This window comes from Poeciliopsis prolifica, unplaced genomic scaffold (genome assembly GCF_027474105.1).
Source record: "Poeciliopsis prolifica strain line A6 unplaced genomic scaffold, Auburn_PproV2 SCAFFOLD005, whole genome shotgun sequence".
NCBI lineage: Eukaryota > Metazoa > Chordata > Actinopteri > Cyprinodontiformes > Poeciliidae > Poeciliopsis > Poeciliopsis prolifica.
In genome coordinates, this window is record NW_026562380.1 from 4,394,780 (window position 1) to 4,466,868 (window position 72,089).

The following is a 72,089-nucleotide window of genomic DNA, read 5'->3' on the forward strand; positions in this document are numbered from 1 at the left end:
TCACGTGAGCTGTCACTTCTAGGATAGAAGGAGTTGTAAAAGGTGAGAATGTAAATGCAGAGAGCAGGTTGCAGACAGGGAGATGGATGACAAATTATTTTTTCAAAGGAGAACACAAAGCAAGGAACTAGATATGAACAAAAAAGAAAGAAAAAACAAAAGTTAAAACGATGTGACAAGCTAAAAAAAGTAAGATCAAAAAAACAATTTTAAAAGAGTGGTCTGATGAAGACCAGAAAAAAATCAAATCAAGCCAGGAGTATAAATGCTATAAGACATCATTAAATCCATGTGTTAAGATACATTAACAAAATAAAGTAAATTAACTCTAAGAACTTTAAAGGAAATTCATCATTATTTTTGTGTGTGTGAGTTTAGGCTTGCAGATATATCAGCACAGCTGGAATACAGTACAACAGCAATGTATGCAATTGCTTGGAGACATAAACAGACATACTCAAAAATGGAAAAGGTAACTATGGGAAGTGAATCTATCCCTCGTTGGACACAGTGACATATCTTGTCGAAACAGTTGTAATTCCAAAACCTTCCTTTTGGAAAACAAAAGGAAGATTGATTGAGAATGATCAATATTTGACACTCTTTGCTCTCTTGCTCTCAATATAATTATGTTCTAATCGAGATAGACACCCCACCCCTAAAAAAAGTACACGAAGACAAAGCACATCCTAACTCAAAAGATGAAGTTGGTTTTGTGTTTTGAGTGATATTTAATAATAATGTAGCTCTGGTAATGTATGAAAAGAAAGGAGTGAGAGGGGATTTTATTATACTGCATTCTGATGATACTTTAACCTAAGCATGTATATTTAATTAAAACCTAAGGGTACTGGCATAACTTGTAAAAAAAGGCACAAAACTTCTCCTTTAATTACACAATGGGAACTCATTTTATAGCAAAGTTCACTCTGCTTCACCCAGAAACCTGTTGAGTATGCCACATTTTATTTGCAAAGCTGTTGTTTGAAAAAACCCATTGCAAAAAATGTTAATTATTACATAAAAAAAGACTATGATTTGAAAGTATTAAACCCGGACATTTGGACATATGCGTACACATATGAGTTTTATTTTTATGTAAGTGAACATACATGCACGGTCTTGCAGGTCTGAAAAACCTTAAATGGATTTGTGTGTAGAAAACGCTAAATTAATGGGCAGACATGCAGAAAACTATGCCAAATCAGTTTTATATGACAGCACAGAGAGGATGAAGAGTGAGCAATGGAATAGGATGTGTGGGAGTCAGCAAGTGAGTGTGTTGTGGACCAGGGTTAAAGGGTCATCTCTACACTGTCATTACTCTATCCACAAATTTAGCTGAAGCACACACGCATGCCGGAAAACACATGCACAGCCACAGGATAGGTGCAAATAAATTGACTTGCAGAGGCCAAAATAATGTACCTATTTAAAATGGTTGTTGTGCATGTGATTCAGAGACGCTTCTGGCTCTTGCAAACCTCCTACAATCTTTAGTATTTCTTTGCGTTCCCAGCAAGTAAAATTACCCCCATAGATCTCAGTGTGACATATTGATTGTTAGCCAAAGGGGAGGCTATCATCTCATCTGCTGTGTTGCTGCCTTTCTGGCCAGTTAAAGTGAGTTGGGATATTTGTTGGACAAGACATAACTAATAGAGGATCATTGCATTTTGTGATGAAATGTTTATCCTGCCATTTGCTATAACAGCCATTTGCAATTAACAATGTGGTTATGCAATACAGTGAATAAATCTAGTATGAGTGTTGTGAAGGCCAGTGGGCCTGATTCCTCAAAAACCTACATAAATTTGGGAAAAAACAACATTAGTCCCACGTCTCATAAATCTGTTGGCTTAAAGTAATCGTTATTTTGACACTTGTATTTATTCATAGTGTCACTGTTAGAATTTCTATCATAGTTGGAGAAAGAGGCGACAGAGGAGAAAATGCAAGGCAGACAGAAAAGATGAATCACAGTCTCTAACACAAAGAAAGTGTCCAAATATTGTGTCACATCTTGTTGTTTTCAAAGTAGATTTGCCTAAACAAGTATTGAGCAGTCACACTTTAGAAGTGCTAGATGAGGTCCTGCCTCATTCTGGCGGCAACCAAACCCAAATTAGTTCTTCACACATTGTGCAAAAAATGCACAGGCTAAATGATGGCCTTCATAAACTTTCTCAGGCTTTACAGCAGATTCTCCCCTGAGGCCAGTCCACCCTCTGCAGTACCCCTAAATAAACTGCCCACAGTAAAAATTGACTGAATGAAAGCTTCATCAATCTCATTTTGAGAATTTTCATCCAAAAGCCCCCACTATGTACTGCATTAGCTTTGGAGTGTTAGGTGTCCCTCTTTTAAGTCTCATTATTGATTTGGGAATGACTTCATAATGACTTAATACTCACTGGCAGTGTTGTACATGTACACATTCAAGAGTAGTTAAATTTCTGAAGTACTTGCAACTTAAATCTGTTTTTCACATGATAAAGTTGAAATGTGCACAGCTGTCACTGGTGACTCTGAATGTTAATTGGCAGCAAACAAAAGACAAAAACTGAAAACTATAAAGGCCTTCTAAACCTTCTAAACATGACATTGCATGATAGTTTTCTGATGCTACTGTGCAGGAGGTTGGGTTGTTGACTCAATTGAGATTGTTTTGGTAGTGAACAATAAATAAACATGAAGTAATATATGCTCACATATGAATTGACACTTACAGAAATTAGATAAACACTTTTCTTCCCCTCAACATATTTTGTTGATAACTGAACCCCAACAAAAGCAAATGGTGACAAAAAAAAACAAGGAAAGTGTTTTAGCCTCACAAACACACTTTAACTAGGGCAGTGCACATGCACACAAACCCTCACACTGTTCTTGCACCCAACTGCCAGTTCTCTCCAAGACCCCACTGAAAAAATCAGCTCTTTCAGGACTTCTAAGCCCCATATCTGGGCGGACGCCATCACTTCCGCCCCTTCCACCTGTCAGGTGCCTTTGCCTGCTTTAATGGTGGCAGCAGAGTGGGGGGAGGCAGAAAGGAGGGGTACGGAGAGCAAACAGTGGACGACGAACTGCTGGATCCCATCCCTGCCTCCGTGTGCCAACCCTTCATCACAGTTCATTTCGCAGCCTCCCCTCTCCTCCGCTGCGCTCGGCCAAGCCTCTCAGCAGGTTTCCCTCTGCAGAAGAGTTCTGTCGCCACACAGGGTGGCATCTCTGTGCTCAAACCCAAAGTGGCAAGCAGCCATCTCCACAACATAACTAATGACTTAGCATTCGGAGTTTTGCAGAAATTTAAATTCCACTGAACCCAAAATAATTCACACCAATACAGATTTTTTTGTTATATATATATTTATAGATATATATATACTGCTCAAAAAATAAAGGGAACACTCAAACAATACAATATAACTCCAAGTAAATCAAACTTCTGTGAAATCAAACTGTCCACTTAGAAAGCAACACTGATTGACAATCAATATCACCTGCTGTTGTGCAAATGGAATAGACAACAGGTGGAAATGATTTTCAGATTTATTTTTATTTCATTCAGATCTAGGATGTGTTATTTGAGTATTCCCTTTATTTTTTTGAGCAGTGTATATATATATATATATATTTTTTTTATACACTGAGCATATTTCAGCAGTCTGCTTTTCTGGTTTGTTTGTACAGCACACCATCTGTAGTTAGTTCTTATAGAACGGAGGTGTCCTGCTAAAACAACTTACAAGATAAAGACGTTTCATTGAGATCTATCCTCAAGAAGCAATCAACAAAGGCACAGCTGGACTTCTGCTGCTTTTAAACTTAGTCTTTTGATGTTTCTACGCCACAGCAGGAGAAAAACTGTACAGAGGAAAAGAATTTAAGAGACCTGTAGCTCCATCAATGTATAAAATCATGTAATATTTTCTAGCTTTCATGTTTTAATTCTGAGATGTGCTATTTCATAAACTATGAAATAGCACGGTTCATGGTATAGCTATATATGCACACACATTTTCAACCTTGCATGAGAAAAAATGTGTTAAATTTGATCATTATAGCAGCTGTTAGTCTTTGTTAAACTCAGTGTTAATTGTAGTGTTACTACAGTTATGCTTATTTTTCACTTCTCTGTGAATATGTACGGCGAGGTGATGACAACATGCGAGATCAAATCAATGTTGACGTTGTAACAACACCATCATTACTTCCTCCCTTCACTCCTGCGTCTGCATGTGTGAACAACAGGATTTAATTTTCTGCTGATGAATGGAGGGAAAATGCAATTAAACCATTTCAAACTGATATTTGGTGGCATAAATCAAATACTGTAGGCAGCTCTTGGGCTATATTGTTAGATAAATTGTAAAAATGTCAAATTTATAACGCATATTAGCAGTTTCAGATAAGGAATCATCATTTTAACTTCTGCAGATAATAGACAGCTATGACAATGGATCTATCTGGAATAATAAAAAGCACAGCACGAGAAAACCTTTTCCCATCATCATTGTTATTGTCTGCATAATATGTTTTTTTTTTCCTTTCTGGTGTCACTTGTGGATTTGGTTACCAGGGTAACATCTCTAGTGGCCTGCAATTTCAGAGTATGGTGCCCCGTAATGTTGGTTGCATGTTGCCATAGCAAATTTCTCTGTTCGACAGTGTACACTGTATCAGAGGGCTTAGAGGGCTAATGCTCCTCAGTGCACCAAAACACTAAGACAGTTAATTAGGCTTTATGGAAAAATCAATATTGAGACTGGTTCAGGGAAGAGTCTCACAGGTAAATTCATTTAACTTATCCCAGTCTGTTTGTCAGTTTTATTTTCACTGTTATGAATGTGCAATACACACATTTGAATGGAAATAACACTACCACCACACCATGAAAATAAAATAGCAAACTCAACAAATACTTTTCTTTTCATGCTGGTCATCTAAAAGAATACTTGGGAGATGTGGATTTATTTTGTAAAATATCAAGTCCTGTTTTGAAAAGCTTTGTGCTGATATATGCTGATATGTGAAGAGTGTTTAACAGTGTGTTACTTTTTGCCATCACAACATAGTCTTGAATCTTCGTTTTCCATTTTGTATCGACAATATGGTCATCCTGGTCGGACTGTTAAAGTGAACTTTATTAAATATCTGGCCACCTAGGGGAGGTCAATTTATTATTTAGTGATTTTATGAAAACACGGGATCAAAAACAGTTGAAGCAACAGTTAAGCTAAACCTTAAGACAAATGGTTCTTCTAAATTACCCTAAGGATGACACTATATCAGCTGCAAAGTACTTTCAAGGTCTTTTCCCAGCTATGTTTTCACCACAAAACAAAGAGGGACGATTAAATAATGATGAACTCTCTAAACATAATGACACCACAGAAAGTTAATTATTCTGCAAAACACCCACAAAATGATTATGCCAACTTAAATAATAGCCAAATACACTTGAAGTGGCACTATAAAAATCTGTTTCCAATAGATGGCCGATCTGTCAGCTGCACAGTCAGTTCCAGCTTTCTGTGTCCAGTAAATACTATTGTCCCAATCGCTACCCTGGGGGACCTTTGTAGTATCCTGACTATAGTTTAACTCATTATTTACTTTTTAGCAGAAAGCCATTAGGCTTTCATAAAGGAACTTGAAAGTTCCTATATATTCCCTCTCCTGTTACACTGCCCCCTAGGGGTGAACGTAAGTGAGATTTCAGCTCCTTCCATTTCTCTTTAATGAATTTGTTCTTTTCCTTTAAAACCAGACCCACTGACTGTTTATCTGTCTGTCAACATCTAATTATTTGGTCAAAATTAAATATACACAACCCATTAAAAATACCAATCTTAAAATGGACTAGGTATGTTGAAAAATATAAAGTGGGAAGTAATTCAGAAGAAGCTTCCTCCACCTAAAAACAGAATAATTTAACCTTAAAATTATTTTATGTTTATTTTTAAAGAATGTTTCTATTATTCTGGAACTTAAGGAAAAGACTATATATGTAATCCTAACTGATCTAACATTTGAAGTGTAGACTGATTTAATGCCATACAAAATAGTTCTGTTTTTATACGATGTATGCAAATATCTGGTAACAACTCTGATGCTGATGGCACAGAATGTTTTGATAGTTTTGTAACAAAAATAACAAAAAAATAGCTTCGCTTACATGAAGATAAAACTGCATGTGTGACAGTATCAAATCAAATGTAAAGAAAAGCGAGCTTGCACACTTAAACAAGGTTCTGGTAAGAAGAATAAGAAAAGACACCATTGCTGAACATAAAGCTAAAAATAATTAAGAATTTGACCAAGTAGGCTAACTCCTACCTGCATTTCTACATCCTAGATTAGGCTTAATCTGGGCAGAAAGATTCAAAACGTGTTGCAGCAGTACAGGCATGCCCAATCTAAATGTCTCAATCCCCTTCCCACATTGCTGAAGAAGTAATTTATATAAGTTAAATGAATGATCAGTTGTTACTGAAACACTTGAAAGCTGAATGGGTATAATAGCACTTGTACCAATCTGAAGGTTGAATAACCAAAACAAGAGATTAAAAACAACAAAAATCTTTGTGGGCTTACATGTCCATTTATTCAACAATTTAGTTTTTGAATGAAAAATGTTGCCTATTTTGTTGACATAATTTTTAATTAAAATGCAATTAATTTCAATATGTCCCCACATATTTCATAAGAAAGGAAACAATTACCGGCCAAACTGAAATTGATATATTTCTAAAAAAGATGCCTCTCTAGTGTTTAGAGAAGCAATGTTATTTACATAAAAGTCTTGTATCTTCGTGCAGCTGAAATACAGGACAGATACTCAATAGCGTGGCAAGGGTGTAAATAAACAATTAAAGCCTCAAAGGAAAAAAGTAAAGCTACTGTGCAAGTTAAGCAAGAAGGACAAATAATCCATATGCATTTAGAGAACATTGTGCTGAGAGTACATTGTATTGTTAGCTCCATGTACTCTCTGGATAGGATGATAAAAAATGTACAAAGACATCTTTGAAGACCTTTTTTGTTCTTAAAAAGAAAAGTTGTTTGAAACATCTTGGAGGTATAAATCTATGGTGAAGTAATATAATCCCACTATAGGTGGGAATTCAATACTTTCAACTCTTTATCAACTGCATTTAATACAAATGCCATATGATGACTAATCAAATTCTACCTAAACAATTATTAAGCTTATTTATTGGAGTTAAAATGTAACCCTTAGGCTTTAAGTAAACACATGAAGGAAAAGCTGTGACTTAATCTATCTTTCTTATGAGACATGACTGCCACTTTAATTGAGACGTACCCAATTACATATTCAAGCATGTGCAGCCCTATAGGCTGAATTAGCCAATCATAAATGCTGTCTGCTGCCATTGGCTGAGCTCCTGAGAGAGCTCTAAACTGTGCTGAGAGGGGGGCGGGGATGTGGGGGCTCTCGATCTCTTCTGCGCTCTCCCATTCAACCCCTGTAGTCAGCAGAACGAGAGGCTGAGCGGAGCAGCGCAGCATTCACAGCTCCTGCATCCTGCAGATGAGTCTGCTCCGAGGAAGAGAGGGGGAAAAACGATCCTCCCTCACAGAGAAAAAGAGTCATAGATGAAGAGAGGCAGAAAGGGGATGAAAAGCACAAAGGGAGAAAGAGGGCAAAATGACAGGACCTGAGTAAAAGGTGCTGCCTGAGGACAACTGCAGCGATACTAAATCTGGAGCTGTCAGGACAACCCTCAGTGAGCCAGCGAGTGAGAACGGCACAGAGAGGAGGAGAGAAGAAGTGGATTTGAAGAGCTGATCTTATCACTCTGGACAAGCAAAGATGGGAGCCCTGAAAGACTCTCCATCACCAGATCAAACTTCACATCAGAGAAAAGCCTTCAGGTCATCGGTTTGAAGCTCCTTCTCCAGGGAAGTGACAAAACAGAGAAGAGACATATTCTAGCAGTTCCAAAAGCTGCTGGAACAGACCTCACATAGGACTCTTGCTGCCGAACTGCTCAGAGTGGCTCAAGTCTCTCCTGTCCTCATCCCCCTCAGCCCTCCATCACACCTGGCTACTCCTTCTGGATGTCTTCTCTGCATGCTCTCCCACTGCTCAGCAGTTGAACACACTCATGGTCGATGCCAAGGGAAGGAACATGAAATGTCTGACTTTCTTCTTAATGCTTCCTGACTCGGTGAAAAGCAAGTCAAGCAAAAGCTCCAAAAAAGGGAATGCCAGTGGCAGCTCTAAGCTTCCCCCAGTCTGTTATGAGATAATCACCCTGAGGAGCAAGAAGAAGAAGAAGATGTCTGCGGAAATTTTTCCCACTAAGAAACCGGCATCCACCACCACCACCACCACTACCACCACGGTGCAGGAGTACCAGCAGCAGAACCTCAACAACAACAACACGATACAGAACTGCAACTGGCAGGGACTCTACTCAACTATAAGAGAAAGGTACAGTATGCCAAACAAGAAAGCTGCACACTGCAACACAAATGATTCTCATGACTGCAACCATTTGGAGATTACATGTGTACTGATAAATGACAAACTTGTATAAAGATTCTCATTTATCTCTATCTCAGACACGACTAATGCAACCTTTATATTTGTGGTTAGCTGTAGGTAATGTGAGAGTGTCAAAAAAAACTGTATCACGGTCATTGAATAAAAATTAAAACGAAAAATCTAAAAAGCTTTAGTTGCTTTTATTGAAGTAGAGCATAAATAATTTGCAATGGTGTTAAAATTTTTTCTTATTGCAGTTGGGAAATTAACTATTCATAATCTTCATAGTAGTGTAATAATCTGATATTAGCAGGTTAGGTGGTCTGGCTATCTACTTAGGTAGCTAGCTGACTCTCTGCTGGTTAGCAGATGTACTGTTATCAAATTTAAAACAATATTACCTTAAAAAGAGCAATGGGTTGCAGGCTTTTAGATTACATATTATTCATATGAAAAAAACAACAAAATGTATTGTTTTTGGGAGCAAGGGAAATGTTTAGGAGACTTCTTTCAGCTATCTGGACCAGCAGTGCTCAGCAATCACTTGGAAAGACAATTCCAGCCAATCTATTGTATTCTTATTGAAACAGCTTTGAACTGCACATGTTAACCTTAATTGTTTAAAACCTTGCTGTACCTCGACAGCTGAAACAGGCCCCTGCCATTTTGCCAGTGTTCTGTCAGTGCTGTCCTCATTCTGTTGGGTAGACCTCTGTTTACAGCCTCTCCCACTCCTCCAGCCTTCACGGCTCTGATGCAGCGGAGAACAGACAGGCAGCAAGTGTGTTTGATATGCACAACATGCAGAAGCTGATCTGTGCTAAAAGCAAAATATTTACTTTGGCCTGTCTGTAAAAGGCCCCAGCTGTTCGGAGCAAAACGTGGGCTTTTTTTTTTGACCTGGCTTTTGTTGTCTCTCCAGAACGTCGTGGGGCTGTTTACCCACCCCAGTGACATGTACTCAATAATATATGAGCACAGCTTTATTGTTGGTCCCGTTCTTTCACAGCGGGGACTTTCCATTAAGTTTGTTGTCTTGTTTGCCTGTCTTTATGAAGAGAGAAGACATAAAAATAAGTAGTATGAAGAGAACTTATACCGATGAGACTGTTTTACTTTAGCTGAAGCAGGATGAAAGATGCTACTGAGCGATAATGTTACCATACAGCTGAAATGTGCAAACATTCTGATTTTGTTTGTCTGCTTTACTTTCTCTTCAGAAATTCAGTGATGTTCAACAATGAGCTGATGGCAGATGTTCATTTTGTCGTGGGTCAGCCTGGAAGGACCCAGCGGCTGCCGGGCCACAGAGTAAGAATCTATCAGTAAAAATAACGGCAACAAGAAAAGGAAATCAACAAACAAGGGATCAGGCAGGCTGAGTTTCATAGGTCATTTCATAGAAGCATGAAAATAATCTTCTTCCATCGAGTGCTTCTGTGGAAATGAAATCTTTTGTGCTCTGTTCTCACTTCCGCACCATGTGTCTTTTTCAAGACAGTCTTCAAATATTTATATAAATGAGGCTGAAAGAGCGGGAGCAAGACGAAGGGGTCGTCTCTGCCTCAGCAGTCATCTCACACAAAATGTCTCAGTCCAAACTCAGCTTTTCAGAACTGCTTCCTTCCTTTAAATTCAATGAAGGAAGATGAGAAAAGAATGGGAATTTACAAATATTGTTTTTTTTTTATTTTTTATATTTACCATGTTTGAGTACATTTAAAGTAGTCCTTGCTTCGGTTGCTCCATTAGTGTGATTTATTTAGGTAGATGTAAACCCAAAGACCGGGTACTAAAATCACCTCGGTTTCAAACAGACTCCAGAGTGATGTGTTTATGGTCTGAATGTGATCTCACCTCAATCCTACACCTCAACCAGACGTTGCTGCAAACTTCAGCCAAATGACTTCCCATAGTCAGATATGCCTTGCATTGTAGAGTAAATAAAATTACATTTATTTTTTTGCAAAGCATAAACCGACACCCAAGCTTCAAGCCAGGTTCTCAAAATCATTATACTTATTCAATTATTTTGGCAGAAATAGTAACTAACAATTTGATTAAATTCTTTTCACATGCTTTCAGACACCAAACCATCAAGAAAAGTTATAAATGAAACTAAAAACTGATTTGGATAAAAGTAAAGAAACTATAAATGTGAAAATGCTCTTAGGAAAGATTTTAGAAAATATTTTATATACTGTAATGCTATAACGCTATAATTCACAACTAACTCGTTTAAGCATTCCTTAAACTACTTCTGTAACTGACCCTTTATAGCTGACTCTGCATATAGCTGCTATGACTTCAGACATTTAAAAATGTTTGACTTTTTTGTTTTTTAAAAATCAGACTTTTTCTCACAAATAATAAGGAAAGGGAGCAAGCTTTCGAATTAATGTGTAACTATGCTAACTACTGTCTCTGAATTTCAGTTTGAAAAAAAACAACTAAAGTTTAATCAGGTCACAAGACATTTTAACTGTCTTCTGCAAATGTGATACCAAACTTTTACTAATAAATAATTTACTGGTAAAAAACTAGAAAAAAATATTTTATCACTTCTCAATTAATAAGAGTGGAATTTCAAGGGACTTGTATATTAGCAGGGAAATCCCACTCACCTCTCAATAGACCATACATGCAAGGGTCAGAACAACTTCAGCCGGTTTCAATTAAATTTCAACTGTTTTAATGCTTGTGCTAATTTCTACAATTTAAAACCTGTAAATAAATCTACTTTAATTAAGAAAATGTAATTTTTCTTGTTCAGTTATCACTAACTAACTTATGTAATACTATATCTAACTTGTATCACAATCTTGCTTAGCCCTTGTCTTTGTTTTCTCTGCCCACTGAAGTGACTGCTCTTTCAAGATGTTCAGATAAATAATTAAGATGAACCTTTTCTTACACCATATGCCCTCTGTGAATGCACTCTGATATTTACTTACTTTAAACACAATTACGCAAGATTAATATGGTAAGTCCCTTTAATGCCTTAAATTCACCCGTCCAACCACATTAGCTTTCAATAGCTCTATTTTCTCTCTTTTGGTCCATTATATGAGACCAAGTGAATTATATATGATTTGGAGCTTCAGTGCTCTTGGTGCATTTAGAGAGAACAGTTATGGAAGAATGATTTGATGGCCCTTTATGCTGAAACATTATACCAATAGGATTTAAAGATATTCAGCTCAGCAATCTTTATTGTGTCCAGTTGGCAGGAAATTACACAACCATTGTCTTTGTAGTTAGTTCTTGAGCAAGCCAAGGAAATAGCTAAAAGCATTAAATTTGTTTATATCTATGAAGAGCATGACCTGAGACTAATTTAATTCATTTCTATTATATTGTTCCTTAATCCATATTCAAGAGCATGTGTGTCTCCATAATGAAGGAAACAAATATGTTTTAGAAAATTGTATTATAGCATGTACCAGCATCTACAGCAATAGTGACATCTTTTCAAGCATTTCCCCCTGACTGGCTGCAATTTAGAGAAATTTATTTCAGGAAATTTATGCCACCCACATATTCACCTACACGTCCTTGCACAAACACTTCCACACAAAGATCTGAAACCTGAGTTTATAAACAGAACTTGAGGCCCAGCAGTGTCTAATCGAAGCGTGCCTATTAATGAAAACGCTGATTGTGTTACATCTAATTTCATCATGATTCAGATAAGAAATTAATTCCAGCAAACTGAACCTTTAGTGCACTCAGTTAAGTATCTAGAAATCTGCCTTCCTGTTCACGGGGAAAAGAAAAGCTGGCTAAGAACTGCAGAGAAAATCCAAGCATTAAATATTTTCATGACTCAAGCTTTTCTCAGATACTTGCGCTTTTATCCAAACAAAAAATATATTGGACCTTTTCTTTCGTATATCCATCCGACTATGCCAAACCATGGCAAACTTGTTTACTTTAAACAACAGGCTATGTTTCCAGGCATAATCTATTGACAAGTCGTTGTTGGTCACGATTCTCACAGAAATAAAACAAACATTTGCTTTTGTTAGCGGTTTTACAAAATGACCTGAACAAAATAATTACAACCCGACCTCAGTAAATATTGCAAAAGCTTTTATCTGCTATCACAGGCATTAGGCTGTTCTAATAGCAAACAACCCTCGAAGCACCTGATTTTAGTCTATCTATCTATCTATCTATCTATCTATCTATCTATCTATCTATCTATCTATCTATCTATCTATCTATCTATCTATCTATCTATCTATCTATCTATCTATCTATCTATCTATCTATCTATCTATCTATCATCTATCTATCTATCTATCTATCTATCTATCTATCTATCTATCTATCTATCTATCTATCTATCTATCTATCTATCTATCTATCTATCTATCTATCTATCTATCTATCTATCTATCTATCTATCTATCTATCTATCATCCTGATGGTATAAAAACTTTGACTCTATATTGTTAAGGTTTCACTTAATGTTGTTATTTTTGTGTTTTTTTATTTTTATATTGTGATGAGATATTAAGCTGCACCCTCATACAAACAAGAAACAAAAAATATTTCCATTGACAAAAAGTCTAGGGCATGAATTATTTTCCAGATCTCAAACCTCCATAACTGTACATGCATAGATACAGAGATGCTACATTTTATGTGCTAGTAAAGTGTATATTCTTCATTGTCACAGTGTTTTCTCTTCTTCTTTCCACAGTACGTACTGGCTGTAGGCAGTTCAGTGTTTCATGCCATGTTTTATGGTGAACTTGCAGAAAACAAAGATGAGATTCACATACCGGATGTGGAACCAGCGGCGTTTCTGGCAATGCTAAAGTAAGAAGGTTCAGACTGTTTGTCTATTTTTCCCTCACATCACTGATTATTTACTGATGTTCTTTGTCTAGATCAATATTTTTTCTATTATATTTTGTATAAAACTGCTCAACACTCATGACTTATTATACCTGTCTATGCAAGCATATTATCTGTACTCAGAGTACATAAGTATTATCCTTTATTCATTTAGCCAAAAAGAATCATGTTTTTGTTTTCTGTGGAAAGAATGATTTAATTACAGTTAAACACCCAAAATTTTCTTGTTTGCTCATTAAATGAGAGAGAAAAAAAACTACACTCTAATGAAAGAAAGTACACTCTGATGCATGGTAAAATTAATAGTGGATTCTGTGATGAGCTGTTCAGGTTGTGCTGCAGCACAAGCTTCCCTAAACCTTGACACATCCACCTATATGCTTTATAATTGGTATCAGTTTTTTTTTTCCTAAAAATACTGAACATGTCCTCTGTTCTGGCTCAATTGTGTAGTTTTAAACTCATCTTCCAAACAAACGTTATTTAAGTCGTGCTCTATGTCTATGTTTTTGCTCAGTATGACTTTCATGTTATACTGAGTACAGTCTTAGAGAGAAATGGTTCCCTTATCATATCTCTCCTGAAAGTTAAACTTTGCAGTTTATTTCTGGCTATACAGGGAGTCACTTTCACATCAGCAGCACAAAAAAGATTTTTGGAGAATATTTTTAGCATTTTGTGGTCTGCTCTAAGGTTGACCTTACCTGGATGACCAGGCTTGGCTTGCAGTTTGTCAGTGTTCTCCATTAGAAGACTATCTTCTGTATAGTGTATTTGCTGATTTCAGATTATTTAGAGACCTTTTTAAACTCCTTACTGGAGCAAAAAGCTGCCAAAATCTTCTTTCTGAAAGTCTCATTCAGCTCTATTATCACCAAGGGGGTTCACTCTCACTTTACTAGATAGGAACATAAAAAGCTAAATGTCTGAGGTGTCAACAAGATAAACCTGAGTCAATAGACCGAGTCATGATGTTGTCATGTTGGGCACTTGAGGTGTAGTTTTAGCCAATTTCAATGGCACTCAATCTGCCAAAAGTTTCAGAAAATCTGAGGGTTTTCTGGTTTATTCCTCAACAGAAACTGCATTTTGATAAAATATTAAATAAAATGTTCAAAAGCCTTTTCTTCAACATTTAGAATTTCTTTTATTCTTTAGTATTGGCCCAATCTGAACTAAATATTGACTAAATAAATGACTTTACAATGAGGTAAATCTCAATACTTTCCTTTCACTAAATTTTCTAATTTCAATTATTTTACTATTCTACCTCCCCTGATTTTATAACAACATGCTAAACATTTTGGTTTGTTGATGTGACAAATGTCCAATTTCTTCTCCAACAGATATATATACTGTGATGAAATTGACTTGACTGCTGACACCGTGCTGGCCACTCTCTATGCTGCCAAAAAGTACATTGTCCCTCACCTGGCACGTGCCTGCGTCAACTTCCTAGAGACAAGCCTGAGTGCCAAGAACGCCTGCGTGCTGCTCTCCCAGAGCTGCCTGTTTGAGGAGCCGGAGTTGACACAGCGCTGCTGGGAGGTGATTGATGCCCAGGCTGAGCTGGCATTACGTTCAGAGGGTTTCTGTGACATCGACTCCCAGACCCTGGAGAGCATCCTTCAGCGAGAGACACTCAATGCTAAAGAGATAGTGGTATTCGAGGCTGCACTTTGCTGGGCTGAGGCCGAGTGTCAAAGACAGGAGCTCACGTCTTCTACTGACAACAAGCGTAAGGTCCTGGGGAAGGCCATGTACCTGATACGTATCCCTACAATGGCTCTGGATGACTTTGCCAATGGAGCAGCCCAGTCCGGCGTGTTGACGCTTAATGAGACCAATGACATCTTCTTGTGGTACACGGCAGCCAAGAAGCCTGAGCTTAAGTTTGCAAGTCAACCGAGGAAAGGCCTGACGCCACAGCGCTGCCACAGATTCCAGTCCTGTGCCTATCGAAGCAATCAGTGGCGCTACCGCGGCCGCTGTGACAGCATACAGTTTGCTGTGGATAAAAGAGTTTTTATCGCCGGGTTTGGCTTGTACGGATCTAGCTGTGGCTCAGCAGAGTACAGTGCCAAGATAGAGCTGAAGCGTCAAGGTGTGCTGCTGGGGCAAAACCTCAATAAATACTTCTCTGATGGGTCCAGCAACACCTTTCCAGTATGGTTCGAGTATCCAGTCCAAATTGAGCCAGATACCTTCTACACTGCCAGTGTTGTTCTGGATGGAAATGAGTTGAGCTACTTTGGACAGGAAGGGATGACAGAGGTACAGTGTGGTAAAGTGACATTCCAGTTCCAGTGCTCCTCAGACAGCACCAACGGCACCGGGGTGCAGGGAGGGCAGATTCCTGAACTTATCTTCTATGCTTGACAACACGTGTAACAATTTCTCTCATTTTTAGTGCACTTACTGAAGCAGAAATGTATCACTTTGTGCATAACGGAAGGTGTTTTTTTGTTGCAGCTTGATGTTAGACCCGTGATATGTTTTCTTTACTTATTTTGACATGAGCAAATGGTCCAGCTCCTGGTCAATTTGCCCCATCACCATTTCATAATGGACAATATTTTTGAAGTACTTTCATAAATTCTGAAGATAAACTTATATCATTTTGAAAAATATTTTCTGAACTTTTGGGAGGTTATATTTTACTCCTTGATAGCCAATTTTTAAAGTATTTATTTTATATTCTACAGATAATAAACCAGCTATTTAAATACACTTTATGCATTTTTTTTTTACTTACCAACATTGAATTACACTGAACCACTTGTTTAAATCAGTCAAGCGGAACAAAGTTATTTTTAGTTAAGTCACAAAGAAACTTGAAGCAATTTGTGAAAACCCAAATGATGATGCCATTGCTTTGTACATTTCTGATACAATTCACAAAATTTGACTTAATTGGAGGTGAAAGTTGATGTTTTAAGGGAACATCCCAAACACACAGCTTCCTTTTGTGACATCACGTGAAGATCAAGGAAGGAAGGAGACAGGTTCTGTGTCCCAGAGATGAATGTGCTTTGGTGGCAAATAATTGACCTCAGATTTAAAACAAAAGACATTGTGAAGACGTTAGCTGTCATTATCCACAGTAAAACCAGAAAAAACAATTGTGTTTTTAATGTACTGTATATTTTTGCTTTAAAGAATTACTTTAAATCCTTGGTTGCCAAAGCTGGTTCAAAATATTCCCCTGGTGGGTGGAAGTTGATGCACAGGTGGTATGAAAGTCCCTGCAGTGGATCTTTCTATGTCATACAAGAAAAAAAGTTATGTACAAAAAGGTGAAGGAGCAAAATAACCTAAACTGGACCATTTAAAATAAGTTGCTGAGTTGTCCAAATAAATGAACTGCCCTGATGTCTTGCTCTAGAATAAACAAACAAAAAAAAAATTCTTGCACTACAGGTGCATGTACAGATGAACATATGTAAATTTAGAAAAATGTATACGATGGCACAGTTGTGGCCTTTGTTGGCTGTATAGATATCTTATATAATAAAAATGTTACAGTATGTTTATTATTTCTACACTTGCACAGAGTGCACATATATATGAGCAATACTTGATTGAATGGTGATTATTTTATTCCAGGAGTCTCTGGACTCTTACCATGGAGATATAAAATACTGTACAGCTTTCAAAACCAACCCATGTTTAAGATCAAAATCATGGTTGTTTAAAATGGACTGCTGCCTTTTCAATTTTGTTCTGGAAGCATTAAATAAGACCTTCTTTAAATAACATTTATCTGCATCTACACCCTCCACAAACCATCTTAGGAAGGCATCTTGCAAAACTAGGGCTGCACAATATTAGAAAACAAAAGCATATGATAAACTAATGAATGTTGATATCCAGCTCAAATTTAATTTCTTTTACTTTGGAAATGAAACAACTAAGTTAGTATTGCTTAATGATTTGACCATAATGCCATCCTCTTAATTTTTGTGCTGCATTAAACAAGAGTCTCTAAGTATTACAAGTATAAAGAGCTTGAGTGCATGCTACTTGAAAAAGTAGCCAACATTTGATGCAGTTCTGGCAGTTCTTTGTGATATTGCATTAGAGTAGCATTGCGATAAATTTGCAGTATATTGTGCAGCCCTATGCAAAACAATACCCTCATTTCCAAAGCTGCTTTGCCTCACTTTTACAGAATATGAACAGGAAAGGGGAATGGTAATGATAAAGTCCCAACTAACCTCTTTTTAATGCATGAGCAAAGTTACAGACCTCATTCAAGTAATTGCTTGCTATAAGAGGGGATGCAACAACATGCCTGGTTAAAAACATGTTTTTAAAGTTTATTTTTCTTCTGTAGAAAATCTTTGAACAGTATAAATTATGTTGCTATCCTTCATTATCATTATGTAGCCTAATGTATTCGCCTTAATCCAGGAAAGCAAGGTGTATGTATATTTGTTTATTTTTTATTTTTTGCTTGATATTAGTTTTGCTTGTAAAATAGAAAGCTGACTAATGTGGATATGTCTAGAGTCAAATCTAGAACTTAAATCCTCAACATTCACCATTTCCTGTTGAAATTTTGTTCTCTCATTTATCCATAGTGATCTCTACTGCAGCACTCACAACATGGACAGACTGGATCTGTTACCATCTTATATGTATGTACTACTAATGACTGTGGCACCTTGCTTTTGTTTACAGTGAAATAATCAGTCGAACTGCTGTTTATCTGCTTAACTTTGTTAAAAAACTTATGTGCACTGGAAATGATGGAGCACTCCCTCCTAATGTGAACAAGCAGTTTTTGTATTCATGGAGCATATTACTGCACAGTTGCACTGATGCTGGCTTCTGAATACGTTTGTTTTGCTTTTTTTTTGCTCATTTTTAATGCAGGTAATTTTGGGGGGATTTAGTATACTACTGAGTATTCTTTCTGATGAAGGATAAAAGTCTTCAGGCTTGTGTGCTGGTGGTAATGGATGGGTAAACTGGTGTACATGTCCTGTGTTGTCTGTTCTACAGTACTGCAAGACCAGCGAATGTGTGTGGTTGTGTATGATGCAAATAAACAAAAGTTGTACATACACATTGTGTATTTTGTCTCCTGAAGGTTGTATCTGACTGCAGGTTCAAAAATTAGGACATGGGGTGACATCTCTGTTTAGTGCTGCAGGGATTTTGGATGTCAGGTTGAGCAGTCAGTTGATTGTCTCTGTGTCACTCTAACACCCCACCGTTTTCTGTCAAATGCAAATTGACAAACTACTTTTTATGTTGAAATTATTCTAAAACATATGCAGTTCTGTAAAGGTGAGTGAGGATTTTTTAAATCTCAATCCCAGAGGAAGGACTTAAGAAGGACACCTTTTGTTTCATAGTTAGGACAACTAAAAGAAAAAACTACTACTACAAAATTAACCACAGATTAGAGGTGGTCAATGTTAACCTTAATCGACAATCAGTAGCACTGAAAAAAAAAGGATTTCCAGTTCACTAAATGTGTCATTATTAGGATACACAATGATTTTAGGAGTATAAAACTATCTACAAACAAGAAGTTTGTGTTCAATAATGATCAAATCATAGATTAGGAATTCATAAATTGAGATAACTACTACCTAACAAAGAATCTGCAGCACATTTTCTCTTTTTTGAGGTATGCACACACTCAGACACACTCAGAAAAAATCTGATTGCTGAATTTCTAATCTACGGGATCTGCGTTTAAATACAGATGACAACTGTTTGAGGATGCTTAGATGATACGAGTTACAATGAGATTTAATTTTTCTTCGGGAAAAATAAAAGTGTTTCTGAACTGAACAGAAATTTTGTATCTCATATTATATCTAGGCCTACTGATTTTAAAAGAATATTCAAAGGCACCAATATCTTAAGAGAGTTTCTAATTGCAAAGGAGACATAACTTTTTCTGAAAACAATGAATCAAAAATATGCTTTAGGAATTAATCAGGTTATGCATCAGGTTATAAATATGTATTAAATACATCTCTCACTCTTGAGACCAGTGTTTCTCTTTGATGTGGGTGAGTTCACTAATCACATCAACTCTTGTAAACATTTATATTAATACAAAACCAGAGGCCAGAATTTGCACAACCTTTCCAGTACTGGCCAGTAACATGAAAATGTTACGGGGTTTAATGAGTCTTGATCATTAATACGCATCTCATTTATATCATTCAGATGGTCAGATCAGGATTTGATTTAAACGACATGAAGGATCTTTGCTTTAGGTTACAGTTGGTGGTGTGGGAGATGTGCATTATGGATCCGCAGGGCTTCAGGAAATGCGTGAGGCTTTTATCTTGATGTGAATTTAAATAACAGAAATGTTTCTGACACCCATATTAGATCTCTGTCACAAAGACCTTGGGCGCTTCTGAAAGAGCAGAAGGTCTAACCTGAAATTAGTACAGTTTATGTTTTGTTTTAATTCAGAGAACAACCCCATGCAGAGACCAAACCTTTGTGTCACTTTTGATGCATAAACAAAGCACCAGGCCTCTGGTGAGAGATTTCCTCCTTTTGTTCACACGAACACTTTTTATTCAACACTATAATTTTATAATTCTTTGGTATTTGTCACAGTCAGTTCAGTAGGCAGGGTGGCTAGAGGAGGTGTGGCCGAAGGAACTCAACTACTGATGATCAACAAAAAATGAATCAAGGCTCAGTACAATGATGATGTTAAAAGGCTTCACATAAAGACGGAAAAACATAAAAGTCGCCAGATTTTATTCTGCAAGGGCTCCACTCTTCGTCTTGTTTGCTGCAGGCAATTCACTGCGCAACATTCTAATAATTTCCTTTGCAGCAAAATGTAAATGAATTAATAATAGCTAGAGAGGGAAGGAAAACCCAGCTGTGGGTGTAAGGAATTCATCAAAGAAAATTATTTCTGTATAGGATTTTTAATTGAACCTTGTTCGCACCTCAAGAAAATTCTTCAGTCTCGCTCCAGGCCAAATGTACATCTTGTATCTATAAGATAATATTCAAAGTACAGAATCTGCTTTAGTGCAAAATATGCTTAGCAAGTGTCATAAAAGTCTAGAAGGTTTGTTGGAATGCCATGATGAATGCAGAACATTTAAAGGGGTGTTTCATGATTTTTCAAGTAATTGTTTGGCAAACTGTTTCATAACCGACTTCACCGCAGAAAACTTTGGTGTCTTCAGAAAGTATAAATTTGACTAATATTAAGACAGCCCCTAAAAATACCTGGCTTTCTTAATGAGAAAAATCTTAGGCAAGATGTGAATTGTGGTCCTCCAGAAGTATTCTTCATCTTTAGGTATAATTTACACATTAGGAAAGTGTCACATTCATTTGTACAAACTGTTATGAACAAGTATAAACAGTATGACAATCTTCAGCCATCATACCATTCAGAAAGGTGAGAGTTTTGTGTCAAGGCTAATTAGCTAGAACTTCAGCAAACCCAAAACTCTTGACTTAAATCATACGTTTCAAATAGCATTCCACCAAATACTAAATGCATGCATATAAACTTACTTTCTCTCTTAATTTTGGCATCTAGCAAATAAAAGTAGATTGCTACATTGATTATGTAAATATGTGGTTGCAGCTGTTAATGAGAAAATTATTTCAAAAAGCAAAAAGATAAAGTTGCAGTCCTTATTGTGGATCCACTTGATTTAGATTTGTGGGAAGCAAATGCTGTGCATTCCAGGTACATTTTAATTTTACTTAAAAGACAAAAAACAATGCGTTTGGCTAATAAATCGAGCTGTAACTTATTTTAACCAGGGTAAATGCGCACAACACAGTGGAGGTAAACCGTATTACATCCCAGTTGTGCCGCGATAAATACCCTGTTTACATAATCATGCTTTTGTCAAATGAAACAGGATCCAAAATGCTGCAGCCAGGGAGAAAAGTAAAAAAAATAGTAGTTTCATAAGCAGTGGAAGCTAAATATGTTGCCGAAGCACTATGCTAATCAAGCTATTTAGTCCTACAACTATAGAATGGTATACCTGTCACCCACAGCCATTACTGTAAGGCCTGATCAAAACCTTGAACGCTGGCAGCTTCCCACAGCATGGGCTGATGAGGGCTGAGCATGCTACTTTTTCTATGTACTCCAGAGCCTCCATTCAGACTGAAGCATGTCCTCTAAAGCTGCTCTGTGGCTTTGATAGTATGGAGAAAGAGGGCCTTTTCTTTCCCCAGGGTCTGATATAATGAGAGCAAGCTTTCTAAACATGATCCACGGCTCTCTCAAATAAGCTGCTTGAAACGGCTCGAGACTGAAACACTACAACAAATAGCACTGATTCATTTGTACACATGCTCTCACTCCATCTCTCTGTGTGCAGCTTTGGGGTTAGGGGGTGGGGGGTAATGTGTTTTAACATGCAGTAGGGTGTAATATGGGGATGGAGAAGGCGCAAACCCTCAGGATTCCTACTTTATGTGCATCTATTCAAAATATCTGCCGTTTCGGTTTAATTATTTCCTGCTGGCACAAAGAAAATGCAGATTGACAGATTTTTAATGATTAGATTCAGTTTGCATTTGTATACATATGAACACAAATGCGTTGAGTAGTTATTGTGAAAAATAATAGGTTTCAAATTTGGTCATTATCTCCCAAATCTTATCACTTTGCAGCTGCAAGGCTGGTAATCAATAGAGGCTTTATTCTGCCAAAAAAGGTATTTCTTTTGTCAACCAAATAAAAATTTATCAGCGTCTCTGGGAGCCAACGCAGCATTTCCTCTTCATAAATACACAAGTAATAGAGATTTTTTTTCCCCCCATTTTCTCTCAGTTTAACCTTCATGTGACTTAACACTTTCCAACGCTGCCAATTTCTGTATAAATTATAGCAGGGAGAACAAAAACAGATGTAGTTAAATGATAATAACCAGAGTTCTTTAAAATGCGACTGAGCTCAAACAGCCTGCTTTTGTGGCCCAATTTAAGAAGTGGAGCGTTATCTCCTGTTCTTCTGCCCTTTTTAATGTCCTGCTTACCACAGGGAAAAACCACTTTATGTGTCTCTCTGTGCAATTAACACTGTTCAAAACAGCATTACCTAGGCAACTGTGGCCTAAAGCTAACCACTGGAGCTACTGCCATGCAATTCATTGTGACTTTGAAGCAAAAATTCAGCTCTCAAACAAAGAGGCTCTGGGTGTAAAGTACCTCCATTTAAACTATCACCACATTCATGCAATTGGCCCATATAAACAACTTCGGCAGTTAACTGCAAGTTTAATTGTCAGTGTACTAATACGTCTGATGCCAGCAAAAACTGGGATTTTTGGTGTGTTTTTTTACTATTTCAGTCAAATAGCTAGTTGCAGATGCCTTAACTGTGAAGAAAAACTTTCAGAGCTGATTAGTATTGCTGTCATCAACTTGTGGACTCTATTTTCTTCCCCATTACCCTTCAATGGAAGGTACTACTGGCTCAGTGCTCTTGTATTTGGCTCTGTATCTTTCCTGCATGTAAGCATTGTCAGAACTATTGCTGCCATTGATTATGTGTCTATTTGTTGCTTTTATCTCTCCCAGAAAATGGCACCCAATGCGTGTGTATAGCTGTATCTCCTTCCTGAACAAACTACTAACAGAGCTATTGTTGCCATCAACTTTGCTCAATCTTTCTTTTTCTTTCCCACAGAAAGTACACCTGGTTTAGTGCACCTGTGTTGACATCTGTCTGTTTGGTGCATAAAGCCAATGTCAGAGCTAATTGTTGCCATTGCAGGGACTATATCACTACTCCTTGCTCAACACTTTTGTTTTTATGTTCATCTCTTTTCTGGGCAGAGCAAACAATAGAGATATTGCTACCATGAACTTTGTGTAACATTTGTTTTCTTAGCCTGTTTTATTAGTCAGTGAAAAGAAAGTACTGCTGGCTCAGTGCTTCTATGTCACATTGAAAGTACTCTTGACCCAGTCCACGTATGGTTAGATAAAACCAGGGATTGACAGAGCTAAGGATGTCAATTACCTGTTAAATTTTCATATAAAGTTATACTGACCCAACGGGTCTACTTAGAGCTTTGACTCTGTATTGGAAAAGACTCCTGGCAGAATTTATGATGCCATTAACTTTATATACTCCTTTTGTTTTTCTTTCTCACTTCAGGTAATACTGGCCCATAGCCTGTATCTTTGTGTTTTATGTTTCTAGACAAAGTTACTGAAAGACTTACTGCTCCTATTAACTATGTATACACTCTTTGCCTCTCTTTCATACGTGGTACACCTGGTTGAGTGGTATTGACGTTAGTTGTGCTTTCTTCAATCGTTGCAGCCATCAAAATTGTATTTTCTTCTCCTATCTATAGAAGGTATGGTTGCTTGGTTTTCTGCTTCTCCATCTTTTCCTCTCGACTCCAAGTGGTACTAGAATGAATGGATTTGATCTGAATGGACATAAATACAAGCTGGATTCTGTTCAACTAAAAATGAATTGGACTTCTTTGTCTTATGAAGTGCTTTATGTAGAAAAGTATTTTAATTGATGCTTGAGAATACTAAATTCTTAAATAATGAATCACAAAATCTAAGGCAAAAACATTAAATTATGAAATGCCATTGATAAAGTATTGTTTTATATTTTTACCTGAAAGATCAGATGATTCAACGCCCTTGCATAATTTAAGTTGCCAACAGTGCTCATCTGACCCAACTAACAATCTTCTCTCCTTATGCTTTCTTTAGTCAACCCCCACACTATTCCCTGCTTGCCCTCAATAATGGCCTCAATTTAAGCTTTGCTATGCATTACCTTCTCCTTATTTTCTCTTGCCTTTGAGATACCAAATCTTTTTTCTTCATTCTGAGCTGCTAGAAATAATCCCACGACATGAGATAAATAAATGAGTCTTGTTTGGAAAAGTTTCCCTGTTGATCATGAGTGTTTTTATTCTTCAACACAGAGTACACCATATGTAGCAGAGCAGGAGAGAGCGACTCGACAGCTTTGACAAATGCAACCCCTAACAATGTCAGACCTATAAAATGTGTAACTATGGTTCAAAGGGAGATAAAGAGAGTATCAGACTTTCACATAAAGCAGTCAGTCCAAACAGATCCATTGTCCATATAGTTGAGTTTATGTGTTTATTCTGGCAGGCAGTACTTCATAGGTGTGGGACTAGCTTTATGTATTTAATCAAGGAAAGTGGAGCATTTGGTTTATGTGTTTATACTAAGCTTTATAAAAGAGAGAATATTCTTTCTAAACTTGCCAGTTTGCACTGATATAAGTCAGGAAAATGTATCTGTATGTCTAATGGTGTCAAATTTATTTTGGTAAAAAAGGACACTCCACTAAGTAGACATTTAAGATGAATAGAAATTTAGTTAAAATGTGGAACAAACCTTGATATATTAATTGTAGCAAAATCTCATGCTAAAACATTAAGAAAAATCTCAACTTTAATGCAAGTCAATTTATTAATTGACCGTAAAATCCATAAAATCCCTAATGACACCATTATTGATGTCCTTGAGGTTAGTAGTTTATGTAACTATCTTTTGTTAACAGAACAGCTCTTTGTCCTTTCCATGCACAATATTTCTAATTTATAGAGTCCCATGTCCTTCAACTTATCCTTTTTATTTAGAGCTTATGTATTAGAGTGGACCCCTGGTATTCATCGGCAATAAGGACCACAGTTGCCCCCAAACAGCTGAAAGCTGCAAATACTTACTTCGCATGCTGCATTTTCCTTAGAGTATTTCAAATGTGCTCTACGAAAAAAAAAAGTCCATCAATCGGTCAGTTTTATGCAAATAATTTGGGGTTTTGTTTCATGGAAAAATCTGCAAATCAGGTAATCCACATGCTGAACTCAGACTAGATGGGATCCATTGTATTAATAATGCTATATTTATTTAATTAGATTATGAACTGTAAGTTTTCAAAAACAAAAAAAATTATAAATAATGTTTTAGCTGGATTTATTTCAAAATATGATTCTACTGAAAGTGATTTTGTGAAAATTAACTATTTCTTATCTGATATGTCATCTTCACTGAATAAATGTAACCAAATTAAAGATTGTAGCCAAATACCATAAAATCTGCTTTGACATAACCCCATATTCATGAAAAGTAATGTTTTTGTTACATTTCTTAAGCTAGTACTTTCACATTTAGTAATTGTCCTTTTTATGTAATAAGTGAATTTATTTTTGATAAGTTAGTTATACTTATTTTACTTGACAGCAGCAAAAGACGATGAATGATGTGGATATTCTCTTTTATGTAACAGAAGATCTCATCCTCCCTTGAGGCAACAAAAAGTCACAAGAGAGACATGATTTTAACAATGAGTAATGCATCTCATTCTAACATAACATCTTGGACTATCAATTATTATGTTGTCACCTAAGGCAGTACTAAAGCAAGCAGAGCAAGAACACAGCATTTTCCAGGCTTCTTCTGTTCAAAATAGTGGCTTGCAATTTTGCAGAATTAGCAATTGTGAATAAAGACGGAACAATGGAGAAGTTTAATGCGAGGGAAAAGTGCAGGTTCAGGAAAGTAGAGTATATAAATAACTAATACATTTTTGCATATTTAACAACGCATTTCATTGACGAGGACATGTTTTGTAGTTTCTATATCTATTTTCAAATTAATCTAACTATTTTAAGCCATTTTCTCCCAACACTTTTGCTTTTGTCTCACTTTCATAGACACAGAATATCACAAAGCGAAATATGTCAGAGCTCAAGAGGTCGGAGAGGAGGGGATTTTCCTACAGTGTGCTGATCTTCACCTCGAGCAACAAACAGGAAGGGGAGCAGCTGGAATCCCATTACTCAGAGAGGAAACACTTTTCATCATGCTTCTTTTGCATAACAAAGCCGCACAAAATGTATTATGCAAGTCAAAGTTTAACTGTAAAGCCCCTAACAAAAGATTAGTCTAAAAGCAGCTCTCTGTTAGCAGGAACAGAAGCAAATATTAGGCATTTTGCTTTATAAAAGTTAGAAATATCACCACTTATCACTCTGCTGCGTGCGCGAGTCACGAGCCACATTCAATGTCATTAAAGAGCTTATGTAATTTATCCAGTATGTGCAATATGTGAAGGTTTTGGTTATTCATTCCTGCATGAATACATCCTTTTAATTTGCTATATCAATAAAGTTTCACGCACTGATGACTTGTTACTTTCAGCAGCACGTGGAGTTCACTGGTGCACAGAGAAAGAGATTTGGTTTAGTAATATTTCATCAGTGTTCTATTAGGCTGATAAAAGGGATTGGATAAAAAAGAAGAAGGCCCATTACAGTTGAGAGTCCATGCCAGGTGTCACTCTAATTTAATGGAGCCACTAAAGACAAAGAGTTGGCCTGAGGGATGGCTTTCAATAACAAGCCTGACTGCAGATGACAAGTGGCACAGTAGCCCGTGATTGAAAGGACAGACAGGAGGCTTCAGGGCAGCTTCACTGTCTACTAATAATGAGTGAAGTTAGAAGCTCAGAGATTCAAATGGTGTTTTTGAAGGGATAAGTGAATACACAGAGAGAAAATGATGTAATTTAGAGAAATGGATTTACAGATTTTTACTAAACTGGCATGTTACAGGAGAAAAAAAGAAAAGAAACACTTTCTTTGTTTTGAGATAAAAAGTCAAAACATGAAATGGAGCGTGTATGTAACTAAGGCTTTGGTTTTTTTAAGTGGATACTGTGCCTTGCAAAAGAAAATGTCTTCGTAAAACATCCATTTTTTTAGTGTACAGTCAGAAACCTCAGTTTTATTTTCTCAAGATTTTTGGGATGGGGAAAGATAAAGTAACACATATGAACTGGGAAGAGAAATGATGCATGCTTTACAATTTTTGAAAATCAAAATCTGAGAAGTGCTATAATGCTGGAGATTTGTATTCAGATGTGCCCCTTTACTCTGCTACCGCAAAACCAACAGAATTCTCCTAGTAAATAAAAGCTTCCACCCTCAGTTAGGGAACATTCGTGAACAAACAGAATAAAACTGCTTTACTGACAGGGAAGTCAGAGAATATCAGAAAAGCAGCCAAGTGGTCTATGGTAAGTGCAGAGGAGCTGCAGAGATTCATAATTCGGGTGGGAGAATCTGACAGTATCAAAACCAATAATCATGTCTCTATGAAAAGTGCAAAGAAAAATAGACATTTAAGATATAAGTTGAATTTTAAGTTGCCGCAAGCTGTTTAAGGATACAACTTTTGGAAAACGGAATTCTGGCCAGACAAGAGAAACGCTGAACTTACCTCAAAAGAACTGCAGTATTGATTTATGGAGGCTCAAAGCAAATGCCCCACTTCCCAGGTTTTAATTAGTAGAAAAGGTCTAAAATCAAGAATTGTTTTCCTCCCACTTGATAACACATAGGATGACACTCCTTTGTGTTATAATCCCCAATAAAATAAAAAGTAGCTTGTGGCTGTCAGGTTTACAAAATTTTAAAATGGTTGTGAGCATTTTTGCACTGCAAGTTCACCTTCTGTAGGTTGTATTGGATTTTACTGTGGCTGATTCAGCTGTTATCAATATCTTTAGAAGTTGATCTATAGCTGTGTGTAATTACTGTTCACATCCAGATAATCACTAGAAAAGTCTCTATGCATCGAAAATAGCAGGATAAGACACCCAGTCAGCATATAACCATATGTGTGAGTGTAACATTCATGCACCACACCCTGGCAACCTAAACCTAGAAAAGTTTGATTGATCCTGAAAAATTAAAAGGCAGGAGAGGAAATGAATGTGAACATGTGAAGATGCATTACATGAATTATGCCTAAGCAACACTTTGTAAGTCATTTGGTTGCTTAGACATTCACTGCAGTAGCACAGGTTCTCAAGCAGATTTGCAGGATTAGATGTTGTATGCCAGGCCAGCTCAATATATTGATCTCCCCTCACTCAGAGCTGCATTAAATTTCTCAACAATTAGATGAACCTGAAGGTTAATATGGTGCTTTGTTAATCTGCTCTCTTGGCCTAATAACAACTTTCTCTTCAGGTATGTTTGGATCAAAGGCACTAAACTCAGACATCCACTCTCTTAACAAATATTAGTAATTAATAAGCTATGCATGTAATTAAATACATTAGAGAGTATTATTTCCCCCAAACTACTGCTACTTTAAGTATATATTATTACTCTAACAGTGTAGATAATTTCAAGGCAACGTTCAAGCCAGAAAGAATTAGTTTGGCCCCTACCATGACCTTGTAACCACTAACTCCTCCCATGACCATAATATGCTTTTAATGGCCTTCTATACTCACACATAAACAATTTTGTTTCCACATCCACTGGCTGATTTTATATTCTGGAGACGTCTCATGACTTATGGCTGGTGAGAATGAAATTTCTCACATGGGATTTAGGAGATTTGTCTGCAGTGTACATGCGCCGAGGCTGGAGACGTAGAAAAGACAGCAGCACTGCATGCTTGAAATGAAACCGTCATAATGTTATCAGTTCTTATTTCTAAAAAACAATGACATGAGTCTCTGTGGTTTCTGTGCTTGGATACCCGGTGGGCTTGGGGATTTGAAACCAATTTTCAGTGATAAATGATGGACAAACAAGAATTATGTGGTCAACAGAAAAATAAAGTGATAGTGTATCTGCTGAGGTATAGCAAACACAGCTTGACACGGGACTTGAACGTATCCGATTTCAAACATCTGCAGCTATAGAGTGAATTCATACATCCAAATCTTCAGTGAAAGTAAGCAGCAGAGCGAGGCGGAGTGGGTGGGGATGATACTGGCCGGCATGGGGGGGAGATTAGCTACAGGGGCTTTAGCTGCTGTTTGCAACTGTAGACCCAAAGTAGGAGTAACTGGAAAAAAACAGGAAGAAATTCCTGATCTAGAGACTGAAGGCAAATATATTTCTGTAAGAAAAATGTAAGGTCACACAGTACAGATACAAATGTAATACTAGTATCTACAGTCAAATCAGCAGACACATACAGTAACTACCATTAGGTCAAATTCTAATATTATTTTGTAGGGATGATCACTTTTTGTACATTAAATCACACAAGGGGAGAAAAGAGAATTTACAATAATAGTAAGTCAAGAAAATATGATATTGGCAACATGTTTTTATCAGCAGTTAGCACCATGGGTATGGTGTCAGAATGGGTATGATATTGCACCTCTTAGTGCAATATCTAAATGATAAATATTCCTACCTTGTGTCAGACTCTTCCAACAGACTCCCAACATTTACTAATATTTCATATTTTGGGGAAGAAAGAACTAAAAGCTAAAATTTAACTTATTGCACACCCATTATCCTTCCTGTGGAGGGTCTTTGTTGTTCTTCTATTCTATTACAACTGCAACAATCTGAACACTGTAAATAGTTAAATAAAAAGAAAACTCTATGGGCTTTATTGCATTTTTTTCCTTCTCAGTATCAATGATGGTTCTTCCATGAGAACTGCCCTGGGCAAGCCCCTTTTTTTGCCAAGTCCAACCAATAAAAGTGCAGGAAATCTTTGGAGATTCAGAGATGGGATAAAATGTAGTGCATTCTTGCATAAAACATTAGCTCTCTGTAATCCCAGCAGCAAGCAAGCAGTCCCTACACAACACAAGGGGCAACCAACTACCTATCGACTGCAAATTGGAAAAGCAGAAGAATGTTAGGTTAAGGTGAATCTCACACCCCGGGAAACTATCCCTATATCTCATGTCAAGAAGCATTATAGACTGTGCTGAGCAGTAGACTTTGTCCACAGACAGAATGCTTCCAAAAATTGTGTAAGTATGCCACCCACATACACTCAATTGAAATAGTTTAGCAAATTTGAAATACATTTGCTAATACATGGTACTATATTGTATTTATAAAACTGTGCAATTGTAACACTTTGAAAAGAACAATGACAACAACTATAGAGGACCCTTGCAATTTGTAAAGTTTGGGACCAAATCCCTCCACTATCAGAGGGGTCCTCTGGTCCCTCTAAAAGTGCTCATAACTACCCATTTGAATAGTTAAAACTCAAAACGTATCTTAATATGGATTAATGCGCACAATGGAAGCAGTCCCAGTATTACCACAGAAGCTAACGTCTACAGTTTTCCTTGTCTCAGCTCTTGACCACTCAGTGCTACTTCACATTTCAAATTAATGAAATGTAAAGTAACACCTCAGTATTTCAGCTTCTGAAGCTATATTTCTTTTGAAGACTTTAAATGTGCTTTATTAATAAAATCTGGAAACAGTCAAAACACATTTTCCAGACTCCTCCTTTCTTTAAGAAAGGAGGAGTCTGATTGGAGTCTGTCTTAGATTAGATTGGGTCTGTCTTATCCCCCTTTTTTTTAAGTGGATGAAAATAATGAAAGACTCAATCATTCCTCGAGGCTGGGCTCATCTTTATATGCTGCCCTGAAAAGTATTAAAAATATGCAGTCCATATAGAATTTATTTCAATAGCTAAAACAGCTCTTGTAAAATAGAGATACTGTGATGTGAAGAACAAACCTTAAAAAGATACCATGGTGCATACCTTAGAAGAACAGTAGTCTCTTTAGTTCGCCACCCACCAAGACATTTTCTTATGTGACATGAAAAAATGAAAATGGTCTCAAGATAATTATGTGTGTGTTTGAGGCAGTCATGTAAAATATGAATATTTCAGCAGATATAACAAGACTCAGATATTTTCACAGAGAATACGCTCCAAACTCACTAAACTTCTGTTTTACCATCCAATTATTGCTGCAGTTGTGATAACTAAAACTCTGCAGTAGTCCCTGAGTCATCCAGAGATAGACGGAGTTGGACACAAAGCGCTGATAGAAAACAGCTGGATACATCCCAAAGGAGGCTGAATTCAAACTACATCCTGCTTTTAATATAGTGCCACATCAGATGCACTTTTGAGAACAATATTGCATGTTTACGTGCACAAGGCCAGGAGTAAGAACAAAGCAAATTAAAAAAAAGGATACTTCTTCAATTTCACTCCATCCTGTGGAACTGTTAATTTAAGCAATTAATTTAAACTCACACTGTTCTGAGAATCCCCTTCACTTACTCCTCTCCTCACACACCGTAACACTTTACCCCCCGGTGGTGGATGGAGAAGTGGCTGCGGATATTGGCTCGGTAATTGGACAGACCTTCTAAAACATGCAGATGAAGCAGTGTGAGAAAGAGAGGAGTGAAAGTGAAAAGAAAATCGGACCATATTCCTAATTATCCATTTCTCCCATTCCCTTTTCTCAGGCTTTGTTCAAGCTGCAGTCATACAGCGGGGGGCTCCTTCTACTGCTCATGTTGGCCAGAGCATAATTAGGCACCATGTACATGGTTGAAGAGGGACTGAATCTCACGCTAGGGTCTCAGTGGAGGGGGGTTCAGAGGAAAGCTGAAGCTTTGATGAGAGGGTTAAGAGCACTGTCAGCACTCTCACAGAAAATCACCCTGTCAGCTGACACCCAAGCTGTCTTACAAGAATCCTGGATGCAAGGTCAAAGGTAAAGCGGTCACATGTGAACATACATCCACAAATTTAATATACTCTGAAGCGTTGAATACATCTTTTATTTACACCTGAATCCAGATATTTACATACATCAGAGCAAAAGTCACATAATCTCACCTCTGGTTGCATAACATCACATTGCATTGTTTTAGGACAGTTAAGGTTAACATTTTTTGTTTAATCTTGGGGATTTTGTATCTTGCTTCAAACTGAGAGTTTTACATGTAGTTCCTTTACTATTTGGTGGTAGGAACTGACTTTGGGATTTTCTTCACCAAGCTTTTTCACCCTAGTTTGATTTAATTAATCTCCTGACAGAATTGCTTTAACAGTCAGCTTTGTTAACTACCCTGCTAACACACACTTCTTCGGCATTGACCATAATTTTTTATTTGATAATGTGGTTCTTGAGTCAATTTTTAGCTAATTGGGTGGTAAATTTAGGATCATTTCATATTTGAAGGCCCGTTAGTACCAAGCTTTAATCCACTGGCTGGTTTCTTTCGATGTTTCTTCAGTATTTACACATAAAGTTCTATGATGTTGTATATTTTGTCAAGTTCACTAGTTCAGAAAAATGTGATTATGTTCTCAAGCTCACACGTTTCCCCCCTTGTTTCTCCAAATGTGAAAATGGCCATTAAAGTCAAATAATCATATTTTCATCATATTACAGCATATGTCTCTAAAAGGTAAAGTTTTTTTTTTTATAAGCAACCTGTCACCTTGATTCTTTTGTTGTTTTGGAATAATGGCTTTTTTCTTAGTGAGCAGCTTTTCAGTTCCTGTTGACACAGGACTGGTTTCACCACAAAAATTGACACTCAGTTAATAGTTTCAGCCAGCATCTTCACAAAGTATTTGGTTTTTGATCCGGGGTTTCCAACAAATAAATATTTATTGGTTGGCCACAGCATCTCCATCATCTTCTTGAAAAATTTTGCAGGGTGAGCATTGAAAAACAGACCATGATTTTAAAAAATGCCCAAGAGTTTGTTAATTTAAAGACAAGTTGTACAGTATGTAAAGTAACGCAGAAAAATGAACACACAAACACCCACTTAAACAAGTTGTAAAAGTGTGCTGAGCATAAGTAACATGTTTCTTAAAGTTTACAAGAATCTTGTGATGATCATAAAAGTCGAAGTACTGACTGTCCCGAACTCCTCTCCATCAGACTCAATCTCCTTCTATTACATTTTCAGAAAAGCAAAGCATTCTACCAACAGCAAGAGAAAAGCGGTTCAAATAAACTTTCAGAGCTCAAGAAGCTTTATTTACATTCAAACTGAATGTACTGATGTAATTTTGCACCGAAAAAGGTGAACCTTAATGTGTATTTGATTGATTTCAATAAAGCTCTGCATGTTTGACACACATATTAAGGTGTGTTTTTCGTCTGTGCAATTTCGTCATCAACAAATATTCTGAACAAACATTTTTAGAAAGATTAAGACCCAGTAAATGGACGCCAGTGAAAGCTCTGCAGAGACTTCCTCCCATGGTTAAGCTACCTACTGCAGCTAAAGGAGGCTAAGGACTACCGCTATTGCATATATTCTACCAGACTGCTCTTATCACCAAACTATAGGGCCATGGAGGGGTAATAGGATTGTGCATCACAGAGAAAGTGCCATGCTCGAAAAGCTCAGGAAAAAAAAAAATAAAAATCTGAAGTGGCTGGCCAGCACCATGAGCAGAGAAAAGCAGAAGTGGGGAGAATGTGTTCTTGTTGCTCCATAAATAACTGTGCTAAATTGAAGGCTTTGGAGGGTCAGTGGGATGCTGGTCTGTTAGTGTATATCTGAAGGCTGGGATAACCTGTAATCCCACATCCCAGAAAATGAACAGCACAGCAGTAACAGCAAAAATGTATTTTCTATAAAACTGAAGCCTGGGCATTAACGAGTTTGGGGACGCAGGGAGAGACAGAAACTAAAGGAGAAAGGCTCAAAGTCGATGCCTGAGTGCTAGACGCCTTCCTCTGCTAGCTGGGTCCCAGCAGGAGGAGATAAAAGCAGCTCTGGGTCAAACAGGGATGGAAAGATGAGGAAGGGGTGGGGTTTATTTGACTGGCAGACTGCTGTACACTCCACATGACTGAAATGGAAGATGGACACAACCCAGCTCTGGAGGCTAACAATGCAACTTGCCATCAAGATTTTGGGAGACCAAAGTTAAATGTTGCTGAAGGGGGAAATTTATCACGAATTAAATGAGTGGGTGTGTTTGAGCTACATCAGCACACTAGAGCTCAGGAAAAGGGCATTAAAAGCCACTGCAGGTGGGTTAAGATAGATACAGGCACTCTGATTGTTTTGTGTTGTGTTAGAGAACATAAGGTGCCTGAGGCAGCAAGCACTGAATGTGATGTTATTGTAGAGACTTAAGGTTGTTATTGAAAAGCGGGCATTGGGATACACTTCAGCTGCCTGGAGATAGAGAGTTCCTTGCAAAGGTAAACATACCTGATCAACATTTTTACATCCAAGATACCAAATGTAATGTACTTATTGGTATTTAATTTGATGAACCAACACCAAGCAATGCATAGTTGTTAATTAGAAACTGATCCATTGTGAGCAGTTTTGTTTCTTTTATATGCACAAAATATGCTGCCACGAAAACATCTTTGGAAATCAATAACTGGATGGTCCTACCCTTATAGTTATTCCTTGTTTCCTTATTTCTTGTTAAAATTTTTCACACACACTAACTCAGTAAAGTAGATTTAGGCCTTCAGACATAGCAAAAACCAAAGAGAGAAACATCAGTGTGAGCAGAGACTTGTGAGCCTGAAAAGCAGCAGAGAAAGACTTGACAGCAGGACAGAAAACAATTTTATGTTTCAGAAGAAGTATTTTCCAGTCATTTAAAAAGAACTTCTCTTTGTAACACAGTGCCATTGTATAGCACAGACAAATAATTATGTTATTCCATGGTTATAAATATACTATATATATCAAATGTGATTTAAAAGAAATTTGACTTTGAAATTTGACACCTTGAAATTGACTTTTGTCTCTTTAAGAAGCTCCTACCCTTCTCGACATTCTTCCTTGAGTATGTTCTTACAACACAACTCCACTGTTACACCATTTCAAATTGTTCTTAGGAGCAATGAGAGGTAATGATATGATGAGATCAGCAGACTTGCAATTCCACCAGACTTTTACTAATTGCTGCTGCCACTATTCTGTAGGAGCTGTGTGGGGTTTGGGGTAGAAGCTCAGCTGGAGACTGCAGCTGCAATGAGTAACTTTGTGTAAATAGGCACATTTTAGAGTAAGCATTTAGGCACCCCTGAATGACTGCCATGGGAAGACTCTTCAAACATGCATCAAATAATAAAAGCAACACTTCAGGAATGTTTTTGATTAGGAAACGACATAATGACATGATATAAAGCTGAAAAACGATGATTTTACGTAGTTCCCTCTCCCCTCTTTAAAAGTGGTGATGCAGCCAGTGGATTCTGAATGGCTTTAATTTTAGACTTATGGTGCCTTGCAATGAACTGGCAGGTTGTCCAGCGGGATCAGGCATTTCATCCACTAGAGCAGGTTTACACTCCAGTGCCCCTCCAAAGTAAAGGTTTAGAAAAACAGTTAAAATCTGCCGTTCAGCTTCTTCGTTTGCTCACATTTATTCACAACATTGTCAAGTGTAAGAGGAGTACCTAGAAATCGATAAATCTAGGTGATTATTTTAGGTATACATCATTAAAATAAAAAGATGTCTTTCAAAATCATTTTTTTAATCAAAACAAATAGTCTTATCATGTTAAACTTTCATTGGGAATTATATATGTGTGTCACATCAACATAAATAAATTTTTCTTATGACAACTTTGAAGCCTCCAGCATTTTATTATTAAACCCAAGATGTGCATCAAACTGTAATTTATCTTAAAATGCATGTGAATAAAATTAGAGGCTTATTTGTGGAAAACAAGACTGTCAGCCTAATGTCATGTGTCCCGCTAAAGACGCACACATCTTCAGCTTTCCCCTCCCCGAGTTGGCTGTGGTTCTAATTTATTTCTTGTCAGGCTTGATGAGATAAAGTGACGAATGCCAAGAGATGGTTGTCAGGAGAAGACAGGGTCTTTCTTCTTGTTGCCTTTTGATGGCTATCAGGGCCTGAGATCTGGCTGAAAGCGTGCTTGCTGCTCAGAGGGTCAATAACCCTCACGCTGCTCCAAAACTGTCTTTGTTCTGTGACTGACACCCGCTCAGCATTCAACTTCTGTCAAGTGTATACATGTCAGGAGAAAATAAAGGATAAGGTATTTTTCATTTTGAAAGTGTTGTGTTTATAAATAAAGTGGAATAACATGACAGATACAAAGATAGCTGCCCAGCTTTAACACATAGAAAAAGTCTGCTTTGCTGGTGATGAAATTTATATTTATATGCAAATTTTTCAGATCCCGTCATGCAGGCGTTACAACAGTTGGTCACTTCACAGCCAAAGGTTTGTTTTTGATCCTCAGATCTGTATGCTGTCTTGCATCTTATACATATATATGTCTTTCCCTGCTGATTTAACCCTTCCTGATTGTCACATTAAAGACAGTTTTCAGCTGTCTGAATGATCTCCTGGTCTGATCTAAGGGATAACGGTACATCTTTGAAATCCTTTGAACAATTCAACATTTCAGCTTTACAGGGTTGTGTCTCTCCATACAAGGCAGCATATTAATTTGCCTACGTCTCCGTATGCTTTTCCTTTTTTTTAGTGTTTCCATTTTAAGAAGACAAAGTCTACTCCGTCAGTGGGTGAGGTTCTCATGCTTCAAAACACACAATCCCCACAGCTACATACAACTGACAGCAGTAAAACCACTCTTTCTTATTTTAGTTCACATTTTATTTTATTTTTAAAAATTGCTGTTTCTTGGCTGCTCATTTAAAAAAAAGAGAGAAAAAGGCAAACCGAACAAGGCACAAGGGTAATTTTACTGTTATTTTGTTTGCAATAAATAATAAAGCAGCAAGACTGCTTTATTGTTTTTTTATTAATAATTTTGATTTATTGAAATGAATACCCAATAGTTTGTTTTAAAATGGACAAATAATAAAAACAACAGGATAAAATGGACATTTATTAATTCAGAATTTCACCAAATGCTGTGTTTAAAACATTGTTAAACTGAGAACATCAAGGTTGTTGAGTAAAGGTCAACAATCGAGTGTAAGTATAATAGGAAATTGGGTATCACTTTGTAAAATTTAGTTAGTTCCTTACTAAGGTTCTTATACACGTTATGTGTACCCTACCCACTTCCAGCAGCTCACTGGGGAGGAGTAGGGTCAAACATTTGTTATGGATGCGCTGCTGGCAAAAGAATAGCAACAATTTGGGTCAGTTTATATTGATTTTGACACAAATAATCTGATTAATTTAGTACTATGTTGATAAATCGAGTATCTTGATAATCCTGATGTGTAGTTGAACTAGTATTTATTTCAAAAAATATTTTTTGGGATAAATTGTATTTTTTTTTTCTAATGCGTGTTTTATTTATTTATTTATTTTTTGGCATTCAAAGCAAAACAAAACAAGATTGCTAGTCATAAAATGATCTTAAAAGAGCTTAAAGACTTAACATGCTGTATGACGCACCCAAATATGTTACTTTGTTCAACAACCGTGCATATTTTTGAACCCCTGCTGTAAGACAGGAATGGTATCATGAAAACGTGATGGGCTCTGCTAATATGAGCCAACTGTCTGATCAGGATTCAGCAGGTGCTCTGTGTAGAGAGGGCTGACGTTTGCTTGGGATCATCCATCAGAGCTAAATGGCAGATGGTCCTCTCTGTGGCCAGGCAGGAAGCACACTAATACAATTGCTGCAAAAACACAGGGAGCACTCTACCTGCTGATAATCCACTTATGCACGGACAAAGCTGCTTTAATCTGCCCGCTCCTTTCCTGCACCGCCCCTCGCCACACGACAAGGCCAGGCTTCCTGCTGGAGGATAACCGCTGATACACTGCACGTATGTGCACAGACCAAGCACTGACAGGAAACGTTATGATGAATCCTTAAGCATGTGTGAAACAGGAGGATCACAGCCATTAAGCACAAAATCTTAAAAATAATCACATAGCCATCATTTTGGCTGCCATTTACAAATAAGAAATAAATTTCAATGAAAATAACTGTAAAATGTGTTGCAATACAAAGAAATAGTTAGTGCCTGTGAAGTTAAATTTAAATACTTAGTTATCAGTGTTTCATAAAGTTTCTATAATAGTCAGAAAGCATTCACCTACAACACTGGCAGCTTTATCATGCATTATATTGTCAAAAGGATATGACAACAAACCCTTTTGCAATCTTGAATGTGACTTATGCTAATTATTTTTCCATAAAAAATGTTTGTCATCTCTCTTTTGATATAACTCTTTGATAATTCTGATAGTGACCTTTTCTTCTGAATGTTCTTAAGACAAATGTCAACAAAACTTACAAAATGAAAACTCAATAAGTTAAGCAATTTGCACAAAATGTCTAAGCTGTGAAGGACTATGTTTCAGATGTGCTCTCCAAGAGTTTCAGCTGACCAAGTCACTTGACAAGGAAGGCAAAAGGCTGCAGCAACAACACAGAGCCAGATTTGTCGGATAACATTAACATGCTAAAAACCACAAATAGTTCCTAATGTGCATTTAAACTGAGTGGGCAAATAATTTAAACAGAGTTCTTCTGTTATAAATTTGGGGTTAATTAATCCATAACTGCAATATTAATATCAAATGGCAATATTGGTCCAGAATTTTCCACATCATTGCATCCGCAGGTGGCATTTTTTTTCCCCTAAATATTTTTTGTGGATCAGAATGCGTAACACTAATGTTTTCTGTTTCCAGCCTCTCTTTTGACATGTTGACATTCTATTTTTACAAATTTAATGTCCCCTGACATTTTTGCTTAACTCGTGTTTTCTCTCTTTTCCTTTCTTGCTCATCATCACAGACCCCCAGACTGTTCACCCCTCTTCATCTCACCTTCAGAAGGCCAAAAATTGCTTGATGTGTCTGATTTATTTAACAACCTCCTGCAGTGTGTTCTGTTAGGATCCGCTCTGGGCTTTGACAGAACACTCATTAAACCTGTAACAGCACTTTTGAACAAATAATCAAATTATTTTATATTCTTTTGAAAAACCTTCCAGTAAAAGATCACTTAAATTATTATACACTGGTAACAATAGACTATTTCTATCTCATTAAAAAAAATAATGAGATTTTAACTGGTTTCATTGACTTATGTGTAATATAATAAGTACATAATATTCTTGTATATTCAAGCAAAATATATAATACTAAACAAACTCCGTCCATAGATAATATTTTTAATACAAAAAATAGCAGTGCCTTGCAAAGTACTTAAACATTTTCCCATTTTCTGAAATTACTACTAGAAATGTTTGCCGAGCTGTAAATTGGGAAAGAATCATGTATGATTTTTAAAATTCTTAACAAATTAAAATAAGTGGCATGTAGTGCTTTAAATATTTAAGGCTTTTTTTCTCTGTAATAGAATCCACAGATGTCTTGGGTAACAAGAACAAACCTTGCAGAGTTATAGAAGCCAAACCAGTTACTGCTGACATCATCACATTCAACTTATGATGGCGCTCATTTCACAGACATCAAACATTTCCCTGTGGCTCTTTGAACGTTCCACAATGGTCAGTAATAACTATCTAAAAAATGATAAAGAACTAATTTGTGTTTTTAAAGATAAACATAACCACAAATGCAGGTTGGAGATGTTTTCCTATATTGAAATCCCATAATAGAATGACGTTAATAGTACATTTATTAAAATATTTCTCTGTGCCTTTTTAAATTTTCCACAATTATCAGCATCCAATAGGAGAGAATTCATGCTGTTTTTGCAACAGCTTTATGAATTGCTTTTATTTTAAAACATAAAAATAAAATGTTTCTTTAAAACAATTACGGTTTATATTTTAAAAGATATAGAAGTTGTCTTTTTTTTTTTAAAGTAATATTTGCAGCTCTAAGCAGGTTTAACTTTTCTGGATCAAAAATGACTCTTTGTATTGCAAAGGTTGCAGACCAATGTCCTAGAAGATATTCAAAGCTTCAGATATTGTTTTCTAACATAGTTCTATTTTAAAGTTCTACAGAACTTTACCCTTGACATGTCTGCGGTGTTTCTTTGTCTTTCTGATGCTGTCTGTTACGACTGTTCAAATATATGCAGCTAATTAAAGCTGCCTTCCACAGTTATCAGATTTTTATTTGAAAAAAAATGTTGAAAACCATCTTATAATTTTGTGTTCTATTTCACTTTATGCATTCCTTACCAATGGTTCACCACAAAACAATCATGAATACTTTTGTAATCCCCTGCAGCTGTACAGTATATAACTGATCTTGGTTAGATTTTATTGGCTAGACTTGTAATGAGCAACAAACTATTAAAACATTTGCATTTTCTAATAAAAACTAGTTTCGAATGATGGTAAAATAAGCACAGTAAAATTTGAAAGATGATCAGTTGTCGTTACAACAGTTTGTATTTCCACTGTATATTTTACATCACTTAAACATATTACTCTTAAGTGTTGATCATAAAACCCAAATTACTTTATTTTGTGCAAATTAATGTGAGTTTTCGTCTGATCTTGTCCTGTTTAATTAATAACTTTGTGTGCTGCCAATTAACATCTAGTTTCTGCATGCTTATTAGAATAGCTGGACTTAGAAGTGGACCGACAGACGGAGCCGCCAGAACCTGGAAGTCCCTTTGGGAGTCATTAAATATGGAGATAAAGTTTATTTAGGTATTTTGCCAGGTTGTTTCAGCTGAATGGTCTTCATTAAAATAATCCAGACTTATTGAGGCTGAGCAAAAAGAGGCCGTGTTCTATAGTTTGATATCAGAAACCTCTCATAACCCAAAACTCCAGTCAGATGAGAATAGATTTATAGCATATTTAATTTTCTGTATCCTGGGGTGTGGAGCCGATCGCGCGGGTGAACTCATCCATTTAACAGTTTGAATAACGAGTTGTCCTCTTTTCTCAAAGCATGTTCACTGGAGCTGTACAGGGAGGAGGTGTCAGAGCGAAATAAGAGCAGGGAGAGAATGAACAATTAGTGTAGAGTGGTGGAACGGCTCCATGACAAGACAGAGGCGGAGGGGGAAGGAGGCATGAAAGGGGCCAGGTGCAATATCGCATCCTTCCTGTCAGGCAGCTTAAAAAGGGAGAGCAGAGGAAGAGCATTTAGCTTCGAGAGACGCACGTGGAATGCTGACCACAGGTTGGAAGAATCGACTATTCACAGTGCGTCTCTTCTCTCTGTCCTGGTGGGAGGGAAGCGGTATCTACCAAGTGAAAACTGTTGCCAGCATTTACTGAGATGCCTGGAATACTGACAAGGAAAATAAGGTCTGCAGGATGAGAGCTGACCTTGATCACAACAGCTGTGGTGACTGGGAGAATGCTTGCTAGTCAAAACAATAGCACACTGCAAATGCAGCAAGTATGCTCTTCTTTAAAAGTAAAGGACACTTCTTTATTCCTAAATCAGCTTGGATTTACTTTTCTCTTTATTATGCCCCAACATAAAATGAGTATAGACATTATCTGAATATATATTTGTCCTCATTCCAATCAGAGGATTTAATACTAAAGTTTTCTTGTATCAGTATGTCTCGGTATGCATCAATCGTTTGAAGCAATGAATGATTGAAGTAATTTCCAGATTACATTAAATGTTAAATTAGTACTTGTTATGAGGAACAATGGACCATTAAGTAGTTACATATTTTCCCCGTGTTCTTAAATGTTGAGAGGTTACACCTGGAAAGCATTTGAACTAGTTTTTCTCTTTTTTTTAACAATCATTAAGAAGGACTTATACTGCCAACTTGAAATTAGTGCAACTTTTGTTGCCTTCAAATGGTCCTCTATTTGTAAGTGAACAAATCCTGAAACCTAAAGATCTGAGAAAGGGTGGCAAACTCATTTAACCAAAAATACAATTACTTCAAGGTTAGTTTAAATAGCTGTTTTTCCCCAGCAAATTTGAAAACTGTTTATTTTACTTTCTTTTCGGTGTCTTTGTCTAATAGTAACATGAATTTGATGTTCTGAAAAATATTTTATATAACCAGAATTTAAAATAAAATACTGGAGAAATCTGTAAGGGGGAAATGCATTTTCACATATACAACAGCATACATTGGTAGAATAAATTAAAATACTTCTTGTCAAATTAATCATAGTGTTTCTCGTAAAAACTCTTAACATGTCCATCTATTGATGACTATGTTATGGTGTAACATGTCCCTCAACAGAGACATAATATTTTATAAAAAGGAAAGTTGAGTGCCATTGGAACTGCTGATTGCTTTTTTCTTTGATTAGTTATCATTGCAATTTAGTTTATTTCCCATTGATCTTCAGTATCTAGTAAGAAATTATCAGACTACTTATAATTTGTTCTTTTTGTTTTCTTGAAAAGTGTCCCTGTTCTCTCAGTCATCAGTTGCTGAAAGAACTGGAGGCCACTTAAAATTACTTTCATTAAGACGATTCTATTAAAGAAGACTAACTCAATTATATGCCATTTAAAACCAAAAAAAAGCTTGAGTCGGGTTAAAAACAATTGCAAACTTACTGCCTCAGCAAGTTTGCACTATTACCCTCATGCTGAGCCTTTATCCCTTCTCTAGCATGTTCTTTGGCACTTTAAGCATTTTTTATAAGGCAGAGTTAATTTTCTGCTGAGAACTCCCTGTGTCTGTCCATCATTGATTAGACACTCTGTTTGGAGCTTGTCTTAACATCTTGATTTACTGGTGAGGCAAGCAACATGCTCAATAGTCTCCATCTCCTTTCACAGCTAGTGTCTTCTTCCTTGTCTAAACCATACAAAGCCTTGTCTTTTAGTTTCTATTGACATCTTACTTCCAACATCAATATACGGCCACTGTTCATCCACTAACAAGTAGAGAACATTTTGGTGGACAAAGAAAGCAAGGCCAGTTGTTATTCTTAAATTGCTATTTCTCCTTCATAAGGATTCAAAGTTAAAAAAGAAAGTAAATATTTTATATTGTACAAAAGACTTAGCAAAAGTGTGTAGAAAGTTGAAAATTCATATCTGAAGTAACACAATCTAGGATAGAAAATTTAGAAAACCCAAACTTTCATTTGAAGAAGAAAAATCCCATGTTAAGAAAAACTACTTATAATAATAGACACCTCATCTATTCATATGGTTATAAAAAGGTACAACCGTTGTTAGAAAGGTACGTCTTCTATCACCTGGGGAATTAGGTTGCTTACATTTTTTCTATTAGTTTTACTGAATTATCTCTCCACACGAGCAACAGTCAAAAGCAACGAGCAAAATACGCATCAAGCAATCCAGACTTCTTAAAAATGCTATGTACAGTAGTTGCCTTTTATTCAAGCTATAGTGCATAACTTTAATAAAAAAATATGTTTTCTCCATATTTGTTAAAGCTTTCACCATGTCATGACAGTTTGTTATGAGACAGATAATCTGTGGAAAGACCAGTCTCCTTCAGCTACTCCCTGAACTACTATTACTGGCTAAAGTAATGCAACATTCCAGCCAAAACAACCAATCAGAACCAGTAGGAGGTTCTTAGTGCTGTCAATCAACCTCATTCACTCACTGCCAAATGTGCTAATGGTGGAGAAACAACATACAACTAGATTGAGCACTCACAACAGGCAATGCTAGCTACAGGATAGCACACAGCGAGGGGGAGGAGGATGAGCAGCGACATGAGATTGTGATGAACAGCACTCTCCTGCCACTGACTGGTTGTTTCTTGCAGTGGGAGGGAGAAGGAAGAGGAAATAGATTTTTCACAGATTATCTCTCATACCATACTGTCACAACATAATGACAGTTTTAACAAATATGTGAAGAAAAATATTTTATTTTTTTTCAACCTGATCTTATCATTTTTTCTTAGCAGCACAGTAACTGCCACAGCTGAACACTGTCAAGTGCCAAGCAGGAACGCACCATTTCATGCAGATCCAGCAGGTTCAGGGCAAATATGGATGTGTGTTTTTGGGTCTAGGTGAGGGAATATAAATTTTTTACTGTTGAAAATAATCTTCGAAAACACAATATGTTTTTCAAAGATTATTTGACTCAAAAAATTGACCCAATTTTTAAAAATTTCTATGTACAAAAAATAAATAAATAAATTGCAGAGGGCCCCCTGTCGGTTAGGGGCCCTTAGAAGTGTCATAATTTCTCCCCTTTAGGTGCCCCTGTCTTTCACATTTGACAAGCTTGTGGCTACAGAAAAAGGGTTGCTCTTTCTAAATCCTCTTCCAGAACCTCCTCTCGCCTTTTGACCTCACAAGATTTTTTATAGGGTCTAGGTTTGGTTCAGTATCATCATGCAAGGCTGACTTTGTGTATCCTGGACCATTTCTGTGTTGATCTGACTGTATGCATTGTGATCCTACTGAGAAGCCCTTTGATTATCTATTTCAGTTTTCTGGCAAAAACAACCAGGTTTTATTCAAAAAGAAAATGTTCTGGTATTTTAAACAGCTGATTATTGTATCGACTCCAACAAGGCTCCCTGGGCATTCAGGCCCACAGTATCCCACACTCTCCCCCATACTTAGCAGTGGGCGTTAGGTGCTTTTCTATATTCATCCTTCATTTTACTCTAAACCCACAGCGGGTGTTTTTTGAAGGAAAGAGAGAAAAAGGGCTTTACAGCTTCAGTTGCTAACAAATTGTTGCCAAATGGTTGTCATGGTAAGCTTTAGAGATTTGTTTTACTTTTTTTCCTATTCCTTTCTCTCAAGTCCACTATCGGGGCCAATAGCTAACAGAAATTGGTCTCTTAGCTTTCTAATTAGAAGTTTCAACAAATTTAAAGTAAAGCATAGTTAAAAACTAATCATCTCTAAACATATCTTTTCACCACTGGACAATGTTGTTTGTTCTAAATCTCTTTTTGGTGTAGGTGTGAATGGTTGCAGGTTACCAGTTGTTGAGGGTGTCAGGATGTCCGTCCCCCTTGTCTAATGAACGTAGCAAGGGCGTTAAACCCTCTCGACCCTGTGACCCTACAAGAACAAGCAGGCACAGACAGCATGTAGGTAGATACATTTCCTCATTTAAAGATTGAATTTTTGAAACTATGCAACAGTGTGCTACAGAAATTTTAGCATTTTATACACCTTAGACAGGGAAGTCAGTAAATGTTGTCTTGACTTCAGATCATTTCATGTATTTACTGAGCAGCAATAGGAAAACCTTTGAGACTTCAGATTTAAAAGTACTACCCATCATTCTGGGAAGGTTGGCAAGACCATTTCCACTCAATTTGACATCCACTGTTCTGCAGTGAAAAAAGTTACAAGTGGAAAATGTCTAAGACTGCTGCCAGTCTTAGCAGGAGAGCAGTTTCCATCAACTTCCCTTCAAGAATAAAACAGCTCCACCTCAGAATCAACAGATCTCAGCATGTTAAATTTTACAGGTCAAGCGAAGATAGAAACAGTTAATATAAGGTTTTTTTTTTCTCAGGGTTGCATCTTTGAAAATAGTAAAGGACATAATATAGGTTTGCTCTCTCCGAACTATATCTCTATGGGACTTCAACCAACCCATATCATCAATCAATTCCATATACAGTTTTTTAAGCCTATGGGATACATTTGGAGAACAATGTAAAATATAAATAAAAAGATTTTCACAGTTGAGAAATCCAAGCCAGAAAAGTTAATCTTGTGAGCTGAAAGTCCCAACCAGCTCATCACTGTCCCACTCTTGTAGGAAAACACCAGAACAATTTTCAGCTGCAACTAAGGTGTCTGTGGATGTTCTCAGGTTCTCTCTGATGAATAAATGACCAAGGAAACATCATCTGACCTAAAAACATGGCCTGAGCCAGCTTGTGAGATAAAAGCCTAAAGTGAGATTAATCACTGCTGTCGTGTGTGATGACAATCTTTGTTTCTGCTAATTTATGACCTGTTTATAACAAAAACTCTGACCCTACATATTTGAGTCTAACATGCTGTGTGCAATCTTTATCCACTTATCACCTGCCTTGAGCAGCTAAGGTAAAAATAAAAAGTACAGCAACATTAGACTATACTGTTAGTCATGTCAGTAATGGTTTTAAGTTGTGTTTTGCCTCCCTCCATCTAAATAAAATATTTTCTGTTGCCATATCTAAAATCTATGCAACATACAAATACAGTCCTGCATTAGGGCAGATGAGTCCAGGGTGGTTTCACCATAAGTGTTTCTCAGTAAATAGTTTGATACGGGTAAATTCAGTCATAGTTCCCTGAACTACAAACATGTTTCTTGGTGTAGTGAATATTTCATGCCAAGTGTCACAGAGCTGACAGCACTGTTGACCACAGTACAGCTCTAGCAGATGTCTAGAGAGCCTACACAGTGCCTTCTAAAAGCACTAATATCCCTTCTGCTGTTTCATTTTGGCACATTACCATCACCAGTCACAAGCATTTTATTGGGATTTTAAGTGATAGAACAATACATTAGAACATAATAGTAGATAATGTCACACTTTTTTTATTTTTTTTTTACATTCAATTTAAACATAATTATCATATGAATACCATGTTTTTAGATGTGGACATGAAAAGAATCAAATTTTTGCTTATTATTTTAAGTATATAGTCAAAACTCTCCTATTACTTGATTCACCTGATCACAAATTAATCCCAGAAAATTTGGATTTTTGTCTATACTGCATGTAAAACATTCAAAAGAGAATCCAGCTTAGGAAGCTGAAATATCTAGGGACGATGCTACTTGACACCGTTGGATTGTATTTGTAATTTGCATTTATTTTCCTTGGCATTGATTGTACCCCCAATCAATGCCAATAATGAAGACTGTAGATGTTTGTTTACACTGTGCGAAATAATACATATTAAATTACGCGTGTATTTAGTGTTTGAACTACTAAGATAGGCAGTTTTAAGCTTTCTTAGAAAGGGTCTCAGATATTTGTGGATTTTAGCTGTTTGCAGGCAGCTGTGGTCTCTAATCCCTGCGATAATGGGAGGGTTTAATGTAACTCAACATTTCTCAATGGTAATTTTCAGGACTTTCCACTGATTCTGTATTAAGCTATAGTGTGTGATTAATATTATTTTCATTCTACAATGGCTTTGTTCTTGCTATTCTCATTAACCGATAATCCCATCTGGTCTGTGGATCTTGGCAACTCTTCCCAAAATATCTTGGTTTCTGTTAATGCTCTTGTCAATTGTCACTTTTGGTGGCCAGCCATGTATCAGTAAATTTGCAGAACAATCTATCCAATTTTAAATGATTGGTTATCTAAAGCATAAGATATTGTTTATATCCTAACTGTGCTTTAAACTTCTCCATGTCTTTGTCTCTGAGCTGGCTTGTAACGTTTCTTGGACTTCATGATGCTGGTTGTGAACTAATGTTCTCTAACAAACTTATAAGGCCTTCAAAGAACAGCTAAAGATTACATTAGACAGAGGCTCACTCTGTTCCCTAATTAGATGACTTTTGAAGTCAACTGGCTGAATTGGAGCAGATTAAAGAAATGAATACCACACTTTCAGGTTTTAATTTGCCCAAAGCCTTTAAAAATTGTGCATTAATTTAATGCTACTTCATGATTCTCTACCAAAAATATCCAAATTAACATCTGTTTTTGCAATACATTGTATTTTACAGACCAAATTCTGTAAAATACAGAATTACTATGAAGCATACAAAACATAAATGTACAAAAAAGCACTGATGAATAGTTCACCTTTCAGGAGTTTATTTTATACCTGTACATATAATGTAGCTGATGAGGAATTCTCTCCTTTTATACAGCTACTCTTGAAACCATAAAGCATACTGCTTAATCTGAATGTTACATAAAACTAGACATGTTTATCTGGTAATAAGATGCTTGGTTATGTGCAATTTCTTCCTCAACCACACATTGTCATTTAGTTACACAATTGTCTGGCATTAGGCCAAGCCATTAAATGCATTGTTGGTCTTCAAATAGTTTAAGGGTGGGCCTGCTGAGCTTTGACTGCTGTGCTCTGATGGTCTCTCTAGAGAGGCTATATCATGCAGTCTTTTAATAGCAGAAACACATCAAGTGGAGCAAAAACCTTCCCTTTCAGGCCTACTTTCTCAAGGTTATTTTCAAAGATGGTTCATGTCTTGTTAGAGTTTGTGGGTTGGGCCTTAAGTAAGCCCCGCCACTAGAGACGCAGTGTAACCCTAACATAGTGGAACTGAAAGGACTTCAGAGGCCGCAGAGAGATCGAGGGATAGCTGATTTGAACCCATGGGCAGCTTGGATGGGCGCTGTCGTTCTTCCAAGAGACTTCACACAAAGAAAGCACACAGTCAGTTTATGTCTGCTGTAAACCACTTAAGGGTAATGAGATTTAGGCTTTCTGCGCATAAAATTTGACTGCCTAGAGAAACCCTTGAGACAGTGGTGACCATGTACTGCCAAGAAGCACAAAATAGGCATATCAGAATTGCCACATTTGACTATGAAAGAAAGAACTTTACACTCCAGGGAGGGATGTTCCTTCTGTCAGAGAATTTGTTGCCATCAGGCTGTTAATCTCTTAATATATTGTATGTCCACTTCTGGAAGAAGGATTAAGAATTTTTCGGATCACTGAATTCAAACAAATGAATTTCTGTAAACGCGTCTTCTTTGATTATAAATCTTTAATTTGTTCCATTCTGGAAGATTAATCACCACTGTTACTTAAGCCCAGATCCCAGCAGTCTGCACCCCTGAAAATGTTTTGGCCAAATAAAATCTTAGACTTGTTTAACAGGCACTGATTTTGTTAAACAAAATTGAAATAAGTATACAAAACTGATATGAAAGTAGTTGCTAACACACTCTCCAGAGAGGGGAAAGCACAGAAGGCTATTGCTAAAAAAGCTGTCAGTTCAGACACCGCTGTACTCAAGCATGTCAAGGAAAAGTTAACTGGAAGGAAAATATATGGTAGAAAAAGATCCAAAAGCAACAGGGAAAACTGCAGCATTAGGAAGATTATGACGTCAAATTCATTAAATATTTAAGGGGAAATCTATAACTTGCAGGCTGCAGCTGGATTAATTGTATAACTAATATCAGCTAAAAGGAGAATGTTTCAGACTCTGAATGATGTAAAGAGCAACAAAGGGCATCACTAGTTGATATGCATTCCTTTATGAAAGATGTAGCTATTTATTTTGAAACCTTAAAGAATAACCAACCAAAAAGTGAAAATATTTCCAAACATTTGTTGTATAAAATCTTACAAAATATTACAAAGTAACAGGAAAGAAAAAAAGGAAGTGTAGTGTACTAAGAAATCATTGTTTTCTTTATAGTCAGGTACATTCATTGTCCTCAATCACTGCCAGCAACAAGAGAAGCTGTCATTTTTCTATCTATTTTGCAACTGGCAGGCAAATTTGTAGGCATAACAAAAATTTGACACACTGTTAAAAATTATGATTACTTTTATAAATGCATAACATTTGATCACTGCCAATAAAACCTTAAAAATTAATTAAAACAGCTGTCATAGTTCCTACTGGCAATGAGATTAACTTTCTCCTGTGTGTGCGCGTGTGTGTGTTTATGTAAGTGTCTGCCTTTTCTCTTCTTCTGTTTCTGTGTTCCTACAGACTTGGCATGTAGACTCCTGGCAAGCTTCATAACACACCTGCTTCTCATCCGACTCACTTCCAAGCTTCAGCATCACTGGGCTGTCCTCCTTTTTCTCCCTGAAGGTCACTCTAATTGGTAACACTGAGCCCAAAATCAACCACCAAAGCTTCAAATTGGTTCATTTTTTAAAAAGTTTGTGGTACCACTGTTTTTTTATGATTTGGCACTTCTTGAGGTAACTGCCAGCCTGTTATGGTTTGAGTTTATATTGAAAGAAAGCAAAAACACAGCACATTTTCTAATAAACATTTTCAGATGCAACGCATAGCATTGTTAATTACAACTAAATTGTAATCGAGTCGATAATTCAAAGTGGGCAATGTTTGTAAAACAGAAGAAGAAATTCAAGATTATGTGTCGGCTCCCATCTCTCAACAACTATAAAATTAATCCATAGACAACGGCATCCATTATTACTTCTGTAAACAGAACACTGTGGTGAAATATCTTCGTTATTCTTTTGCACATGCGGGTCACTGTGGGGTCTAAACTGTCCATACGGAAGTGTGACGGCAGTCACATTGCATGAGTAGAGTGAATGACTGTACAAAACTATAATTTTTTAGCAAAAAAGAAAAGCAAAAATCGGAATTGAGCATCAAGACCCGTTGCATAAACGTAGCATGTGTGTGATGAAAACCCAATGCTAGCTGTACATGACAGTGACCACAAAAAACTTGGTGGTGGCTGCATTGTAGTGTCAGTAATCCCTTAGGGACAAGGAAAGCTGATATAAGTTGAAGGAAAGCAGGGCTTTGACTGCATAATTAATGAGTTCTGAATAGGGCAATTAATAGGAAGGTTGCCATGCACATAGTTCTGCGATTTAATCTATTATGGCTTAGATTTTTATTTGGTACATCACCTTGAAACCACTGTAAATTTTACTGATTTTTTTTTTTTTTTACAAGATGTTCTCAGAGTTTTCATTTCCCCAAAGCTTTTAATGAAAATCAGAAGACTGGAAAGATGATTTTATTTGTTTTCTTTTCCATCTGGAATAGGAGCCTGCAGTCAGCCTTTCAAAACTTATGTCCTCCATTCTTCCACAGCTTTCCACAAATGCAAGCCATCTAATAGCCATCAATTCCTACTTCTGAAATTGATCAATAAATCATACATCATAATACAGCACTGCACAGTTTGAATAAAAATGTTGGAATCTGAGAACTGAGCATTGGATTGACTTTGCAGAAAGTGAACCGCCTGCAAGGCTAAATTTGCAAAGACGATGCAGCGCAGAGTTGCTTAGCTCTACTGAGCAGCACAGATGTGTCAGGATGGAGGGGAGGAGGATGCCAAGGGCAATGTAAACAGCATCCAATTACCTGCCTGGATGACGATTTCTGCTAAGCACATACACTTGAAGAGGCCAGCACATCTGCCAGGAGATGCACAACCACACACCACAAATAACCTCTGATTTACTGTACCATCAGGCACACTGTGCTTCCAGCACACGGTTTCATTTTTCAGTTTGTAAGTTTGTCTGAACACGGATTAGTAATCAACTAGAATCTGTTAATAAGACAAAATGTGATGAGAACTACACCTAAACTTTTTCAATTCAATTATTGATTACATCCTTGGTGGATGAAATGTTTGTATCTTTTGTGTCTTACAAAAATTTTTGGTGTTACAAACATCAATGCATTTAATGCATAATGATCAATTGCCAACAGAAAGGGTTGAATAACTGTGGAGTGAAAGAAAATTGATTTTTTTCCCCTAAGCTTTGTTTTGTCACATATAGAGTGCCTTTCTATGCACCCTCTTCAATAAAATTCTGTGCAACCAATTTCCTTCACACTTCTCCAAATATCTTAATCTCAGTACAAATCCAGCTGTTCTGTAAAGACCTTAGAAGTGTATTAGAGAACATAAGTCAACAAATAGTATCACAAGGACTAAGTAACACAGTGTCCACAACTTTCCTCTGAAAGTTGTGGAGAGGTTTGAATCTCAGTAAGTTTATAAAAATATATTCTAAGCACTGATTATCTCACAAAGTATGAGTATGGCACTATTGCCAACCTTTCAAAATATGTCTGTCCAGATAAGGTGAGAGGACAGGTAAAGAAAGAATTAATTGAGAAGCAAGCAGGAAGTCCATGGTAACTCTATAGGAGCTGCAGAGATCCTTAACTCCAGAGGTAGGATTCACTGTCAGATGTAAATTCAAAACTTTGAGGAGTAGATACTGTATTCTCAAATACAGAATCAACAGTGTGAAATTTGGTGGTGTATCATCAAGCTGTGGGGATGCTCTTACTCGGCAAAGGTGAACAAGTTAGACAGAGTTGATGTCAAAATTGTTTGAGATGAACAAAAGGCAAATCTGCAAGATGCAAGGAGCTTTAGAGTGGAGCAGAGGTCCATCTGATGTGTGTACTTATGACAAAATGTAAGTAAGCTTAAATGTAATGAATATTTTTGCAAAGTTCAGCTTCATATCCTTTTCATGAGACATTCACGGTTCAGATTTTGGCTGTTCCTGTTTCTGGGAAAAGAAAAAAGAGTGAATTATAAATAATTAATCAGGAGAAACAAGATAACTTTTGTGTAATGAATTAAAGACCCAAATGATAATTTAATCAAGTATCTTAAAAATGTTGGTCTTTATTTCCTAATGTCACAGTTACAAGTTTTTTGCTCTCTTAAGCTACCTCAGCTTTAGCCCAAACTTGAAAAAGCTTGCTTCCTCCAAAGAGACACAGGAACAACTCATTTCAGACGTCTTTCATTCCTCCTTTCTTTTCTTGTCTTTAGATGAATCTCATCAACAGCATATGAGCAAACATGTGTTCACATGAATAGGTCACAGAGTCAAAGAGTAACCAAAGAGTAGTTTAAGAGTAGGTTAAAAACCGACAAATAAATAGGAGAAATATTAATTACAGATCACAATGAGCTAATCTTAACTTTAACTAATTAACTAGTTTTTCAAGTAATGATTTAATAATTTACTTGGAAGTTAACAGTGAATAAATAACTAAACTATATTCCAAACAGTGCAATTAATTTGTTTCCAAACACATAAAAAATATTGTGTCATGGTGTCTTTGAGGAAGCTTTCAGTTGAGGCTCTTTGTCTTAAGAGACATCATTGTGAGCACAGGTGTGCCAAGTTACCTTTTAGATTTGGCTGCTGAGCTTGAGAAGTGAAAGGGATGGGTGTGCTTGATTCTTTGCAAGGTGCGTGTCAGTTGGGTGGAGATAGTGAAGACATTCAAAAGAGTACCATTTGCTGTTTTAACTTGACACACAGCAAGAAAATGGAAAATGTTCAGTGAAAAATATTTCAACACGACCAAAGTTAGCTCAGCCCTGCAGCTAAAACTCTTACATTATGTTCCTGGTAATATCCAAAACTTTCCATCTGCATACAGCTTACCCCCAGGTGGTTTTCTTCATATTGCTTTTCACTAAAAATGGCACCCTATCCATGAATAGAAAGGATAAATTACCCAACGAACACTGGAGTTTTATCAGAGTGAAATCAGCAGAGGCTGTTTGCATAATTTCCCTTTGTCCTCCCATGTTCGTGCCATCTATGTATTTATCTGTCGTTTAGACAAACCAAATATAGATATATGTGGTTAAAAATGTACAAGATATGCTTAAAAAGTGCAATAGATTTTCCATGTAGTTTCCACAAAGAAAAACATGCAAAAATCATATCTATGCATATTTGCAGATATTTACATATCCAACATTTTTGAAGTGTCTAGGAAGATATTTTTTTTTAATCAAATGAATCAGATATAAAAATCCTTCAATCCTACCAAAGGGAAATCAAGTGCTAATCTAAAAGAACACAAAGGTCTGACTTGAATTTGTCAGAAAACATCTTGAAAAATTCCCAAGACTTTTGGGAAAGTCTTGGGTCTTTTTTGTCTTTGACAAGACAAAAAAACTTTATAAATGTCATATAAAACTAGAGTACTATAACTAGATCCAAACATTGTAAAATGATCCGAGGATGCTGTCATTCTTAAATCTGCAGATATTTTGGGATCAATAAAATGGAATTGTTCTATCGTGTTAGGTCAGGGTACTCTACTTATGTTGTCTCACTCACATAAAAGGATAAAATGTGCATCTGGGAATGGCTCAAATGGTAAACAATTAGCAGAAGTATTTAGGAAGTAAGGCTATCAGTTTTAACCAGTTTGCTGATGTTAGAGAATCCTCATCAGTGCAGACACACAGCATAGGAGTAGAATAGGTAAAGTCATTATTAATCACTGCTGTGATATTTTAGTCACTTGCTTTGAATGTGTGGCTGTAGCATGACAGTGGAATATAAATAATGTATATTTGATGATAATGGTGATATTTGAGAGTGCACTTGGCATTACCAAAAACATTCCTCAACTAATTTGGTAAACAAATAATGTATGTCATTTTGTCAAAAGCATAGTAAGGCAATGCAAGAGTGTTGTTTTCAGATGGTATTGTGTCTTGCTACAGCATTGAGATGAAAGAGAGATACGCAACAGTGTGACACAGGTATTGGGAGCTACATATGATGCAATATTGTGGATCTAAAGCAGGAATTTCTGAAAGCCAGTTTTATTCTGGTTCCATCACTACTTCAGTATACCTGGGCTGACACAGCCACAAGCAAGGACTTGTCCCCCTTTTTATTGCTTTCCTGATTGCCACAGGAGAGTGACTGACCTCTGGACCATGCAGGGGCAGGTAATATTCACCTTGCTTGCACCCTCCCTGGCACCCAGTCCTCACCACCCCACAACTACGCTTTAGGGTCAGAGCTTGTTGGAACATCAACAACTGATGAAAGCTTGAAACACTGAAAACAGGTTGACAGGATATGCATGAAAAAGAAAAGGCTATGCTATCAGGCCGACACAGAACAAAGAGAAAAAACAAAGACAGGACAAGATTTTTTCAGGCAGCCCAGGAGCAAAATGCAGTAAAAGACTAAAGAAAACGTAGAATAAAAGACTGAAAAGTGCGTCTCTTGACTTTTACTGTAAAACACTGCGTGCTCAAACTGTTGTGCTTTTCATCAGTTGCTAAAAGCATAAATTATTAATTGTATTTTAAGGATTTAGGCAATGAAATGTTCTATTCTTAGCAAGCAGGCTTAGAATTTGAATAACATCAACAAGCTTCCAGTCTTCTGAATCAAATTGATTATGCATGCGCTGCATTTTGCCTCTTGAGAACGTTTTATATAGTCCTTCTCTGGCATTTTAGCATACGTCTTACCTTGAGTCGATGTCAAAAGTTTAAAAAACACACTTAGGAAGGGAAGGACAGAAAAGTAAAAAGTCAGAGACAGATTACAAGGGAGAAGGCAAGTCAAAAGATGTTTAAAACATGAGGCGGTTTGTTGGCTTTCTCTTTTTTCTCAGCTATAATTAAATTCTTAATTAGCGAGCATCATGGAAGGAAATACATCAAGAAGGAATTCAATTTAACTCCCCAACGCATTTAGCCAATAGTGAAAGAAAGGAGGATGTGGGGGTGGTGGAGTTTAAATGTATGGAGGCAAAGCCAGGAGCAATAAATGAGCAAATTTATGGCAGATGCTACTTTTTTGAAGGACCAGAAATAGAGGCATCTGCTGAATCCATACAAAGTTATCGGTAAATCGCCATCAGCTGTGGAGGAATAAGAAATGAAAAACCTTAAATTAATTTCTGATGTGTTTTCCTTCACTATAGCCATTTTATTTTAAGAGACAGAAATTGATCATTTTCAAAATTACTTTTAAGAAGGAAATTCTTTTGACCACCCCGTCCTAGAGTATTTTGATACAAAAGCTTATAACAAAGTAAATATATAGTGCGAAGCAAAAGTATTGCTTTTTGGTTATTAAAGAGATAGAAAATATTGCACATAATTGTGAACTGCAAGGAAGTGTGGTCTTCAATGTGGTTCAGCGGGAAAACGTGCCATCTGGTAAATGAAAGCTTGTGAATTTTATCCCAGCAATCAACTTGCTCACTCCCCAAATCACATACCAATGACCTGTACCTATGTTTAAAAATGTTTCTGTTCCCTATGACCACATTGTAGCTCTAACTGTATCTTTAGAACCATTGTCCAGCTGAAAGTTGGAGTACTCTAAAATCATATGAAGCCTAGGTGTAAATTCAAACTGGAAGACTCTTTAGCCCCACCTGCATCATCCAATTGGCACGTCCCGCTCATCGCCGACGAGCTATCTGTGCTGATCCAAGCCACATCACGGCCAATCACCAACCAAGCCCCAGTTGATAAGGACCTCCATCCATGGTGTCTTCCGCTTTGCAGTTGTGCTCAACCCACCTCCACCCCTTCTTCACCTCCACCCTCCTGGCTCTCCAGGCACACTTCCTTCACCGACCTCCACCACCAGTGTCGGGCCCCAGGGGGATGACATTCCTATCAGCATGTTAATCTGAGCTTATCACAAATCACAGCTCGATGTCCTCAGCCGGGGCCCGAGCGCCAAAGACTTTAAATCATGCATGTCAATAAACTTTTCTAATCGCTTTCTTTCTCTGTCTGAGCCTCTCCAGATTGAATTATATTATGAAACAGGTTCTCCTCCAGGATTGTCAAACGTTTGAATCAGAAATCATTTTATTTGACAGGATTGTGTGCACAAACAAGGAATTTGACCTTAAAATTTGATCTGTACTCATAATGTACAGTTACTAGGTACATACAGTATATATACATTTTAGAGGAAACAAAATAATAGATAAAACAGAATTTACATGGATTTAAAAATACATAAAGAAATAAAAACAAAAAACGATTGTGATAGTGTAAATATGTTCCTTTTGTTTCACAGCAGAGTACCGCCCTGGCTATAAAGTATTTGTGTTCAGGTCATCCGAGAATGTATGGGGGGGAAACTGTCTCCGTGGTGGTGCAATCTTTCATTTACCAGAGGACTCCTTAGCAAATAATGCTCAATCTGAAGGTAGACATTTGCGTGTTAACTGCTCTTTTTCTGACCTTTGACCTGTACAAGTCATGGCTAAACGGAAGGTTCATCCACATTGATTCTCTCTGAAAATCTAATTGTTTATTGGCATTTGGACCTTTCCTGTTTTGTGGATAAGTCAAACCACACAATGATGGACAAAACACAAGACAAACTGAATAATACTAATGTCTACGTATGAACAAGATGACAAGCAGATGGTGTGGCAAATTGCACTTCTTAAGTAGGGATGGATTGATTGATGAACTCAGAATAGCTTCCCTGATTCTGTTGAAGAAAAAGATCCAGTAACATGTTGCTGCCACCAATATGCAGGAATTCCAGTTGTCCAAAAAAAAGTATTTCACAATCTTTTTATTATAATCAAATTCCAGCTGAAATCGTTTATCATTTCCTTCCCTTCCACAATGATACACTACATTAGATTGTTAAATCTCATAAAATCTTAAAAATACAATGAAATTTGTGATCATATCACAAAAAATGAGGCTAAAGATATTTTTGCACGGCACCATGGAAAACATCGTTTTTCCAGGAAAATACCTTTAACTCGACAAACGGGGGGAGGATCCAGCTTGTTGTGCATGTCTCGCAACTGAAATTTGCTTTCCACCTAACCCCCAGAGTTAACCATGCTGCGTGAGACTTGGAAAGTTCTACCCACAGGCTGCCCTGATAACTTTAAGTCATCCAAGTGGGAAATAGAGTCCATTTTTTAATTTGTCTGCTAAAGTCTTTAGTCATGGCCTGCCTGGCTGCGGTGCCTCTCTGGCCAACTCCAGAACTGTGAAGTACCGAAGGGGAGAGTGGATTTGCTTCAGTCCTTTGATGTGTCAGCAGAGCGTTGGCGGCACACCTCTGTGAAACATTGAAATGTGATGCAACGATGATAGGTAGAGGTGAAGAACTGCCAGGGGCTAAATGAATATCCTCTTTCCTGCATGATAGACCATGGCTCTGGGTCCCCTAATATCCTGCTTGAAATTGACAGATACATGGTATGTTTGTATATAGAGTGTTTGGCGTGGGTGTCAAAGGAGAGGTATGCAACTTTTGGTGCAAATGCCTCTTTGTTTACAGAGTTCAAGAGCAATGAAGAGAAACAATAACTTTTTTTTTTTTTTTAAGAGTTCTTTTGTCCAATAATAAAAGGTATACATAAAAATAGCAGGACTCCATGAACTGAGCTGCAGTGTCAGCTCCCTGGTGATCTAGTTTACACAGAGGCAGGCTTACAAATTTACTCTTGGTCCGACCTTTGCGGCCGTTGCAGAGTCCTGTTGAAATGGAAGTAAGTACTCAGCATCCTGGGAGAATCGAGGACTCATGGTCGGCGTTGAAGCTCAGAGAGAGGGCAATGATTGTGCATTCAGGGGAGCTTTGCAGAGGCAAGGGTTTGGAGGGTTTAACAAGTACACAGTTCATGTAATACCCAAGCCCAAGGGTCCGACTGAGTGCTGATAGGATTCCCATCATTCCTAAACTGAAGGAAGATATCCTGTCATTTCAACACAAATATAGGTGTATGAGGTTCTTCTGCGAAATACAACATAAAGTGATTTTCTCCAGCAGACCACACTCTCATGTTTATGACTTTTCAACAAGTTGTAATGACCCTGGAGGCACACTATATCTGCTTACATCTCAAACCTGAGCGCTTGGGCTTTGATTAATCAAACTAAATCAGCAGGTTTAATGAGTATGTGTGAAGACCCTGATATAAGATCAGAGCACAGTTATGCATAATAAACCTGGAATCAAAATATCGTCTTAGATATACAGTTCTGGGAACTGGGGTGTAGTGAATTTCGTATGTAAAACCCTGGAAACATGAAGAAACTCGAATGTGCATATGAAAGTTTACTCCTCTGTGTTCCCTGCTTCCTCTTTTCTCATCTTTACTCGTCTCTTTCCCTGGAAACCACAGTCCCAGAGGGAGGGTGAAGGAACAATACATCAGCACTGCAGCACTGCTCAGAAAAGAAACACGAATACTTCTGTTTTGTAAGAAGCACTGTGAAAGAGTCAAATTTTGAGCAAAAATATTCTGATAATTCATTAATATATGTTATGGTAGGATCAGTATCAAAATACAAAATTTCTCATGAATCATCATGATTTCTTATCTTTTCACACCATCATAAATTTCACCATGATTACAACAGTCACCAACTTAAATTTTTGGGGGATTTTACAATTTTTTTGACTTATATAACAATAAACACAAATAATTAACATGATTATTATTCATCCATAATGAGTTTATGCATCTTGCCATGACTGTGGAGCCTTAGGCAGGAGCAAATGCTTATTTAAATATGCCTAACCCACTTACTCATGAGAGCTACCCATCAGATTGACTGAAGATAAATAAAAAAAGCAATGAAAGATATTTATTATTACGCCCTGTAATATATATTTACCAAATAGTCTTTTGAACAGCAAAAATTGATTACTAATGTTTAAATTTATGCTTCCCTCATCCTTTACTGCAATGATGAAAATGATCCTTCTTTTGACCTTTCTTCAGCTTTTTGTACCACAAATTCACACACACCTCTTAAATGTCCCATATGAAATAAAATACTCTCCACAAATAAAATTCTTGCACCACATCTTTAAGTGACATTGATTTCGTTCTGAAAAATATTTGCAGTATTTTATGATGTATTTAAATTTTACATCAGGATTTGTGTGATTTTACCTGAGACCAACACAGAATTCAATATATACTGTGATCCAAATTGTCACGCAAACTGATTTAAGTAAAATAAAGATTAATTTTTTTGTTGTGCTATTAAAATTTATAGATGGTATTGTGTCAGGCTCTTTGAATCACTATAATTAATTTCATTCAAAGAATGAGCGTTTGCAGTTTTTTATAATCCATAAAATGTTTAGAAAATCTGCTATCCATAATAATTTGGAACAGTGAATTTTGAGTTTTTCATTTATATTATAATAGTTCATGACTTGAAAACCATCATTTGCAATGACCAACCATTTAAGAAAATCTGAGAACATATCATTTGCATAATTTGCAACATGGTGTAATTGTGAAAGGAAACAAAAATGTTTTAATTGTTTACAAGCATTTGTATTCAGCTGCAGTATAATTTATGCCCCTACGTTTTTAGCTATTTGACCATCATTGTAAAAAATTATAGACAAGTAAGTAATTTCTCACTGGGGTTGACATGAATACTTTTTAAAATATTCATGTTACCCTCCAGAAGCAACACTGGATAGTGTAAACACATTAGTTGTAGTTGAAGTCACACCATACTTTAGCACAGAACTACGTGGGAAGTAGTTTGACTCAGGCCTGGTGTCGAGAAGGTGATTAGACACCTCCCTGCGAACAGGATGACCCAATTTTTGTCATGCAACTATGTTAATCAGAAATGATCTTGACACTCTGGATGAAGCATAGGAGAACCTTAACACTTGTCCAGTTCATACATTTTCTCACCTGAACACAGTGAAAGTTGTGGCTATAAATACTAGAGCGAGAGTTTGTCAAGTTTCCATGTTTTTAAATTTGATTGTACTGTGGATAATTTTTTTATGTAGTAACAGACATTGTTTTTTTAGGTTAAAGTAGGACTAAGAGTGCTTGAGGAATAAAACTGACAAAGGAAAAATATTCCAGTAATTTGAAATGGTTAAAGAGTCACTATTTGAGTCTTTACCAAAACTTAAATCTCTCTGTCATAAATAATACTGAAGAGGATGACTTGGAAACAAAAAGCAGACACCAAAAGCCCAAACATGTTTATTTCAACAACAGACAAAGTCAAAGGAACCAGCAAAAAGGAAGATGACAACTGAACTCTTATCAAGAACTGGGCACAAAACTGGGCTAACAGGCAGAAAGTACAGAAAGAAGACAAATGCAATGAGAATCTGACAGAGAATAACTGGAACAGCCTATTTATACTGTATAGGACAAACATGGCAGATCTCTGACAAATTGGTTGCAGAGTAAGAAAGAAGAGCTGAAAGTTAAAGTAACAGAAAAACAGAACCACAAAATCAAAGCCATGAAAAGCACAACAAGCCTGACAGGATTGGATTATTTCAGAGCCCGACAGTCTCAGAAATTCTCTCCCTGTATCTTACCCAAGCCTTCAGGGTGTGTGGCCTACTGCTTATTAAGGTACCACCTGCTCTCAGAATACATCTTAATAAACTGAATCACATCGTTGCACCATATAGCACCACTCAAACCTTATTATGACACAGTAGAAACCATACTACTGAAGCATCTGAAAAAGAAACTGTAATGTTAAGCAATTCAGTGCTTAAAGTTTCAGTTTTTCCACAGTCTGAAAGTTAATGGCAACTAATAGAGACAGTGAAATACATCAGATGATCCTAACTGTTTAGGATCCTAACTGTTTAGGATCCTAACTGTTTAGATGTAATGCAAACTAAGCTCCCACAATTACTGAGGAGAAGATTTCAGAGACACAGGAGAATCTAGACTTGGATAAAGTAATAATGATAACTATATTTGATGTGTTGTCTAACAATATAACATTTTGATTAATCTATAATAAATTCCCAGACCAACCATTGCCCATCCGCATCTAGTTCACAAAAAGCCCATTTTCTTATAATCTTGAACTCATCACTTCCAGCCATGTAAAAAATTACAAATTGCAACTGTTGGAGTCATGTTTGAAATGTAATCAGGTCAGAAAGAGTTCTGAGATTTCAGTGTCAGATGTTTGAATACTAGTCCAGTGACAAGTTAGTGATGTTTAGTTAGCCTGGTCAAGAGATTTTAACTCGTCTCTGTCAAAACTGTGCTGTTTATGGTACAGCACAGTTAGGTGACTAATCTGACAGGGTGATGAACTTTATCATAGTTGCCACTTAAGTAAGAGTAATTCGGTGGTAAATAATGTACATAGTCATGAGAACACCAACTTTTATTTTCCTTGAATGTAATGTCTGCCATTTTGGCAGACATTATTGCTGCCGCTTTGAGGGGAGTAACAGAATTGGTAAGTCGTGTTATTGGTTGGATTTTAATTGGTGCGTTTTGCATCCAGTAAAAACAAACATGTTAACAAAAAACTGGACAGTATGCAGTAAGTTTAGTGATATTTTCACAGCTGCGGCCTTGACTGGTCTTGAAATAAAATCCCAAGTCCACAGCGCCCGAGACCGAGACAAGACCGAGATCAAATGCACTCAAGACCGAGACCATTAAAAAATGGTCTTGAGACTAAGACCGGTCTCGAGTCCTACAACACTGCTTCAAATTGAACGTCTTTGGCTTCAATCCAAATCTCAATCTTGCTATTGGAGAACAAAGAATGCGATGTAGAGTAAGTTTAATTAGTTGTTTGAACTGAGTGATTTCCTTTTCCACAAAATATAAGACCCCCGGCCTTCTCTAATATTTATTCTTTACCACACCTTAGAGTTAATTTCTCAATTTTCTTGATAGGAAGACTCTGAAAACCAAAAGGATTTTGAGATCTGATAAGAAACTGAAAGCTGAAATATATATAGTTTTCCATGATGTAAATACACAGACCATCATGATCTTGCAAGGTAGGGAAGAATTTTAAAAGTTAAAAACATTTTTCATGTCTTTCTGTCATGAAATGGTGTTCAGGGTCTTTTCTTTTTGCATTGCTGCTTTTCAAACTGAAACACTAATCTTTGCTTTAACAGAAACCTTGTTTCTCTGGAACTTGTATACTTCATCTGAGAAGCCTGTCATCCAAAAGAATGGTATTACACAAGTCGCTATTCTATCACCTGTCTTCTACATGTCTCTGCATTGTTGCAGTTTACACTGTCATGCAGGGGCAATGACATTCACCTCTATTAGGAGGTTAAATTTAACACGAGTAGCAGCTGTGTGACAACATGCAGAGCAGGTTGATGAGTGCCAGGTACCTTTAAATACATGTCTTATTTTTCTACAGATTTGATGTGGTTGATTATATCTAGGTCAATGTTTCTATGAGATCTGACGTTGAATAAAACACAAATACAAGTGAAAAGAGCTTGATGTAAAAGTTCATGCAAAAAAAATAAAAAAATTCTACACAATGGTAGAATTTGCATGCATATACTAGGCACACAATAAACACAGATACTCACAAAGGCGCACTCTGGTTGGTGAATCAACAATTCTACATTTAGAAGCCTCCAGAGTTTTCTAAGCTGCAGGATGCACGCCTGGAAACTGGGTCAACCAAAGCCTTAAATGCAGTCTTCTTTTTTTAATTCAGAATAATTCTTTTAATCTGCTACATCTTGCATTGGAATGTGACACCAAAGAATATGCTGAGGATTATAATAAGCCTTCGTTTGAGTTCTGTCTGAACAGATATGGTGGCCATGTCATACAAAAGTGTGGTAAACTTCAGCAGTTTGGTATCTTTTTACAGTATACAAAGCAGCTTGATGAATCAATATTTAATATATATTCATTGTAGATGTATTACCGTTCTGTAATGATCATCAAATATGCAAAAGCACCCCAAAAATCTTTGCTAATGTTTTTTAATAGACCTACAACAGCTTTGTCAACATGTGGACTGTCTCATCAAGAAAGGTAAACTTGAGGTGACAGCTGTGGTGTGACCTCTCATGCTGTGGTGCATACCCCAAACATTTCACTCCCTCCCATGTCATTTAATTAGGTCATCCTCAGCGGGGCTGTTAATGTAGCCCCCAGAGATGGTTATTTTGTCTTTGTGAGGTCTGTGATCAACCTTAAAACACAAGTAAGTTGCACCCACTTGACCATAATTCTTAGCTTCTACACTGGAGGTTAGCTAAAACAAATGTGTTAGCTAGTCAAGTATTGTAAAACCATAGCCATTAAACCAGGTAGGCCTATCTGTACTCTGTACTTTTGACAGTTTTGTTAGGTGTCAAGTCATATGACAGGACCATGACATGATATTTCTGCATTAAAAGTCTAATTTTAAAAAAGTATTTGTTAAAATTCTTATTTAAATAAATAAAATAATTAATTTGGGGTTTTCATTACTTTTGAATTATAATCATAGGGTGCCTCACTTAGGAAAAGCACACCATGCGCAGAGGCTCAGCGTAGTTGTTTGATTTCTTGTTTTAGACCACTTGCTGCATGTCTTCCCAGTTCAATAAACATCACTAAGATCTAAAAATCTTACAATCCACACATATATTCATCAAAATGTGCAAAATAAATGCTTAGAATGTAGTTGTCTGTGTGTAATTTCAACTAAAATTACTGAAATAAATTGTCTTTCTGATGATATTCCAATTTACAGAGATGTTCTTGTACATTTTAGCTGCAATATTATATAAAAGCTAAATGAATGTTTAATTATGTACAATGTGTACAAAATGCAGAAAGAAAATTGTCACAACTTTCTGGTGAAGCTATATTGTAAAAAGTGGTGAATGGAAAGATAAATCAGAAACACATATGTAGTACTGTGAACTACATTATGGCTTTGGTTTCTGTTTCAGTTTATTGTAATTCCTTTTATTTTCCCATTCGGTTTTGATTCACATTTACTTTCAAGATTTATTCTCTGCTGTTTACATTTTTGAGGTTTTAGCTTTTCTGATCTTGTTCCTTCTTTTCCTGTCTGTGGGTTCCTTGATAAAACAAAAACCATGAGCTGTGTTCTTTGGCAGATCTTTCTTGAAGTTGGCATCTATTTTTTACAATTCTGTTTGATAATTTTTTTTCTTTATGGATACCATATTGTAAGCAACTTCAGGACATTTGGCTTCTTCATCATTTTGTGCTCCTTGTTTCTTTTTGTTTTTCTTACGTATTTTGAAAAGAAAAGGACCTGCCTACCATGAGACTCTGTGTTCCAACTTCGAATCCATTAGCAACTGCCGAGGGGGCGTCTCACTTTCACTTTAACAGCCAATGGAATGCAGTTATTTGAAAAACAACCAAAATCTGTTAGGGGAAAAATAAAAAAAATAAAAAAAAGCAGTAATAGCCTGATATTTGTCTGCACACCTTTAAGGTAATCTTTTTAATTCAATTCCAGCATTTTGTCTTTTTAGCACACAGCCAAAAATAGAGAATGTGTTCAACTGCAGGTTTAGCTCTTCTTATATGATTTTGAAAGATGGCAGAAGCCTCTGAAAAAAACAAATAAAAATATAGCCCAGTCTTATATAAGAATATGTTAAGTTTAGATGAAAGCAATCTCGCACAATGCCAGATTTCTTTTTAAAATATTATGATAAATGACTGCCTTTTTATATTTGTGTTGCTTTTATGTGTTTTTTGTGGGACACATAATATGAACCAATTTTTAGCTTATCTCCTGAGCAAGCCTTAAATAAAAATCAGCTGAATCTGAAAGCTGGCAGATCTCTACCTTGTCAGCACAGTGATGAATAAAAGGCCTTTGTTAAAAGATTCAGACATTGAAAGCCATTAGGAAATTAGATCTGGATATTATGCGTCTATATTAATAAAAAGTTGCTCTAAATGTTTGGAAAACAGAATACAAGGAGTAAATAAGAGCCAACATTAAGTGCATCTGCAGAATTTAGTCAACCTTTGCCAAAGAAAGCATTAAATACCATTGAAGATATTTCCATAAAATTGCAGACAAATTATTTAACTGCTTTCGAACAAAACTCTAAGAGGTGAAATTACACATTCATTAGTCTTTTGGAGAAAAATCTTTGCGTCAGAATCACTACAGACTTTGACCAGTTTCCAAATACTAAAACTCACCTTCATGAATTGAAATTTCAATAAGCAGATATGACTTTCAGTTCCTGACTGCAACTTCCAGGCACTCTTGGGAGAACAGCAATATCAGTTTGCAACTCTCATTTATTATCCCAGATGCTGTAGATTAATCTAAATGCTTTCATTCCCATGGTTGTTTGCATTGCTGCATGTTAGCACTCTTTAATTGAGATGTCCAGCTCTTCTCTCATGTCCCTTCCTGACATTTACTGGTGCGAGGATGAAAAAGAAAATTTCCATATCAAACACGAGTTAAACAGTTCTCCAGAGAAAATCTCTTTTTTTCTCTCTGTGGTTGTTTTCTCTGTTGTTTATTATACTTTTGGGTAATGATGGTTTGATTATGTTAAAATGAATGTGTCAGAATTGTTTACTGCAGGAGTAGTAAAAAGCTACAAAGATCTGAAAGAGGCTCTTTTGGCACCAAACAAAGATTCTCGTTTGATTTCATTGCTACAGGCAGAATGTGTTGTTCTCTTAAAGGCAGAATGCCCCATCACACGTGGCAGGATCCTCCTCCCATCTCTCATCACTGCTACTCGCTTTCATAAATAATTAAAGATTTAATATGTGATATTTTCAAAGGTCAGAAGCACAACAAAGAGAGATAAATGCCATCTTTTTCTTTTGCAGGGGAATCCCATTTGGTCATGTATTCACATTGGGCTTTGTTTTATTTTTTATTTTTTATCTTGAATCAGCTGAATCGTAATGGGTGCAGAGCAAGGACAAACGAAGATGACCAGAACCAAGCATGTTAAATGTAATATTATTTAAAATAAAGCTTGTGAATGCTTAGTAACTTTTTAAACTCTGCAGAAATGATGCAGAGAAAAAGTGTCCATGGGAACCAGAGCTGGCAAGTGGAACAGTATAACACCAAGCTGGCTGCAGGTTCTGGAAGAGGGAGGCCATGCCCATGTTCATGCATGAATATCTCCATCGCGCTTTAAATGGCTGTGCTCCTGATGGATTTCCTTTCCTGATGCATTATCTATGAAGACTGCTCCCTGCTTTAAAATCTAGCCTTGACGGAAACAATTTAACATTTCTTTCTCTCTTCTTCTTAGTCAATGCTTTTCTAACCAATAGAAAATTAAAGACACTTTAATCTTTAAACAGGGAGTCACTGATATATTCTAAAACTTGGTGTGTTGAATAGAACATGCTGAAGTCTAAAACAAAACCAACATTGTGTACTTTTTATATCAACTGCACCCTTTAGAGGTCAGTGGATCATCAGCATCCATCACCTCAAGCATCGCCTCTTGCCCTTTGAAAAAAGGAAAGGAAAAACGTGAAGTTCTCATATTTAATCTCTCTGAATAAAATGAAAGCTTTTCTAACTTTCTTGCTGTTTCTTTTCTTACTGAGTGCTGATTTTCCGATGCCGAGTTCATCAGGAGCTACCTACCCTGACCCCAGATCAGTTTTTCCAGGCAGCCAACTTAAAGGTAAAATACCCCAGCTTCAATTTGTCTAATCTAATTAGTTTTTCCTTTTCATGAAAAATAGATTTTTTTTCCCTAACCCCAGATTAATCTGGGTTATTTATTTTTTAAAAAAATAGATAAGAAGTTGGTGAAAAACTGAATAATTCCCAAAAACTATAAATTGATACAAAATTCAATCTGGAGAGACTCACACAGAGAAGAGAATAGCAGTTAGAGATTTAATGATACAGAATCTTTGGCGCTCGGCCCCGGCTGAAGACTGTGAGTCGCGGATCACCGCGGGCAGGACATCAGCTCGGCCGAGCTCGGACAGTCTTCCCCGGGGCCGAAAACCGGTGGTGGTGCTGGGTGCAGAAGGATCCTGGAAACATCCATCAGAACGGAGGTGGAGAAGAGGGGAGGAGGTGGGTTGTGCGCAGCGACGAGCAGGTTGACCTCTGATGGCTTGGCTTTTGAAGACGGTCCCGGATGATGATAGGCTCGAAGCGGAGAGTTGCTCCAGCCCTGAATGGTTGAGGTAGGACGTGGCGATTGCGAGATGAATGTCAGCTGCATCGAGTCTCCCAGGTTGAATTTTCGCCTAAGCTCCATTTCTGACAACAATCTCTCTCATCAACCCATTAGAATCTAACTCCCCTATTTTTGGCAAAGTCTTAATATTTCATCTTATGTGTCTAATTCAACCCCTCCTTACCTTGATGGTATCTCTGAACATGAACATCTTGTATTTCTGGAAACTTATGGGAAGGTTTCATTTCTGAAAGTTAACAGCCTGGGAAGAGACTGGGTTCCTGGTGTCGTTACATCTGGTTTTTCTCAAATCTTTGTCATTTGTGCCTCATTGACTATTTGAAACAAAATGTTTGATGGTTCTGTGATAATCCCCCAATGTCTTTGCAATTTCTAGTTTATGAATTCAACTCTTTTTCATTTTCTCATGCCACCCACCTGATAAAATGTTTCTTCACTTGGAGGAGGTTTCTTTCTTATTTTCTGGCATTGTCTTTGTAAAAACACCTGCTCTTCCTTTTCTTGTAATCTCTAAAAAAAAAAAAAAAAGGATCAGGTGTTGTCAGAAGCAAGAACTCCATCTTTTAATCTTGTAAACAAAGAAAGAGTAGAACTTTGATTTTATTTTGTTTGTTGCGCAGCACTCGAGCGTAGCATGAAAAGAAAAGAAGGTTTTGTTTTAGGAATATTTTCACCAATATATTCTGTAGTTGCTGTATGTGTGACATTGTCCCTGACAAACACCACTTTTCCACTACAGTTTTGGTCTAAAATCCAATTAAGTTTCAAACTTCTCCTTTCATTTTAGCATTTACCAGAAGCTGTTTGTCCTGCTTCTCTGCGTCCTTCTTTGTTGGCACAGACTTTAAAGATTTTTTTTTGTCTGAGAATAAGTGCTTATTTGTGTGAAATGCTTTGAGGTGGAAACAGTGAATGTAGACGCTGTGTGCTGTGGCTTGTAAAAACCGTGAACTTTTCCACATTTTGTCACATTATAAGCTCAGCTTTGAAACCACATCAACGTATTTTAGTGGACGTTCAAGTGATACGCCAACTCAAAGCAGTTCATAATTGTGATGCATGTGTATTTAGACTCATGCACTCTGATGCAGCTAAATTATTCCTGCAGAGGCCAAGAACTGTCTGGTGTTAATTGGTTACTAAGACATGGATATCCACCTGAAACTATAGGCTAGGCATATGTAAAAAATAAAATCCTACATGTGGAGGAAAACCAACAGAATTATCTAAATCAGGAGCAATCCGTGAGGAGATCCTGTCAGAGGCTGCAGAAGATTTAATACTATGTAGAGATTCCCACAGGACAACAGGGTTAAACACACACTAAGAGATTGAATGAAATGGTTTAGATCAAGCAAGTGTTTGTATAAAGTCCAAGTTGAGACCAAAGTTAAACAGTGAATCTGTGTCAAGACTTGAAAATTGATGTTCATAGAGACTCCATCCAGTTTAATTGAGTCTGAGTCAGCTGATAGAGACACATCCCCATTAACTAAAGGGCTGAATAGTAAAGTGGTATCACATTGTCTGATTTTAATTTTTTTAAAGAAATTTTGAAAATTTTCCTTCAAATTCACAATTGAACACTGTTTTGTTGATCTATCACTTAGTTTATGGTTGTAACATGACAAAATATGAATATATACTCAAGTAGTAGTTCATCATATTGAACTAAATGTTGAAATAAAGTTATAAAATACAATTATGACAAAGAGTTTTGCATTGGGTTTTGTTTGATTGCTTTTACACAACACTAAACTGTTTTCCATGGTTCTAATGGGTGTTTACCTGTCAGGCGTAGTGCCTGGCTTCCCATGTCTGGAGCTGCCGCTGCTGTTAACCTCCACTCTGCCTTCAAGTTAATATGTTTCTGTCAAGCAGTAAACCCTGGTTGGCAGGCCCAACACAGCTCGGCTTTCTTTTAAACATTCATGAACTGCATTGCAGTGGCACCAATGCAGAAAGGTCACTCAACAATGATCGGTTTGGCTGGCTAAAGCTCTGAGCAAAAATATATAAGTGTGTGGCCATAAAATAAAATGCTCCCCAAAGATCCGGTGGCCTGATCCTTGCATAGCACACAGAACCAACAAAACATCTCAGATTATGATAGTCATTATTGAATTAGAGTCAAAGTTCATACAAAAAAAATAAATAAAAGGAATTGCATTCATTTAGGTAGTGTTAGGGATTTGTCAAAGCCACAGATTTAAAAGAAGGTTATATCTGCTTTGTGAAGAGTATTATTTAACCTTAAAAATTTAATCAAATATTTTCAGAAGAAAAAGAAGAATATAAATAGTTTCTTCTAAACTACACAGCAGGGATTCTCACTCTCAACAATGCACATCTAGTTGAATTAAACATAAGAAAAAGAACAAAAGACAGTAACCTGCACAAACAATATTCTCTCTATGAAAATAATCCTTTTGCATCTCTGTGTCTCTTTATGTTTCCAGTTGTCTTCAGGTTAAAAGTGTACATATAAAAATTTAAATGTCCAGTTAAAAGATTCTCTAAAAAGTTACACATTAACACCAACCTTTTATCTTTAGTGGTTTTTAGTTGTTAAAGCTCAAGGACGATGCTGAAGTCATCCCAGTAAATTGGATCTGATGGTCTGGGAAGACAAAACAAGCCACACTACAGTCTAATTAATGCCACACAGTAATCCACTGCCCTTCTCAGCAACAAAACTCTCACCAAAAGACTGTATGCAGGCTAACAGTATACATACTGTACAGATACTGAAATGAATGCAGGAGAAAACTGACACATTTACTCTAAGTGCCTAATTGCAGGCTCAGCAGAGCGTGTTGCATGGTATCTCTCTCTAACCCTTGCAGGTCTCATTTGGTTAATTATAAAATGGCGCATCTGCCTCAGAGGGTGGCTAGCTGATAAGACTGCCCTGTGAAGCGGTCGCTGCCCCCATCGAAAGACAAGGACAGTGACCGCTGTACTGCTCAGGCCAATTACCCACCTGCTGTATGACTGTGGTTCAGGGATGTTATTCCATGCTCAAACCAGCCCCATAATTGCTTTTGTTTTCAGAGTTAGAGGGTTTAAGACATGACATCTTAAAACTACTCATATTAGCAATCTACATTGTCTTGCAAAAGTATTCATACCGCCCAAATTTTCCAAATTTACTTACTTTCACAAATTTTAATGCATTTCATTAGGATTATGTGATGATTTGATGTTAAAAAGTGCATAATTGTGAAGGAATATAAAAGTTATGCATGGTTTTAGAGTTTGGTGAGCATTTGTATTCCTCCCTCCTTTGCTCTAAATCCACAAAAGACAATCCACTACAAATAATTACCTTCAAAATTCAACTGTTTAGTAAATAAAATGTATGATTAGGCCTTGGCATATAAGAAATTCTGCTGGACCATAAATCGTGCTTTCTATTATTGCGACGTGTTGTTTTCACACCATTTTCAAGTGATATGCAAGTTCACCCCCTGAAAGACCAAAAAACCTTTATGTTGTAAAGAACACTTAACACTGGAACTTGAAGGTGCTTTATAAATCCAAAATAAGTCATGACAACCAAACAGAAATAAAACATGACATATAACTGAAACCATATATTAAATTTTAATATGATGTCACAGTAGCCAAAGCTGACCTCCAAAAAATATTAATAATCAAAGTGAAAATTTTTGAGAAAATCAATTGATCAATTGCTTATTGTAATATTTGTAAAATGCATGGCTATCATCTGAAAAAAAGTAAAAAAGTTCAAAAGGGGTGAATATTGTTTTATTGGAGGGTAAAATAACATTTTATTTGGACTCTAATGTCCTGCAGCAGACTATTGACTTGAGAGGTTCCAAGCTAGTGGAAACACTAATAATCAAAATAATAAAAAGAAAAAATGGTTTGGGCATTACTAATAGCTACATGATAGATTTGGAAAATGTGTGTTAATTTAAATCAGACTTTTTTTTCCTAATGAATATTTAAAGATTTTTTTTGTAAAAATAATCTGCTGTTCTGGAAGAGAAGTAATGTGGGATGCACCACAGCAGCAGGAGGGCTTATCGTGCCATCACCAGCTTTGTTATCGCTGTCACTATCTGTTTTTCACACTGGTTAAGCAACATGTCCCCTGTTAATTTTACAGTCAATTCCAGAGGCTGCACTCTACTCGCCTTCTCACTGCTATTATTTCCCCCGAGGGCTCTGCATGAGGGGCTCTGAAAGATGGGAACAAATGAAGGTCAGAAAAAAGTAAATTACACGTACTGGAAGGCCAAGACCTGCACTCCATGAACATGCATTGCTACTTTTGAGCAAGTGAATCACGGTCAAATGCATCCTTAAAAAGTAATAGAAAGAAAATCAAAATAATAATGATATGCTTTTTAAGTACATGTTTTTGACAAGCAAAATATGCAAGCAAGCTCAAGCAAAATTGAATTATATGCCAATATAATCTAATGTGTTATGAACTGAGATAAAAATCTACCCAGATTCCCAAACTTTCATAACTAATCTCCCACTTCTACGGTTCAGCTGACTTTTGCCTCCAAACAAATTAGCAAAGATGATGATGAGTGACAGGAACTTTTACATTCTGTCCCAATTAATAAGCCACCCTTGTCCCCACTAGCATTTATCATGGAAGCAGAGTTGACACATGCCTGTCAGACAGTCACCTCTCCTTTTACCCTGTTTAATTCTGC

General features: G+C 36.8%; 1 protein-coding gene and 1 long non-coding RNA gene across 2 annotated transcripts; both read left to right on the forward strand.

Annotated features, from left to right (window-relative positions):
- Positions 1-7,504: 7,504 nt before the first annotated feature.
- On the forward strand, positions 7,505-18,453 carry btbd3b (BTB (POZ) domain containing 3b). Its single transcript, XM_055029945.1, has 4 exons — positions 7,505-8,464; positions 9,739-9,829; positions 13,227-13,345; positions 14,731-18,453. Exons 1-4 carry the CDS (start codon positions 8,136-8,138, stop codon positions 15,761-15,763), a joined length of 1,572 nt encoding a protein of 523 aa, XP_054885920.1. The 5' UTR covers positions 7,505-8,135; the 3' UTR covers positions 15,764-18,453.
- Positions 18,454-64,607: 46,154 nt separating this feature from the next.
- LOC129360019 (uncharacterized) lies at positions 64,608-66,526 on the forward strand. The gene is made up of 2 exons (XR_008605977.1): positions 64,608-64,664; positions 66,041-66,526. It is a non-coding gene; the product is annotated as an uncharacterized LOC129360019 (long non-coding RNA).
- The last annotated feature ends 5,563 nt before the right edge of the window (positions 66,527-72,089 follow it).

What these genes read in the sequence shown, in the direction of transcription:
- btbd3b (XM_055029945.1), top strand. Translation starts at nt 8,136, where the DNA reads ATGGTCGATGCCAAGGGAAGGAACATGAAATGTCTGACTTTCTTCTTA. An exon ending in TACTCAACTATAAGAGAAAG is followed by an intron (nt 8,465 to 9,738) that starts GTACAGTATGCC and finishes CTTTCTCTTCAG; the next exon opens with AAATTCAGTGATGTTCAACA. An exon ending in GCGTTTCTGGCAATGCTAAA is followed by an intron (nt 13,346 to 14,730) that starts GTAAGAAGGTTC and finishes CTTCTCCAACAG; the next exon opens with ATATATATACTGTGATGAAA.